Genomic DNA, 72,089 nt, shown 5'->3' with positions numbered 1-72,089 from the left:
AAAGAATAGCAAGGAGAAATAAGAAAACATTCCTCAGTGATCAATGCAAAGAAATAGAGGAAAATGATAGAATGGGAAAGGGGAGAGATCTCTTCAAGAAAATTAGAGATACCCAGGGAACATTTCATGCAAAGATGGGTAAAATAAAGGACAGAAATGATATGGACCTAACAGAAACAGAAGATATTAAGAGGTGGCAAGAATACACAGAACTGTACAAAAAAGATCTTCATGACCCAGATAATCACGGTGGTGTGATCACTCACCTAGAGCCAGACATCCTGGAATGTGAAGTCAAGTGGGCCTTAGGAAACATCATTATGAACAAAGCTAGTGGAAGTGATGGAAATCCAGCTGAACTATTTCAAATCCTAAAAGATGATGCTGTGAAAGTGCTACACTCAATATGCCAGTAAATTTGGAAAACTCAGCAGTGGTCACAGGACTGGAAAAGGTTAGTTTTTATTCCAATCCTAAAGAAAGACAATGCCAAAGAATGTTCAAACTACTGCACAATTGCACTCATTTTACATGCTCACAAAGTAATGCTCAAAATTCTTCGAGCCAGGCTTTAACAGTACATGAACCATGAACTTCCATATGTTCAAGCTGGTTTTAGAAAAGGCAGGGGAGCCAGAGATCAAATTGCCAACATCTGTTGGATCATTGAAAAAGCAAGAGAGTTCCAGAAAAACTTCTATTTCTGCTTTATTGACTATGCCAAAGCCTTTGTGTGGGTCACAACAAACTGGAAACTTCTTAAAGAGATGGGAACACTTAACCACCTGATCTGCTTCTTGAGAACCTATATGCAGGCCAAGAAGCAACAGTTAGAACTGGACATGGAACAACAGACTGGTTCCAAATAGGGAAAGGAGTACATCAAGGCTGTATATTGTCACCCTGCTTAACTTATATGCAGAGTACATCATGAGAAACGCTGGGCTGGAGGAAGCACAAGTTGGAATCACGATTGCCAGGAGAAATATCAATAACCTCAGATATGCAGATGACACCACCCTTATGGCAGAAAGTGAAGAAGAACTAAAGAGCCTCTTGATGAAGGTGAAAGAGGAGAGTGAAAATGTTGGCTTAAAACTCAACATTCAGAAAACTAAGATCATGGCATCTGGTCCCATCACTTCATGGCAAATAGATGGGGAAACAGTGGAAACAGTGACAGACTTTATTTTTTTTGGGCTCCAAAATCATTGCAGATGGTGACTGCAGCCATTAAATTAAAAGACACTTGCTCCTTGGAAGAAAAGCTATGACCAACCTAGACAGTGTATTAAAAAGCAGAGACATTACTTGCCAACAATGGTCCGTCTAGTCAAAGCTATTGTTTTTCCAGTAGTCATGTATGGATATGAGAGTTGGACTGTGAAGAAACCTGAGTGCCGAAGAATTCATGATTTTGAACTGTGGTATTGGAGAAGGCTCTTGAGAGTGCCTTGGACTGCAAGGAGATCCAACTAGTCCATCCTAAAGGAAATCAGTCCTGAATTATTCATTGTAAGGACTGATGCTGAAGCTGAAACTCCAATATTTTGGCCACCTGATGTGAAGAACTGACTCATTGGAAAAATCCCTGATGCTGAGAAAGATTGAAGGCAGAAGGAGAAGGAGACACTAGAGGATGAGATGATTGGATGGCATCTCCGACTTTATGGGCGTGAGTTTTAGTAAACTCCAGGAGCTGGTAATGGACAGGGAGGCCTGGCGTGCTGCAGTCCCTGGGGTTGCAATGTGTCTGACATGACTGAGCGACTGAACTGAACTGAAAGGCAAGGGCCTTATTATTTCTCTTTTGAGTAGTCCCATAAATCTGGCATAGGTGTATCATACTCCTGTCTATCTGATAGAGGACAGGATAATTAACTAAACCCATCATCAAAAATTGTGTTTATTGAGGACCATTTCTATTAACAGAGATCTATTCCTACAATGAACTATTGATAATAATGAGACCTCATATCCACAAGTAGACTCTATAAGGTTTTCCCTGTGTCCAAAGTAAGAGCCAAGTGTTAGGTTTTCAACGAGAAGACTAGAAAACACACTGTGATTTGGAGATAAACATCTTTTGAAGGTTTCCTCTTCAAATAAGGCTTTAATGAGATTTTTCTTATCTTCCATGGGTGTTTGAGACCATAGGCAAAGCTACTCAATTGAATATTGGCCCTAGAAACAAGGTCTGTTAAAACTCTTTATTGCCTATATTTTATTTCCTCCTTTTGAACTTTTTACCATTTCTATTGTCTTTTTTATACAGTTTTTAAAGATTATTTTCCATTTATAGTTATTACAAAATTTCTCCTCTCTCCAAAGCCCCACCCACTGAAAACCACTACTTAGGACAGTTGTCTACATCTACGAGTCTGCTTTCTTTGTTATATTTTCTAGTTTGTATTTTTTAGTTTCCACATATAACTGATATCATACAATATTTTTGAACATTTTGAATCTACCCTTTGGTTTATATGTTTGTTTGTTTTTTCTCTTGGTTATCATATCCTCTGACATTTTTTAGAATAAAAATTCTGACCAACTCACTTTCTACATCTCCAGTTAAAAACATTGACCCTAATAATAGTCTCTGTGTCCATGCGCGTGAAGTTGCTTCAGTCACGTCTGACTCTTTATGACCCTGTGGACTGTGGTCTGCCAGGCTCCTCTGTCCATGAGATTCTCCAGGCAAGAAGAGTGGAGTAGGTTGCCAAGCCCCACTCCAGAGGTTCTTCCTGACCTAAGGATCCAGTCTACATCTCATATATCTCCTGATTGGAAGTGTGTTCTTTGCCACTAGTGCTACCTGGGAAGCCCAATAACAGTCTATAAATTAGGATAGTTTTCTGTGTTTGAGTTGTGATTAATCCTACAATATGCCTACTTCATCACTAAATCTTTGCCAATTCAAAAACAAGTCTCTTAATTATTCAGTTACTAAAAGACATTGATTGTTGGATTCAGTTAGAAGAGTGATGCCTTAATTTCTGCATTAGTTCCAAGGTTCCTGTAAAGAAAGACTAGAATGTATTTTTAACATATTTTATGAAATTATATCTAATTTAAAATAGCATCACTTAACATATATTTCTCAATATTTGATAGAGCACTGAACTCCATTAGTCTGTTTACTTGGGGGGTTTGCTGATATACATCATTTAACCTACTTATTACAGCTAATTCTTTCTTCACTCTTCCTGAGATTAAATCTTACCCACTTATGCATATTTATATGACCTTGTACTTTCTTCTTGTCAGTTCTCTGGCATTTGTATTATTTATTTTGCCTCTAAAAGCTGTCCAAAATATTAACAGTTTGATTTTAAAATTTTAAATGTATTAAAAATACTTCATTTTTGTTCAGTGATGAAAATAATAACCCTAATTTTATAGTTAAGACATGTAGCAATAAAAAGCAATACATAGCAATAAGAAGCAATCTTTGAAAAAATTTCAAGTACCAAAATCTTGCTGAAACCTAAGATATATATTTAATACATATAATAAAATATATCATTGATAATCAGATATAACATTTTATTAATGATTTCATTTATTTTTAATTTGTAAATTTAAGTAATATTGCTACCAAGATTAGAGATCAGAGATCATTTAGAATTTAGTGGAGCCAGCAAGTATGTCACATTGTGACATAATGCCAAATATTCCTACACCTTACATGAAGGAATAATAAATATATAAAAATACAAAAGTTTCTTTTACATGATTAATCATCTGTTTCATGCTCCTTTCTCTCAAGTATAATCTCAGAGGGAAACATTATTATCCTTCACATGATAACTTTAAAATATAGCAAATATATTTTTACATGATAAGCAGAAGAAAATGCAAACCAGATCACATTTCTCTCACTTGAAGTCTGAAGTGGAAGATAAAGGTTTTTATTCTCAAGATGTATGTATGCCAGTGCCTGGAACAATTGAAATCCTTAAGAAATATGTGTAAAATGGCTTTAAAAATATTTTAAGGAGTTATTTAACAAATCACTTAGGTACTCAAGCCCTTAATTCAACAATAAACATAAAAGTCAGTCTTTTTGGGGGGAGAACTTATTTCTCTTTCTCTAATGCTTTATTTTAAAGATTTCAATATTTATCAATACAACTTTCCAGAGGCCAGCTAAAATGTGCATAATTTTTTTTCCATCAACCGGCTAAATGTGTGGCTATTTCAATTAAATATAACTTTTTTTTTTCTAGAAACCAATGTGTGTAAGTACTGTAAATAAATATTCCAAAGCATGTTTTTAGGTCTTACGTACTATTACAAATTGTCAATACAATTTTTTTCTGAAGTTTTAAGCTTTTTAATTAGAAAGCATTTTTATCTGAAGAGATTGCATTTAAAGTAGTAGAAAATTATTTTATGGTTCTCTAATTTTTTAACAAATACTTTGTGATTAAAGAATCCATCAAATAGCTCAATTAAAATAATTAGTGGATTTAATCAGTGGATTCACAAACTAACCATAGTTCTTAGCAATACTATCATCCAGTGAAATACATTTATTTAAATATTTGATTAATGTTTAACAGTTCATTATGTGCTTTAGTAATATTGAAAAAATGTGCTTAATACTCCTAGAATATAGCCTTGGGGCATAGCATACTATATTAAATTCTTGGTGCCCTTCGAGGAGATGAACTTAGGGTATTGCAACTCCATTTCAAATTGGAAGCTTAAGGAAAATTAATGAGGGACTTAGAGATATTAAGAAGAGAATAAATAAATAGTCACTCTGTAAATAAAAAATCATCCCCTGAGTAAGCTCTGGGTTAATTTCTGCTTCTTCTTGTACCCATTGTATAATTAGAATATCTTTGTAGAATATAGAAATGAATTGGCATACATATTCAGTCTCAAAGTAATTTAAAATTAATCTGAGAAAATATGTCCATGTATAATTTAGTGATAACAACTTTGTTTTTACAGAGATAAAGTTAAGTTAAATGTCCATGTAACTTATTTACATTTCACATGGTTGTTTTGGGGATTATTTCTGATTATTTCATTTTAGCATTGCCATGTGTCATGTGCCAAAATGAAATGTGACTCTTATGTCCTCGGTACCTGAGATAGCTTATGTAAGAATGTGTGTATGTGTGTATAAGAATCAATAAATGTATTTTGTATAAGTAATATTTGAACAGACAAATCTAAGTCGTCTGGCCAAGATGATATGGCTGTATTAAAAAAAAGTATCATAATCTTTCAATAATATAAAATTCAGAAACTATTGATACTTTAGTATTAATCCAGAATCCTCTCATTTTCACTATTCCTGTGTATCTAAAGAGACAATGCTATTTAATTCCCAATGACTGAAATCCTCATTGTGAGGGAAAGGGAACAGACAGCAACAACAAAGGAAAACATGATAGAGACTCCAAGCATTTTTCTTCAAAGCCCAGAGAGACTGAGGATGTAAGTCGCCTAAAACAAATAACTAATATTTTGACTTGCAAGGTCAAAATATACACTGAGAATTGGTTTCATTGTGGATTAAAGGTATATAAGAAAATGCAAGAGTAAGTGCAATACATATGTACATATATAAATATATAAATGTTCAAAATAGACACTAATGGAAGAAGCCACCAGCTGAAAGTTGTTTTTGATTACAACTTTGTGTTAGTCTCTTATGTAGGTTCAGTTCAATTCAGTCGCTCAGTCGTATCTGACTCTCTGCAACCCCATGGACTGCATCACGCCAGGCCTCCCTGTCCATCACCAACTCCCGGAGTTTACTCAAACTCATGTCCATCGAGTTGTTGATGCCATCCAGCCATCTCATCCTCTGTCATCCCCTTGTCTTCCCCATGTAGGCATTTCCTTTTTAAATAAGGAAAGTTGTTTACTTTCTCCAATTACTTATACTAAACATGTCTTTCTTATTGGAAAAGACCCTGATGCTGGGAAGGATTGGGGGCAGGAGAAGAAGGGAAAGACAGAGGATGAGATGGCTGGATGACATCACCAACTCGATGGACATGAGTTTGAGTAAACTCCGGGAGTTGGTGATGGACAGGGGGGCCTGGCATGCTGCGATTCATTGGGTCGCAAAGAGTCAGACACGACTGAGCAACTGAACTGAACTGAACTGAAACATGTCTTTGCTTTCTCTCTTGTTTTATCCTTTTCTTTAAAAAAAAAAAAAATTAATTCTCATTTTTAAGTGTTAAATAATGAACAAGTTGATTGTAAAAATATCAGCTGTTTTTTTCTTCCTGTCCTCCCCGTTTTCTCCTATACATATCCTCTGAAGCACCGTTTTGGTAATTTAGTTATTACCTATGAGATTTACACTTCTACATCTCATGAAATATTAAGCACCTCTTCTGCTATCTTCTGATTTGTTAATTTTGAATATTGACTTTCATTTTAGTATGTCAAGATATGAAACTAGTGGGCTAAATCATTATTAAATGTAATATCCTTACAAATACGTAGGAATATTGTAGTTGACCCTGGAACAGCATAGAGGTTAGACCAGATAACCTCTGGCAGTTGAAAATTCAACTATAACTTTGCAGTCAGCCCTTCCAATCTGTGTTTTACATCTGCAGATTTAAATAACAATGAACTGCTCATCCAGTAGTATTTGCCTATTGAAAAAATACCCACTCTGCATATAAGTGAATCCTGGCTGGTCAGAGTTTACCGTACCGTGTATCATGGTTATGTTTTCAGTACTACTTTATGAAGTCTTATATTGTTTAATTTATTTTTAATTGGCAGATAATTGCTTTACAATCTTGTGTTGACTTCTGGAATGCATCACCATGAATCAGCCATAGGTATCCCAGGTACACACACGTCCCCTCCCACCTCCCACTCCGTCGACCCCTCTAGGCTGTTACAGAGTGCTGAGTTTGAGCTCCTACATCATACAGCTAGGTCCCATCTCTGTCCTGTGTTTTGTTTGTTTCTTTTTTGTCCTGTGCTTTTACGTACGGTAATGCCCTGTTCCAGTGTTACTTTCTCAGTTCGACCCACTCTCTCCTTCCCCCGCCACGCCCACAACTCTGTTCTCTGTGCCTCTGTCTCCTTCGCTGCCCTGCTTGTATTGTGAAATCATAGATAAACTGGACGTTTCAAAGATAGTACAAAGAGGTCCCTTAAATTTTTACCCAATTTCCCGCAAAGTTACATGATACATATTTAGAGTATAATACTAGAAGCAGAAAAGTGAAATTGGTAGAATGGTGCATGTCTTTGATTGCAATACATAACTTTCTGTAACCACCGTTGCCATCAAAACACAGAACTCTTCATGATCACAAGAGTTCTCCCTAGAGTGTCATGCCAAATTCTCCAGGATGTCTAACTGCTGGCAACATTAATCCATCTTCCACCTTTATCAGTTCAGTTCAGTTGCTCAGTCGTGACTGATTCTTTGTGACCCCAAGGACTGCAGCACACCAGGCCTCCCTGTCCATCACCAACTCCCGGAGCTTGCTCAAACTCATGTCCATCAAGTCAGTGATGCCATTCAACCATCTCATCCTCTGCCATCCCCTTCTCCTCCTGCCCGCAATCCCTCCCAGCATCAGGATCTTTTCCACTGAGGCAGTTCTTCGCATCAGGTAGCCAAAGTGTTGGAGTTTCAGCTTCAGCATCAATCCTTCCAATGAATATTCAGAGTTGATTTCCTTTAGGATGGACTGGTTGGATCTCCTTGCTGTCCAAGGCACTCTCAAGAATCTTCTCCAACACCACAGTTGAAAAGCATCAATTTTTCGGCACTCAGCTTTCTTTATTGTCCAACTTTCACATCCACAAATGACTATTGGAACCATAGCTTTAACTAGACATATGGTTGTTGACAAAGTAGTCTCTGCTTTTTAATATGCTGTCTAGGTTTGACATAACTTTTCTTCGAAGGAGCAAGTGTCTTTTAATTTTATGGCTGCAGTCACCATCTTCAATGATGTTGGAGCCCAAGAAAATAAAGTCTGTCACTGTTTCCATTGTTTCCCCATCTATCTGCCTTGAAGTGATGGGACCAGATGCCATGATGTTAGTTTTTTGAATGTTGTGTTTTAATACAGCCTTTTCACTCTCCTCTTTCACTTTGATCAAGGGATTCTTTAGTTCCTCTTCGTTTTCTGCCATAAGGGTGGTGTCATCTGCATATCTGAGGTTATTGATATTTCTCCCAGCAATCTTGATTCCAGCTTGTACTTCATCCAGCCCAGCATTTCACATGATGTAATCTGCATAAAAGTTAATAATTTTATATAAATAAATGCATATAGTAGGTGAACTTCTGAGATGGACTTTTTTTCTCCACTGGGAAAAATACTACTGAGTTCCATCCAAGCTGTTAAATGTAGTAATGGTTCTCTATTTTCATTATTAAGTGGTGATGCATGGTATGGATGCATTAGTCTTAAACATTAAAAGATATTTTAATGTTGAAAGATATTTTGGTTGCTTCCAGTTTGGGGCTATTGCTAGTCAAAGTGTTATAAACAATTAAATAAATATTCCTGAATGGACATAAGCCATCACTTCTCTAACCTAGGAATGCAATAACTGGTGTTTATTAAGTGTCCATTTAGTTTTTAAAGAAATTGCCAAACTACTTTCTAAAGTGGTTGTATCAATAAACATATTCACCACAGTGTATGAGGGATCCCTCTTCTTCACATCTTTGCTAGTATTTGATATTGTCACTACTTTTAAACAAAAGTTCTGCTCATTTAATGGCTTTGTAGTGGTATCTCATCATCGTCTTGTTTTTTGTTGAAGTAGTCTGCTTCGGTCATAATTGCAGCACACAGGATCTTTGTTGCATCATGTGGGATCTCTCATTGAGGCCCATGGACTCTGTAATTGTTGCACACTGTCTCAGTTCTGTGGTATATGCGATCTTAGTTCCCTGACCAGGCATTGAACCCATGTCCCCTGCATTGCAAGGCAGATTCTTAACAATTGGATGGCCAGGGAAACCCCCTGTTTTTAATTTGTACTTCCCTATTGACTGATGATGTCAAACGCATCTTCACAGGCTTATTTTCTACTAATGTATTCTATCCAGTAGAATGTGTCATTATGTATTTAGCCAATTTTCTGTTTTTTACTGTAGGAGTCCTTTTTAATTTAGTGGGCAGATCTTTTTTTCCCACTCTGTAGCTTGTTTCTTAGTGGCATATTTCAGAGAGAAAAATATTTTCATTATGATGATTACTTTATCAATTTGTTGTTTTATGGATTGTGCTTTTGGTATCATGTTTAAGAATTATTCACCATGTTCTAGTTCTAGCAGATTTTTGCCTGTATTATCTAAGAATTCTGTGTGTGCGCATGTACATGCTCAGTCATGTCTGACTCTTTGTGACCGCACGGACTGTAGCCCACCAGGCTCCCCTGTCCTTGCAATTTCCCAGACAAGAATACTGGGGTGGGTTGCCATTTCCTCCTCCAAAGGATCTTTCTGACCCAGGGATCGAACCTGCATCTCCTGCACTGCAGGCAGATTCTTTACCCACTGAGTCACCGGGGAAGCCCTAAGTATTTCTTTCCTGAATATTCTTTCCTTTACTCTTCATCCCAAGCTTCAAAAGTTTCTCCTTTCCAGTGTTTATGTTTTAACAATATCTGGAATTCACTATAGCAAGGTTTTTGGGGTTTTGCTTATATAAGCCATATTTAGATAGAATATTATTATTTTGCCCTACCCAGGGATGAAACCCCCATCTCATGCATTACAGGTAGATTCTTTACCATCTGAGCACCAGGGAATCCCTGGTGGTTAATATTATGAATGTTAATCATTTAATGTATATTTTTCCCACCTCATATGTTGTTGATGGTTTGTGCAGAAGCTTTCTACTAATTTATTTTTTGAAACATTTTAGTTCAGTTTCTTGTTTTCTAGGTCCTTGGGGCATAGATTTTGGTTATTTATTTGGCAATCTTCTTGTTTGATGTTGGCATTTCTTGCTACAATCTTGCCTTTTGGATCTCCTTTCTGCTGCTTCCTGTACATGCTGGTATGTTGTGTTTCCAATTTTGTCTCAAGGGAATATTTTCATTCCCTCTTTAATTTCTTCATTGGTTGTTTAGGAGACCATTGTTTAATTTTCACGTATTCAAGAATTTTCCAATTTCTTTCCGATACTGATTTCTAGCTTTATGCCACTGTAGTCACAGAGAAAATACCTGGCATTTTTTTGCTCTTAAAGGTATTCCTGTCTGGATTGATCTATCCATCGTTGAGAGTGGACTTTTAAAGTCCCCAACCATTATCATATTGTTGTTTATTTCTCCTTTTGTCTGTGATAATTTTTATTTTTTTATTTAGGTCCTCTAATATTGAGTGAATAAATATCTAAAATTGTTGTTTTGGTGACTTGAACTCTTTACCATTATATAATGACCTTATTTGTTTCTTTTCACCTTTATAAAATAATTGACCATTTTTGTTTTGTCTTTATTGAGTTTGTTACAATATTGTTTCTATTTTATGTTTTTGTTTTTTTGGCCCTGAAGCATGTGGGATTTTTAGCTCCCTGACCAGGGATCAAACCCACACACCCTGCATTCAGTTCAGTTCAGCTCAGGGGCTCAGTCGTGTCCGACTCTTTGCACTGGAAGTCCATGTTGCCTGGCACGCGTAAAACTACTCCTGCTTTTGTTGTTGCTGTTGGCACTTAATTGAATTGTCTTTTTCAGGCCTTTCACTCTTGGTCTATTTGGGTCTTGAGGGTTAAAATGACTAGTTGGCAACGTATTTCTGGATCTTCTTTTCTTTTTCTTTTCCTTATTTCTTCAAGCATTCTATATTGTTGACTACATCATTTAATCTACTTACATTTAAAGAAATGATTGATAAGTAAGTCTTACTATTGACATTTTATTCATTGTTTTCTGGTTTTTTTGTAGATCAACTGTTCCTCGCTTCTTACCCTACCATCTTTTCTCACATTTAGTTGTCTTTTGGCATCAGTGCACCTTGACATTTTTACAGTGTTCTTCGTGTAACTTCTACAGATTTCTTCATGTGATGTTTATACAAAATAAAGATTTTGTATAATGTTTATAAAATTGTATGATGTTATAAAATAAATTTATAAATAAAATTTATAATTTTTATTTTTATTTATTTTTATAAATATTTTATAAATATTTTATTTATAAATATTTACATATTAAAATATATGTTTATTTATAAATATTTTATGAATATTTATATATTAAATATATGTTTAGATATTTGTTTATATTTATAAATATTTATTTATAATTAAAAATATTTTAAGTGCAAAACATTTAAAATGAAATTATAAAACCCTATTTGAAGTTTATAACAACTTAACTTCAATAGAATTCCTAAATTTTTCCCTTTTATTTCTCCCCCTCACATTTGGATTGTCGCTGTTACAGCACGTTGTATAGCTAATAACAGATTTTATTAGAGTTATGGCTATTTTTACTGCATCTTTTTATATTTCAGAGTTGCAAATGAATTATGCACAACTATTATCAACATATGGACTCCAGCTTTGACTTTATGTTCACCATTGTCAGTGAGTTGTACACTGCCTTTTAATGTTTTTAAGATATTAGTGTCCTTTTACTTCTACTTAAGAGCTCCCTTTTGCGTTTCTTGTTAGGCAGGTCTAGTGGCAATGAACTACCTCAGTTTTTGTTTGTTTAGAAAAGTTTTTAATCTCTCCTTTTCTGAAGGACAGTGTTACCTAGTATAGAGTTACTGGTTGATATTTTTTTTTCTTTAATATTTTGAAAATGCCATGCCATTTATTTCCCCTCCTGATAGGTTTCTGCTGAGCAATCTGTCAATGATCTTATGAGGGTTCCCATGTCCCAACTTTTCTCTTTTATCTTGCTGCTTTTAAAATTGTTTCTTTGTGTTTGACTTTTAAAATTTTAATTATGATGTTTCTTGGTATAGCCCTGTTCAAGGCCAATCCATTTTTTGTCCTTTTGGCCTCATGGATCTGGATATCTATTTCTCTCTTTAGGCTCAAGAAGTTTTCAAACATTATTGCTTTAAATATACATTTTCTCTTTACCTTCCCCTCTGGAATCCCCATAACGCCAATATTGTTTATTTTCATTGTGTCCCATGAGTCTCTTAGGCGTTCTTTGTTCTTCCTTATTTTTCTTTTAGATCCTCTGATTGGATAACATCTAATGTCTAGGTTGCTGATTCTTTTGCATGGCTGAGTCTGCTTTTGAGAGTCTCTATTCAGTTTTTCAGTTCAACTATTGTATTTTTTAACTCTAGGATGTTTGTCTTTTGATAGTTTCTACTGCAGTGTTGAATTTCTTTTTTTCTGCATTCATTTTTTACCTAATTTTTTTTTAGTTGCTTGCTTCTGTGTTCTTGTAGTTTACTGAACTCTAACATGATTATTCTGAATTCTTTGACAGTTCATAGAGCTTCGTTTCTTGATCATCAGTTGTTAGAGCTTTATTATTTTCCTTTATGTTGTATTTACCTGGTTCTTTGTGATACTTGTTACCCTGTCTACTCATGTGAGTCATTGAGTTCTTCTTCCAGGCTTCACAGGTTACGTTTGGGTAGAGACCATCTTCACCAGTCAGTTCAGTTTAGGTTTCTGGGCATGTTTGGTAATGTCATGATCCCACTTGCCCAAGGACACGGCCAGCAGACATATCCAGACACCCAAACTGAATTTTTATCAACAAAGTCTTTTTGATAATTATATCCTCAAACCCATTATTATTTTTTTTTTCTGACAGTGAAACAAAAGTCTCATAGTGACTCACATTGTCTAGTTCCAAATTGACCATCTGCTCGTTAACATCTTCTGAATATTCTCCATATTTTCAAAATTTAAAATGAAATGCTTTTATTATAGTGGTCTTTCTATTGATTTTTAAATTAACAAGAAAATAGTAAACATACTTCTAACCATCTGAGTTAACAGGTTAAAATTTTTAAAATGACTTTCTGGCTGTCTTTTCTTTGTTAGAATTTAGGGTTATCATTTTTATTCAGTAATTTTATTTTATAAAATGACATTTTGGACTTTGAATAACATGCTCAATTCAAATAATTTCCCAAGCTGGAATTAGAGTTTTACCCATTTGTTGGCAGTCTGTTCTCACAATCAGATTCTACTGTTTTTGTTTCTAAAATTTGACAATACAATGCAAAAAAGTGTCATTCTAGCAAATGTGAAGTAGATGTTTTCCCCCTGAGGAAAAAACTTTCTACAACAGGTCAAACAAATGTCTGAAAAGCATTTAAATTTATGAACTCTTCATACATTTACATGACAATATAAGTCACAATATAAATTCATGTAGCCTTGTTATGTAAATTGAGAATAAGTAGCAGGATATAATTGAAATTGTATCTTTAAAATGACATTTAAAACCTGAGTGTTTTTTCCTTTGTTCTTGCTATTACTCTTACTCTGTACTTAATATAATAACTGTTAAAATGATTAGGAGAAATACCGTATTCAAAAAGGAAACTAAATTCATGCAGAAATGGAATTATACTCTGTCAAGCATTAAACGTAATCGATTTCCTCAGTAATGAACCTTTAAATTCTAAGAATGAAAACAACATTGTGTAGGGAAAAATGAAATGAGTTAGAATCTCTTAGAAGATAAATCTTCACTACCTAGATGAGTACTTTAAAAAATCCCTTTGATTCATCTTTCCTCTGAAAAAGGAATAAAATTATTCTGTTAGGTTCTTGAAAAGATTCTATTATATTCAGTCTTGCTCTGTATCAAATAATGTGTAGAGATTTTAAAAATATAATGTGTGTGCCTCTCCAAAAAAATGAGAATTGTTGTCATGGGATACAGACATCATATTTCTAATTATTAAATTATTTATATGTACGCATATAAAATAGGTGGGTAGTTATATCTATATGTAGATATTTCTACATATCTCTACCTGTATATACTGTGAGGAGGTTTAATCAATTTGGCCATTTGTAATTTTCAGTTTGTTTTTATAAGAAACAGCATTGAGAGGCACTTGTGAGGCGTGTTTCCTTGCTTATAATCAGATATATCCAATATGTGATTCTATCACACATGCCCCAATATTTACTGACAAATAGTCACAAGAACAGCCCTATACTATGTATGGCTAATGACTTGGCATCTCTCTGCTGGTTAAGCTCTATCCGAGAAAGATACACTGAAACAAATAAAAAAATATATCGATAACATGACCGACAAAACGTGTGGTTTGAGAATGCTGCGATGTATTTTATGTTCCATTGGAGAACGTAGTAATGAAAGGAATACTAGGCATAGAATGACACTCAAAATGCTGATCTATTGGCCGACAAGCCACTAGAAAAAAATATAGGCAAAGGTCAATATATCTATGAAACACTCATTTTATGAACACCAGTATGTCAAGATGGAAAATAAAATCAACAGTAGTCTTGCTAATTATTATTCTGTGTAACAGTGGTCTTGTGGTATTTAAATCTGCCATACAGACTCATCATTCATGTTTCTTTAGTGCTAAAAAAAAAAAATACATCCACTTTGCATATGAATGAGTTGCATCTTCAATTATCAACTTTTCGGATGTAGGTAGTTAAGACTTAATTAAGACTAGTGCACACAGACTCCCACCACTGGTTATTGATGAAGCAACCATAAATAACTGAATCCTCACCCTATCCACTAGTAAAATGAGGGAGAAGAAAGCAACAGTTCTCAAACTAAGCACTGAGGATACGTGATCCTTGTTAGAAGTGAAACAAACAAGATGCATCCTACAATAACCCCAGAATTCTGCATGGAAATAATTTGTGAAAATTCTAAGAGGGACTAAAAGTAATAGTAAGTCTGATAGGTTGGCTGGTTTAGGTAAATTGGATTTTGGAGATTGTGAAGGCTGAGGAATCTGGAAGTTTTGAGACATGAGAGGTAGGAATTATGCCAAAGAAGAATTTATGGTAAAATGCATTAATAAAACTGATTAACTATAAAATATAAGTAACAATAATAATTTACTTATTCAAAAAATTGAGGAAGAAAAGACAAAAGAAAAATAGAAAGCATATAGCAATATAATAAGTTTGAGTGCATGCTAAGTCACCTCACGTCTAACTCTGTGGCACTATCGACTGTAGCCCACAAGGCTCCTCTGTCCATGGGATTCTCCCGGCAATGATACTTGAGAGGGTTGCTATGCCCTCCTCCACGGTATCTTCCCAACCCAGAGATCTAACCCATGTCTCCTGTAATCTCCTGCACTGGCAGGAGGATTCTTTACCACTAAAACTGCCTGGGAAGCCCAATAACAGGCTTAAATCCTATCAGATCTAAAAGTGTATTCATTCCAAATGATCCAATTAATCATTAGCCCTCTAAGTAAAAGACAACAATAGTCATATTGCATAAAAAGGAAGCCTGGTCTGTTTATGGTCCTCAAAATAAAAAGCAAAACAAAGATGAAAGAGACTCAAGATGTGTAAAACAAATTTATGGTTGCAGAGGGGAAGGGATAATTAGGGAGTTGAAATGGTCATGTACACACTTCTGTGTGTAAAATGGATAGCCAACAAGGACTTATTGTATAGCACATGAAACTCTACTTAATGTTAAGTGGCAGCCTAGATGGGAGATCTGTGGGAAAATGGGTACATGCATATGTATGGCTGAGTTCCTTTGCTCTTCACCTGAAACTGTCACAATATTGTTAATTGGATATGCCTCAAAAGAGGGAAAAACATTTTTAGTAAATTAAAATGCATCAATCATTTAATACAGAAGGAAATAAATCTATGTACTGTGCAAACATTAAGCATAAGAAAGTTTAAACAACTATAATATCATACAAACTGGACTTCAGAACAAGGGATGTAACTAGGGAACATGTATGGTCATTAGATTTAATGTATCAAGAAGACATAACTGTTCTAAACATCTGTGAACCCACCAACAGTTTTATAACACATGATGAAAAATCTGACAGAAAAGAGAAACAGACACTTTTCTCCTAGAAATTAAACAGTATGTAGAAAATCATGATGGATTAGGAAGATTGCAACATTAGTGACCAAATTATCCTTTTTGATATTTGTAGATCAATGTCCCCAACAACAACAAAATAGGACACACATCTTTTCAAGGGCATATACTTCAAGGAATTTTTTTTTCTGGTAAACTCTTTGCCCATACATAGGATGTTAAATTTTTTATTCAATTTTCAAATATTTTTGTATTTTTTAGATATCTTTTTGTTTATTTCAAATTTAATTTCCTATGGTTAGGACTCTGCATAATTGAATTTGGTATTAGGCAGAGAATATAGTCTATGTTGGTGTTTGTAATCTGTGATGGGCCAGGATTTAATACACAGGGTCACAAGGGAGCTTTCTTAAGCTTATTAAAATGTTTTATATATTTTTATATTGGTAGTTGCACAAATGTATACATATAATCAAACATCAAATTATAATAATGAATATATTTAATTGTATAAATTATAACTCAGTAATTAAGAAAAACAAGACACAAATTTCCCACCATCATTATTAGTTTAGAGACAATATAATGTCTGTGAGGGATGTTAACAAATAACACTCTCATATGAATGAATTTAAGCATATGGAAAGAAGTATACTTTCCTAATTTATAAGGGAATGAAAAGTAAAACTATAAATACTTATTATATTACACCCACTAGAATTCCAAAAACAGATAAACAGTTTGATTATTTTAAGTGTTATTGAGGAATTAGAGCACCAGAACAGTTACTCTAGGAAGTTAAACTGTAAAACAGCCTCTTTGAATATACGTTCTTATATCTGGTTGAACACACACAAGCTGTCGATTATATGTATCAGGGACATGTACAAAATTGTACTCAGAAACATAACTTGTAAGAACAAAACACTGGGGCTGAGATCAATCTAAAAATCTATTCAACAGAGAATGGATGATTATGCTGTAATACATTTACACACAAAATTTATGATTCAAGAATCAAAATAAACTACAACTGAATTAATATAACAGGTGAAATTTAGATGTGAAATGTGACTCAAAGTATTGCAAAGGAGTTAATATATGGCTTTCATAAGTCTTAAAAACAGAATTTTATTATCTGTATTTTAAAACACACATATAAAATATCTGCATTTTTAAAACCTAGATCTTGTGAGATTATAAATTAAGCTTAATACATAGTCAGGATTGCAAATTAATTTTTTAGAATCAAAAATACTATGAAAAAACCTATAATTCCTTACCATCACATTCTCCATGGAAAATTCAATTTTGAAGTTTTCTTGCCTATTTTCTAACACATTTCAGCATGTGACTGGTGGTTAAAACCAACAAGTGGATTTGGGCAACATGGATATCTATCTAAGAACAAGGAGAGTAACAATTAATGTTTACTTTGTAGGAAGGAAAAGAAATCTTCCATTGTTAAGAAACTAGAAGGGGATGAATCTTCTTCAAAGAATTAAATGCGGCACTCAAACCCATGATCCATCATGTTTATTTTTTAGATACTTTTTTTATTGGAGCATAATTGATTTATAGTGTTGTGTTAGTTTCCGCCGCACAGCAAAGTCGATCAGTTCTGCACACATCTGCTCTTTTTCTGGACTCCTTTCCCATATCGGTCATTACAGAGTATTGAGTAAGGTCCATGCGCTATACAGCTGTTCACTTGCTGAGTCAGTCTGACTCTCTGGAACCCCACAGTAGTAGGTATATGTCAATCTCAATGTCCTCCCAATATATCTCTCTGCTCCCTTGCCCCCAGTAACCATGTATTTTCCATATCTGTGACTCTATTTCTGTTTTGTAAATAAATTCATTTGTACTATTTTTTTTTAGATTTCACATGTGAATGATATCGTATATTTATTTCTCTGACTGACTTCCCTCAGTATGACAGTCTCTAGATCCACCCATGTTGGTGTACATGGTGTTATTTCATTCTTTTATGACTGAGTAATATTCCATTCTGTGATACACACACACTCACACTTCATCTTCTTTATCTACTCTTCTGTTAATGAACCTTTAGGTTGCTTCCATGTCCTAGCTAGTGTAAATAGTGCTGCAATGAAATTGGGTTGCATGCATCTTTTCAAATTATGGTATTCTCTGGGTATAAGCCCAGGAGTGGACTTGCTAGATCATGTGGTAGCTTTCAGTTCAGTTCAGTCGCTCAGTCGTGTCCGACTGTTTGCAACCCCATGAATCGCAGCACGCCAGGCCTCCCTGTCCATCACCAACTCCCGGAGTCGATCCAAACCCATGTCCATCGAGTCGGTGATGCCATCCAGCCATCTCATCCTCTGTCGTCCCCTTCTCCTCCTGCCCCCAATCCCTCCCAGCATCAGGGTCATTTCCAATGAGTCAGCTCTTCGCATGAGGTGGCCAAAATTTTGAAGTTTCAGCTTCAGCATCAGCCCTTCCAATGAACACCCAGGACTGATCTCCCTTTGGATGGACTGGTTGGATCTCCTTGCAGTCCAAGGGACTCTCAAGAGTCTTCTCCAGCACCACAGTTCAAAAGCATAAATTTTTTGGTGCTCAGCTTTCTTCACAGTCCAACTCTCACATCCATACATGACCACTGGAAAAACCATAGCCTTGACCAGGCAGACCTTTGTTGGCAAAGTAATGTCTCTGCTTTTTAATATGCTATCTAGGTTGGTCATAACTTTCCTTCCAAGGAGTAAGCATCTTTTAATTTATTTCTAGTATAAGGAATCTTTATGTTGTTCTCCATAGTGTCTGTACCAATTTACATCTGCAACAACAGTGTTAAAGGGCTTCCTTTTCTCCTCACCCTCTCCAGCATTTATTGTTTGTAGATTTTTTTATGATGGCCATTTTGACTGTTGTGAGTTGATACTTCACTGTAGTTTTGATTTGCATCTCTGATAGTTACTGACGTTGAGCATATTTTCATGTGCCTCTTGGCCCTCTGTCTTCTTTGGAGAAATGTCTATTTAGATCTTCTGCCCATTTTCTGATTGGGTTGTTTGTCTTTTTGATTGCAAAGACTCAGACACAACTGAGTGACTGAACTGAACTGAACTGAACTGAGCTCTTGGTATATTTTGGAAAATAATCCTTTGACTTTGTTTGCAAATATTTTCTCCCATTCTGTGTGTTGTACTTTCATTTTATTTATAGCTTCCTTTGCTACACAAAAGCTTTTAAATTTAGTTAGGTCCCATTTGTTTATTTTTGTTTTGGTTTTTATTACCCTAGGAGGTAGATCAAAAATGTTCATGCTGTGATTTTTCTCAAGGAGCAGTCTCGCTGTTTCCTCTAAGAGTTTTATAGTATCCAGTCTTACATGTAGGTTTTTAATCCATTTTGTGTTCATTTTTTTGTATGTGATGTTCGTGAGAGTTTTCATTTCATTCTTTTGTAGGTAGCTATCTAGTTTTCCCAGCACCACTTAAAGAAAAGACTATATTTTCTCCATTGTATATTCTTGCCTCCTTTGTCATAGATTAGGTGACCAGAGGTGCATGACATAATCCCTTTAACATAACGATCCCACTCCATCAAATTCTCTTCAGGTATCTAAACTCTAAATCATCTCAGTGTCCTTTAAAAAGTTCTGTGCACCCCAATTGGTTCAATATAAATTTAATCATAAGAATATCTTTGACTAAAATAATAACTATAGAAGATTTACCATGTGCCCTTTTATTGTTGATTATTATTCACATTACTGTAGTGTCTGACAGACCTCTAATTCTTTCTGAAACTCACCACACCATTAACGAACTCTCATATCTATTTTACTATAATATCTATCTTAATATTTGGTTGAAAAAGCATCCTATAGTAGATAGTCCATTTTAGTTCCATAAAAATAACTGTCAGACAAAAAGAGTAAAAACACTATTTCGCACTTGTTATGCACCTTACTTTATAATCCATACCTTCTAACATGCTTAGAGTATAGTTTTAGGCTTTGCTGAAGTACTTTTTTTTTTTTAATAGGTGTGTTTTTTTTTTCCATTTATTTTTATTAGTTGGAGGCTAATTACTTTACAATATTGTATTGGTTTTGCCATACATTGACATGAATCAGCCATGGATTTACATGTGCTCCCCATCCTGAACCCCCTCCCACCTCCCTCCCCATCCCATCACTCTGGGTCATCCCAGTGCACCAGCCCCGAGCACTTTGTGTTGCATAGAAAAACTCATTTTATTTTCCTTGTAAAATGTGTTAACAATACTAAATTATTGTACATATCTTAAACAGTCAAGATTTTCTCATAACAGCACATGCAAGCAAAGGATGACATACTTTTTCTCTATCCTCTAGGAAACATGTATTTTTCTGATACATAAAGCATTTTTAACTCAATGTAATTCTTCCAGGATGAAGCAATTATTACTGCTATTACCATCATGAAGTATGGTATTGAAACTCCATATGAGGAAACTAAATATACCAACTTAAGAGCACTTATCCACTTGATTACTCAGATTGACTATTCATAGGCCAGTTGCCAAGAAAGGAATTGTAAAGCCAAATATTAAATTTGAATCATAATCATAAAAAGGAGGAAACACCCTGTTATCCTGTTACCCAGAGGGCAGTGGGAGTGAACCGCTGGTTTATGGAGACCCTTAAATATTCCGACAGATTTGTCCCAACTTCCTAATTATTTAATTAATTCTTTAATAAGCAATTTTTTTCTTGTATAGCCAATGGTACAGAATAGTTTAAACTATCACTGGCATATTTTCCTTGTGCAAAGTCACTTCAATTTGACTAACTCTTTGAGGGAAAGTTGGGGCAAATGTTGTTACTCAAAGATAAAGAGGGAATTCAGAACCTTAGGTAGTAACTTAGCAAAGAACTTACAAGGAATGTTTACTTATATGAAGTTCAGATGCACTGTACATCAAATACAGTGATCCTTGATCATAATAGTATCTCCTTATTTATTTTAAAAATAAAAATCATTCCTTCATAATTCATAGTTACTGCAGCACAGGGATAGTGAGCAATAATTTGGAATCCCTGCTATGTAACTGAGTCAATGTAAACATCTCTCAGCTCTCCAAGACATCATAATATTTTCTATTCAACAATTAAATAACCTCACCCAAAGTGCTTTCCAAATGTGCCTAGCCCGTTGGTCTGAATTGCAGGGATACACAATTAGGTGCTCTTTTCCTGTACATGATCTATTCTGAGCAGAGAAGCTATTATAGCTACCATCTGTTTCGGCTACTCCTCATCTTTTTTTGGCATATAAACAATGGTTTAGTGAACAAGTGAATCATGGACTTATTTAATCCTCTAGACAGTGCTATAAAAACTCATTGTCACAGTGAAAATACACACAAATTATGGTTCAGCAACTTTTATTGGAGACCAGAGTTGCAATTGATGTTATCTTTCTCTTGTACTGACACTTCTATTTTATTAATTCTGACCAGATAAACTGAAATTTTTAGAGTAAAGTTTCTCCAAGAAACTACCAGTTATTTAAATCTTTCAGAATTGAATCAAGGAAAAGAGGAGGGGGAAATGTAGATTCTTTTGAAAAGGGTTCATGAAGCATAACTATATTAATTAAAACAATAACATCAGGACTCACAGCACTTTGATGAATTCAATTCCAATTATATTTATTTAAATTTTAGAAAAATTCCTTTCATCATAATAAAAAAGATATTGCATCAATTTCTTATGGCTGTTATAATAATTTATCAAAAACTGAGCAGCTTAAAACAAAGACTTTTTTCCTCCCAGTTTTGAGGCCAGAAATCAAGTTGTCATCAGGGATATGCTACTTCTCAAAGTTCAAGGAGAGATCTCACTCCTTGCCTCCTTAGAATTTTGGCCACAGTAATTGGTTTGTGGATGCATCAATCTAATCTCTTCCTCTGTCTTCATGTGAACTTTTTCTTCCATCTCAGTCTTTTTTCATCTTCCATTTCTTGAAAGAGTGCCTTCGATTTAGTTTAGGGCTCATCCAGGAAGACTTCATCTCAAGACCCTTAGCTAAATTTTATCAGAAAAGACCTCTTTTTATAAATAAGGTAGCATTAACAGTTTTAGGCACAAGGATGTGGGCATTTCTTTCAGGGGGCTACCATTCAAACTACTACAGATAGTATACCGAAACTTTATCATTCCAACACTCCATAGGGCAATCTTCATTACTCTTCCCGGTAAAACAGTTTCTAACACAAATCTTCATCTAAAACAGTGCTTGAAGATTTGCCAATTTGCCACTGCCCAAAATATGGTAGATCCTTAATTCAACCACTTTTTCCTCTACTCAAATTATGGTTGGATGGCATTCCAACTCAATGGACATGAGTCTGAACAAAATCCAGGAGACTGTGAAGGATAAGGAAGCCTGGCGTGCTGCAGTTCATGGAGTTGTGAAGAGTTGGGCAAAGCTTAGCAACTGAACAATAACAAAGTGGTTGATCAAGTGTACCACCTGAGGCTTGCTGATTAGGGGAATTTCCCCTTAATACTGCTTTTTTTTTTTTTTTTTTTTGGTTGGACTGCACTTGATTAGAACTGCTATACTAAAGGTGCATTTGATGTTTGTTCATTAACCCACAGACCAAACAAAGCATTTTCTTAAGCTATTAGTTGTCCATATGGAACTTCCCATGATGCTATGGCTGTAGTTGAGGGAGAAGTCATTGATTCCTTTCTTAAAGTTCAAATATAGGAGCAAAAGGAAGCAAAAGATTTATCAAGTTTGTGCATAATTATGAAAAGCTTGTGCTGGAATATTTAGTGAAACTAAAGCTATCAAAATAGCAAATAATTTAATGACACTATCTTTGGAAGTTTTTTTTATCTTGCTTTCATGTCTTTGAATAGTGTAAAAAGTGGAAGAGAAGAAAACATACTGTAATTTATAACTTAACAGTTTTCATAAAAAATCTGATGGTAGACTTGTAGAAGTAATTTACAGCTGGACTTTGAATTCCTCACCCTCTTTTCTGGGGATGTGCTTCAAGTCCAAAATTCCCCTGGTAACCCCAAGAGTCAGCTGGCTTATTAATGATTTACCTGACATAGCTGTGTAAAAAACTTGATTAGAAGGCAGTAAGATCATGCTGGGAATATCTACTTTGAGCAGATTACTAGATCTTGCCATCTCATTTTTTACATGTTCAGAGAAACTTCTCTAGTAATGAACTATAGAAATGATCCCTGAAAAGATAGTTTTCTAATCTTTTGTTTTTTTTAGTTGTCAACATTCGATGGATCATCAAAAAAGCAAGAGAGTTCCAGAAAAACATCTATTTCTGCTTTATTGACTGTGCCTAATCCTTTGACTGTGTGGATCACAATAAACTGTGGAAAATTCTGAAAGAGACGGGCATACCAGACCACCTGATCTGCCTCTTGAGAAACCTGTATGCAGGTCTGGAAACAACAGTTAGAACTGGACATGGAACAACAGACTGGTTCCAAATCGGAAAAGGAGTACGTCAAGGCTGTATATTGTCACCCTGCTTATTTAACTTATATGCAGAGTACACCATGAGAAACGCTGGGCTGGAGGAAGCATAAGCTGGAATCAAGATTGCCGGGAGAAATATCAATAACCTCAGATATGCAGATGACACCACCCTTACGGCAGAAAGTGAAGAAGAACTAAAGAGCCTCTTGATGAAGGTGAAAGAGGAGAGTGAAAAAGTTGGCTTAAAGCTCAACATTCAGAAAATGAAGATCATGGCATCTGGTCCCATCACTTCATGGCAAATAGATGGGGAAACAGTGGAAACAGTGACAGACTTTATTTTCCTGGGCTCCAAAATCATTGCAGATGGTGACTGCAGCCATGAAATTAAAAGATGCTTACTCCTTGGAAGGAAAGTTATGATCAACCTAGACAGCATATTAAAAAGCAGAGACATTACTTCGGTGCTAAACTTTCTTCATAGTCCAACTCTCACATTCATACATGACCACTGGAAAAACCATAGCTTTGACTAGACAAATCTTTGTCAGCAAAGTAATATCTCTGCTTTTTAATATGCTGTCAGGGTTGGTCACAGCTTTTCTTCCAAGTTGCAAGCATCTTTTAATTTCATGACTGTAGTCACCATCTGCAGTGATTTTGGAGCCCCCCCCCAAAAAAATGAAGTCTGTTACTGTTTCCATTTTTTCCCCATCTGTTTGCCATGTAGTGATGGGACCAGATGCCATGATCTTAGTTTTTTGAATGTTGAATTTTAAGCCAACTTTTTCATTCTCTTCTTTCACTTTCATCAAGAGACTCTTTGGTTCTTCTTCGCTTTCTGCCATAAGGGTGGTGTCATAAGCGTATCTGAGGTTACTGATATTTCTCCCAGCATGCTTGATATCACCTTGATTCCAGACAGTGCCTGGCATCAGACAATTATATATTTGTTGAATCTATGCAGATAAAATAGAACATTATAAAATCCAAAATGATTGTATTGACAGTTAAGTACTTTGAAGAGATGATGTATGATGATATATTCAAACAATAACAGATCATATTTTTAGAATATTTGACAGGTGAAAAAGGAGCTCTGCCTAAACTCACAATTGCTACTGGAGTTGAATAAGGAAAACATAAGGAAGATTATATGAAACCCACAGCAAAATTACTTTCTTTCGGAGTAGGTTACAACCAAGATCAATTTGTAGAAATGGATTTTCTGGAAAAAAATGGAAACTGGCAATTTCCCTAAATACTGTCATTGAAAGAAAATCTCATTTTATTACAGTAATGGTAGGATATAAAACATGACTTCCCTCTTCTCCCATTTATTAATGAATTAGAATGCACAAAACCTTTGTAATAATTGACATAAAAAGGCTCATAAACATCATTTATATCTTCCTTGCCAGCATTTTAATTTTACAAAACCAGCACTTTTGTTAAAATTATAGTACATTAAAATGAGTTTTATCCTACTCTTTGGAAAAGAAGTATGATGACAGTTTATAAAAAGATAAGCATGGTGGTAGAGCATGCAGCTCAGGATTTGGCCTACACTGCAAGTGAGAAGCTTTTCTTGGAAAAAAAGATATAAAACGAGATAAGCTGTATATTTTGGGGTTGGAAATATATGATAATTTTCAATTTTTATATATTTAATTTCCAGGGATCTTTATTTGAAACTTTGAATATTTAAAAATCTCTGTAAAAAGAAAAAAAAAAAAGGAGAGCATGAATCAAAACCTAAAATGTAGGTTAGTCCCTGAAACATTGAAGAAAGTGCTGAATTTGGCAAATATGCGGATATGTTCCTGGCAATGATAATGTATAGCTTTATCATCTACTGCTCGATTCTCCAGTGGATAATTAAACCAGTGCCCTCTCCAAACAGTTTATCCTAAGTACACATTATATTTATCACTAATTACAATGTTCCATTAATGTCTTCATTTTATTTCAAAGCTCAGTTATTTTTCTAGACAGGTGAACTAATACGTGCCTTTTATTAACTACATTTTGAATCATATCCAATAGTAATAATCATTCTATGCCATTTCCAGCTTTGAACTTACTCCATACTCTGAAGACAAAATATACTCCCTCACTCTTTGCTTCTTTTCTATTACAAATTTTGTATCTTTGCCAAATATAGTCTTAGATGCTTAGATCTTATGACAGCTTTTATGTATAATTTAGATTAGAAAATACTGTATCTTCCACTCCAAATGTCTTTAAAGACTGGTCACGGAGTTTAGTGGCGATGATTCTGAGACAAGGAGGCAGACAACGCTCTTGTCTTGTACCAAGGTGTTTTTCATAACTTAGCTCACTTCAGACTCATCAGACTCATTGCCCTTGAGTTTCCTTGATTTTCAGTTTATTCATTTTAAAAAATAAATGATTGCTTTGGAATACATGATCTGGCATTCATCCCTTCCAATCGTAAGCCCAAATACTAGTGGGAGGTTGGCCACCCTGAAATGCAAGTGTGGAACTGATTGTTGTAATGGCTGTCCTGTCTCTCTTGACATTGACTTCAGCAGGAACTTAGGCCTAGTCAGTCAGGACAGGCCTGGGAACACACACACGGGTTCAGGGATGGTCGGGAATAAATTTCTGTTAGAATAGAAAGGAAATTTACCAGATGCCACTGGGAAATAAGTTTTTTGTTTTTTTTAGCACTTCCTCTATATACATACAATGCTTATAATGTCTATTTCTTTATTAATCTCTTACATAGTATTTCCCTGTTTATTGGAGAGTGAGACTATTCTAAAATAAAGCAGAAGCAAAAGTCAGCAATAAACTCCAGTATTAGCTATCCAGTTATAATCCCTATATGTATCTTACACTTGCTGAGTAAAATGTAATCACAGACTATCCCCTACCCCTTGACTCTTTCTCTTTGACTGACATCTTTTGGAATTGGTTGAATAGTTCCAGCTGAAAAGAAAGATTTACATCATATCTGAATAGTGAGTAATCAACTTTTGGAACTTTGTTGCATATTTCACTTATGAAATTGAAATGCACATCCAATGCTCTTATGAACTGGATGCAAGCCACATGTCCCATTCAGATAAAAGCATCTTTTTTCTCTCAAAACTGTCCCCACAAAGCTGCTCAAATAGCAAGACTTAAAGCTTTATGAAATTTGCTTATAAACACATGGGTGCAGTTGAGTTTTTTTGGTTGTTTGTTTTTCTTTAAGATTGAAAGAAACCAAAGAAAAGGTTTCACATATAAACAACCTAATAGTTCTATTCTGGGTATACTGCCAGTATAAAAATAAGTGTAACAGCATGAAATTAAAAGATGCTTGCTCCTTGGAAGAAGAGCTAGGACAAACCTAGACAGCATATTAAAAAGCAAAGACCTTACTTTACCGACAAAGGTCCACATAATCAAAGCTATGGTTTTTCAGTAGTCATGTATGGATGTGAGAGTTGGACAATAAAGAAAGTCGAACGCTGAAGAACTGATGCTTTTGAATTGTGGTGCTGGAGAAGACTCTTGAGAGTCCCTTGAACAGCAAGGAATCAAATGAGTTAATCCTAAAGGAAATCAGTCCTGAATATTCATTGGAAAGACTGATACTGGAGCTGAAACTCTAACACTTTGGCCACCTGATGCAAGGAACTGACTCATTGGAAAGGATCCTGATTCTGGGAAAGACTGAGGTGGGATGGCAGAGAATGAGATGGTTGGATGGCATCACCAACTCAATGCACATGAACTTGAACAAGCTCTGGGAGTTGGTGATGGACAGGGAAGCCTGGCATGCTGCAGTCCATGGGGTCACAAAGAGTTGGATATGACTGAATGACTGAACTGAACTCAATATCAACTTACTTCCATCAAGAATAGCTCAGTATGTCTTTAAATACAAAGTATTGTAAAGAAAAAGAGTCTGTAGAAAATATAATTAAAGTGGATTAACAATCTCAAAAAGGCAGCTAATGAATTTTTTAGCTTTGCTCATCTGACATTTGGTATTGTTAACAGTATAAAATTAATTTCATTAAATCAAAATACATTTTGATTAAAAAATCATTGGACATATCAGAGAGTAAATATATCAACTTGGCCTGATGCTGCCTCACAGCTTTTCATTCGAAGTTTATGGAGGAAATTACAGACCTGTGCTACAAGCATATCAGATATAACAGCCACATATTTGAAATATCCTCAGAAAAAGAAAGGTTGCTATTTTCAAACACTTCTATAATTGACACCTGCTCAATGGGACTGTCCTCTCCACAGTATACATCTCACCTCAGCAGTCAGTAGGGAATGCCCCACTCTTTAATCATGCCCGGAAGTGCTCCGACCCTCCTGGGAATGGCAGTGCTGCGTCATCCCCCCTTGATTTAATCTGTGACATGCTCCTGGAAGTCATTTCATGGTACACTATTGTATAAGAAATGAAGGGAAATTACTGCAAAAGAGAAGTAAGAGAAGCATGTAGTCCTAGATAACAGTGATCCTTTCAAATATTAAACGCATGTCACTTAATCTATCTCTTCCTCAGTGTAACCTCCCTTCACTGTGTCAGTATTATTAAGCTATATCAGCTACTGTGAAGCACTTACCTCCTAAGAAATGTACCTTAGATACAGTGTCAAAAAATATGGATTGCTATTCTGACACCTAAAAACTGTGCTTTAAGGCTTTAATAAACCTCATCTTCATACACTACTCACATTCGTGCACATGAGTGTGTGTATACATGTTCATGAACATGCACACACACCCCTACACAAAGGGAATAAATTCGTGGGAGTTGTTGAAACATTGCTTTGCTAAATGTTCTGTTCTAAAAAGTGAAAACTGCTTGGGGTATTTTAATTAACATAGTCTATAAGCATCTAGCTCTGGTTTCCTTGAAATGCTTTTGATAGAGGCAGTGTCTTAGAAGTTGTCTGCACCTTATTAAAAAAAAAAAGAAAGAAAGAAAATCTTAAAATGAATTTGGGAAAGTCAAGTGCTGAGATGATGAATTTATTATACTCACTATTTCAAGTTTCAAAGCTAATCTAATGGAAATAGAAGTAAAATTTGTTTAAACGGTTTTTGCATAGACTATAAGGCATTTAATTTTAGAAATTTTACACAATATAGCTTCTCAGTGTTTTCACTTCCTGGCTTTATATTTATATTAAGTGGATTTATTAGTATTAACACATTTTTCTGTAAGGTATGTATTTTATAGGGAAAAAAAATTGCAACCTTTCTTGGCTCCAAACACTTGTCTGTACCCTGAATCTTTTCAGATTTCGCTTGCTTCATCAATTTCCTGATGCAGGAAAGAGTTTCCTAGCATTTTTGCCAAATAATCTGAATATTTTGTTCATGTGCATTGTTTACCTTCTAAAAGGAATTTAAGGCATGCTCCTTATTACATTAAAATTTTGTTGTTCTTTCTCATACTTTTCACCACAATTTCCAAAATTCTGAGAAAACCAGTTGCCGTTAAGTGATTTTTCGTTTGAGACCTGGTCATCCGCTTCCCTGTAGGGGTCATCTGGTCTTGTTTAATCATGACTGCTATTTCTAGCATCGCCAGAAATAGAATTCTGTCTTTTCAGTCTGAAATAACTGGATTCTCACCCTCCGAGGACTGCACATGCCCCCAAACCTGATTTATATCCCGTGTCATTCCCAGTCCTCGAGTCCTCTCACTGTGCCTCTGGAACGCCTGAACGTCACCAAGGTATGTCTCAGCTCCTCAGAAGTGTCTCTGAGCATCACTTTAACTTATTCCTGTAACGTGATCCAGGCTGTCTTCTGTGTTTACTGATTCCACTACACCTTGCAGATGGCTAACCTTTCCACTTCCAAGCAGGTGATTCTTCTTACACTTAATGCCTACGTTTAGCCTGTTGTGCCTCAGAGACACAATATACACTCATAGCCACAATGTCTCAGCTCCACTGAAATTCACAGAAGACCACACATACCCCTATCATCACTCTTTGTGCGATCTTTCTGGTCAATTCTCCTTGTAAGGGGACAATTTTAGTATCTGCCTTACTGACATCTACTCTATCCCTGTCCTGGTCAACATTTTTCAAGTCTCATTACCGTTTGAATAATCCATCCCACATCCTGTCCATTTGGTTCCTTGTCTTTACTTTTATTGATTTTTTTTTCCCTCCATCTTATGCTCCTAACATGATAACCTAAAACTTGTCATTATGATAAATGCAACAGATTCCAAATCTCCATTTCAATTACCCTATCCTTGAAGCACTATCTGCAATATTTAAAACTTATTCTTTCTAGAACCAAAGTTAGTTAATAATTCTGTCCTCCTAGGTGAATATTTCACTTAGGGTATTTTTTTTTTAATCTCCTTAAACTTCCAAAATCCACCTTATCAACCAGTAAACTTCCACCGTCAGTGTCCTGAAGCCAATAATCACTAGGGATATTTGGTATTTTGTAATTTACACAGTGATCAAAATTTGTCCATGCTTAAACAAGATTATGAGGCAATGTTTATTTTTTGTATTTCAGTCTCACTTCACCATGGTTCTAGAAAGGTAATCCCACCCATACATGCCCTTTATTAATTTAGAATAGTTATAAATAACTGCATATGAGATCAATTTACTCTGAAAACTTGGCATTAGAAAAAGTTGACAATATGGCTACCAAGGATGACATTCTCTTGGTAAAATCACAACAACAAGTTAAAGTTTATCCAATTTTGAGCTAGAATCCACATATTTTTAGTAATCACAATTTTAAATGCCCATGCAATATGCATTTTTATTTTTTCAAGGAGTTATGCTTTTGACATTAATTGGACCTTGTTTGCTAAGTAGAATTGGACCTTACTACATAGACACAATTGTATCTAAGTTCTGAATTAGAGTTGCTCAACTAAGAAAACCTAGTACTGTATACTGAAGTGGAATGTGGGTGAGATAATACTCTGAAGTAAGAATTAATTTAATTTTGAAATACTTACTTTATGCTACAGCCAATGTTAGTTATCTTGATTTGTGCTCTCAGAAATACACTTAAAGATTCACTTAATACACTTAAAAAGACTCCTTTTTAACTTCACTGACTTCTTTTCAGTATTTATTAAGGTATAATTTACATACAGTAAAATCTGATTACTTAAGTGTAAAGTTTGAACTTTAGTAATTGAATACAGTTGTATAACTTCCACTACAGTCAAAATATAGAAAATGCCCATCACCAGTGTTATCTTTTCTAATATTGTTTCTGCGACATTGCTAATGATCAATACGATAACATCTTGACATAACTGTGAATGCCAGGTCAGCTCCTAATAACACTGAACGCTTGCTGTTATTATTAGTTGATTCTGAATATCAGGGGACTCTTTCACATTTCTCCATTAAATAAGAACAAAGTGTAGGTCAGAAGAGAACCTCTACATCTTTCGGTACCAAATATAGATATATAATATTGAAATAAATACATGTTCAGCTAGTTTCTGCTATGTATATAAAATAACATTATTCCTTTTTAAGGCAAGCCTTTCTCCCTATGTGTTGAATTCTACCCCATATCACTCAGCCAAGGAACTTCCTCCTACAGTTTTCTTTTCTCTCTTCTTTTTAAAATATATATTTTTTTGAGGTGTGATTGATGTAATATTACACTTGTTTCAGGTACACAAAGTTTTGATTTGATATCTGTATGCGCTACAAACTGGTCTCCATAATAAATACGTCAAAACTAGAGAAATTTTTCTTTTATGATGAAAAGTTTTAAGATTCACTCTTTCAAAAATGCCATGCAATGTTATTGGCACCGTGTTAGATGTCACCACGATGTACATCTCCATATTTTTACGGCTGGAAGCTTGCCTCTCGACTCCTTAACCAGTTTCTCACCTCTCAACCCCCTTCCTTCTGGCAGTTACCAATCTGTTCTCTGTATCTTCTAGTTTAGTTTTGCTTGTCTATTTGTTTGTTTTTTGGATTCTGCATCTAACTGAAAGTATACAGTAATTATCTTTTGGTGTCTGACTTACTTCACTTAGCCTAATAGCCTCAAAGCCCACCCATGTCATCACAAATGACAGGATGTCATCCTTTTTTATTCAGCTGAGTTTTCTAATGTATATATTTACCATGTATTTTTTATCCATCCATCTATCCATGGACACTTATGTTGCTTCCACATCATGGCTTTCATAAATAACATTGTAACAAGCAAAGCGGTGCATATATCTTTGAAAATAAGTGTTTTCATCCTCTTCAGATAAATACTAGGAGAGAATTGCTGAACTGTACGGTATTTTTTTTTATTTCTAATTTTCTGAGGAAGCTTTATGTTTTTTTGTTTGTTAGTTTGTTTTTTTTCAATAATGGCTGCCATTTTATAATATTCCCAACAGTGGAGAAGGGTTCCCTTTTCTCCATATTCTTCCTGACACTTGTTCATTCTTGTCTTTTTAATGATATCTCTTCTACAGATATGAGACAATATCCCATTGTGGTTTTGATTTCCATTTGTTGAGCATTATTTCACATGTCTGTTGACCATCTGTACATCTATTTTGGGGAAAAAAAAAGCCTATTCTGTGTTCTAAAATGTTTCATCTACACTGTATCATTTCTACAAGCATACAAATAATTCACATTATTTCCCACCTTAAAAATGAAGATAAAAGAACAGTTTTATCTTGATCTTCATTCTCCTTCAAGTTTTATAGCTATTTAATATGCTTTCCTCACTTCAAATGAGATTGCTTAAATACTGTACATGTTCAGAATCAGGATTTCTTATCCTAGTCTCCTTAAATCTCATCTCATTGTTCCCTGCATTCACCAGCAGCAGCTACCATCCAGGTTACTAATTCCACCATGACGTCCAAACTCTGGGTTAGTTCTCAGCCCTCATTTTTTCTCAAGAATAGCAGCATTTGACATGATTGCTTTCTTATTTTCAAAGCGTCACTTTTATTAAATTTTGCAATAGCAGCACCGTGGCTTTTTCCGCCATCCTTAACCTCTTTTGAAGGCTCGCTACTTGTTAATGTATGTTTTGAAGAGTAACCTCAGATTGTGTCCTGTCACAAATTTTCTTCTCTTTTTACAGTTATTCTTTGAGTGATCATCATCTATAGAGAAATAATTATTTCCATTCCAGACCTTTCTCTTGAATTTTAGACATCTATATCCACCCAGTGTATCAAATGTGGCTGTTCTCCAGCTGGTTGTTTTTTTTTTTTTTTTTTAAATTCCGCTCTTCTGTAGTCTCCTATCTGATATCTGTTAGTATCCTAGGAATCTATCCAACCCAGGTGCCATTTCTTCCTGGGATGATACAAATTATACAGATTCTTTTGCCAGATGCCTTCCTGTTAGGCACTGCTAAAGTGAGACTCTGGCCGGAGATTGGAAGATGGTAAGAATTACAAGATGCTTTTATGGCTTCTGAGTGTCTCTAACAATGGTTGTCCCAGCTGTGCTTGTGGAAATGGCATTTGTGAGAAAAACATGAGAAGTAGGAGTAGCAAAAGACAGCAGCAGGAATGTGGCAGCAGAACTTCAGGCCATGGTAGCAGCTGTATGCGAAGGGAATGGGGTGAGCCCTTGGCCTCCTGCTCAGCCAGTTCAAACAGCCAGCACAAATTCAGCTGGGAAGAGCAATCCCAGGTGTGAAGCAGCATTATTCTACCTTTGCTGCTCCGGCTCTGAGTACCAGTGTCTTCCAGGAGTTGTTCATTGTTTACTAAGCTTACTGATCCCCTGTTGCTTCTTCAGTCCTTCAATCACATTTTTGAAACACAAGTTATCTAAACTACCTTCATTTATATTCCTTGAGTAACTTGTTTGCATGATTGAAGACTGACTGATAAAAATATTGGAGCCAGAAGTGCTCCGAGGAAACAGGTCTTTGGAGATAACTTAGCTAACGTGATTGAGGCTGAAAAAAGTGATGATATACTTATTAGTGGGAAATAGACCAGAAGATAAATTGATATTACTCAGAGGTAAATGAAGTGACTGAAGACTTTGGTCTTCCTTGTTTGGAAGAGTACATTATTTTCCTCTGGAAGAAAGATAGCTCCATCCTATTAGGAAGAAACTTGGTTATTCCCTTCCACTGGAAAACCAACATAGGGGACAGTGCCAAATAGTCTCTTGTCTCTTATGGCCAAACCCACCCCTCCATACTTCATTTTAACTTCAGGTTAGAAAACATAAATTACATTTCCTATCTGCATTGCCAGCTGGCTTCCACATTGCATTATTCTAATGGAAGACCCAGGCTAAAGATCTAAATGCAGGAAGAAAGAAACAAACAATCCATTTCTTCAACTGCAGTTCAGTTCAGTTGCTCAGTCATGCCCGACTCTTTGTAACCGTATGGACTGCAACAAGCCAGGCTTCCCTGCCCATCACCATCTCGCAGAGCTTGCTCATGCCCATCAACTTGGTGATGCCATTCAAGCATCTCATCCTCTGTCGTCCCCTTCTCCTCCTGTCTTCAATCTTCCCCAACTTCAGGGTCTCTTCCAATAAGTCAGTTCTTCACATCAGGTGGCCAAAGTATTGGAGCTTCAGCTTCAGCATCAATCCTTCCAAGGAATGTTCAAGACTGATTTCCTTTAGGATTCACTGGTTTGATCTTTTTGCAGTCCAAGGGACTCTCAAGAGTATTCTCCAACCTCACAGTTCAAAAGCATCAGTTCTTCAGCGCTCAGCTTTCTTTATAGCCCAAGACTCATATCCATACACGACTATTGGAAAAACCATAGTTTTGGAGACAGATCTTTGTCCATCTGACAAAAGTTCATTTCTCCAAATTGCTAACTAATCTTTCAGTAGTTACAAATTATCAGTCAGGAAGTAATAGTTTAAACTGCTATAATAAAGAACCCCAGCATTTGACTGGTATATTTATTACTCAGACTACATATCCACCCCTGGGAAATCGTGGGTTACTGTTTCGTGTCTTTCTAAACCAGATATGCAAAGGTATAATGCATCCACCACCTGGAACATTGTTAGCTACTGTGGCAGAGGTAAAGGAGAGCTCCTTTTTGACATTTTATTAGCCCAAGAATGTCACTTGGTCATGCCTATTTCCAAAATTGTTAGGAATCTGGATATAATTTATGGACAGTATTAATAAGCATGACAGTAACCTTCCACCTTTGCCACAGGACTGGAAAAGGTCAGTTTTTATTCCAATCCCAAAGAAAGGCAATGCCAAAGGATGTTAAAACTACCATACAATTGCAATGATGTCACATGATAGCAAGGTAATGCAAAAAATCATACAAATTAGGTTTTAACAGTACATAAATCGAGAAATTCCAGATAGACAAGCTGGATTTAGAAAAGGCTGAGGAACCAGAGATCAAATTGCCAACATCCATTGGATCATCAAAAAATAGAGGGGATTAAAAAAAAAAAAATCCCCTTCATTGACTATGCTAAAGCCTTTCACTGTGTAGATCACAAAAAACTGTGGGAAATTCTTAAAGAGGTGGACCACCAACCTGCTCCTGAGAAACCTGTATGCAGGTCAAGATGAAACAGTTCGAACCAGACATGGAACAATGAAATTTGTTCCAAATTAGAAAAAGAGTACATCAAGGCTGTATATTGTCACCCTGCTTATTTAACTTATATGCAATGTACATCATATAAAATGCTGGGCTGGATGAAACACAAGTTGGAATCAAAATTTCCAGGAGAAATATCAATAACTTCAGATCCACAGAAGATACCACCCTTATGGCAGAAAGTGAAGAGGAACTAATGAGCCTCTTGATAAAAAGTGAAAGAGGAACATGAAAACACTAGATTAAAACTCAACATTCGAAAAACAAAGATCATGGCATCTGGTCCCATCACTTCATGGCAAATAGATGGGGAAACAGTGGAAACAGTGACAGACCTTATTTTCTTAGGCTCCAAAATCACTGCAGATGGTGACAGCAGCCATGAAATTAAAAGATGCTTGCTCCTTGAGGAAAAAAAAGCCCTGACAAAAGTAACAGCATATTAAAAAGCAGAGAAATTACTTTGCCAACAAAGGTACATATAGCCAATGCTGTTGTTTTCCCAGTAGTCATGTATGGATGTCAATGTTGGACCATAAAGAAAGCTGAGTGCTGAAGAATTGATGTTTTTGAACTATGGTGTTGGAGAAGACTCTTGAGAGTCCCTTGGACTGCAAGGAGATCAAACCAGTCCATCCTAAAGGAAATCAACCCTGAATATTCATTGGAAGGACTGATGCTGAAGCTGAAGCTCCAATATTTGGCCACCTGATGGGAAGAACTGACTCACTGGAAAAGACCCAGCTGCTGGGAAAGATAGAGGGCAGGAGGAGAAGGGGACGACAGAGGATGAGATGGTTGGATGGTGTCACCAAGGCGATGGACATGAGTTTGAGCAAACTCCAGGAGATGGCGAATAACAGGGAAGCCTGGCATCACGCTGTCCCTGGGGTTGCAAAATGTTAGACACGAATGAGCAACTGAATGACGACATAGCAAACCTTCTGCCGTATAAACACGTTTCCCACACCTTTGTAAACGATTGCCAGCATTAACACCTCTGTAAAAAAAGAAGAAGAAAGAAAGAAAAGAAACAGAAATTTAATAGTATCTTCAGCTTTTGTACTTATATTTAATGTAAGCATCATTTTAAATCAGGTTTTTCCTCTACCGTTTCTCATTGAAATAAATTCGTCCTCTATATTCCCAGTTTTATTTTTTTAAGCAAAAGGTTTTATATTCCTCTCTTTGCTTTACATCACATATCCAGTATATCAGAAATGCTGCCCACCTCCAACTTTGACATATTTGCCAAACAAGAAATTTCTAGCACTCCCGCTGCTACCTCAGTGGTCCAAGTCACCATCACATTTTCTCAGTTATGATAAAATCTTCCTAACTTTCTCTTTGCTTTCACTGTTTTTCTACAATAGTCCTGTTGGCTCCTTTGATTGGTAAGTCAGAGTTTGTTCCCTAACCAAATTTATCTGATGCGTGTATGTACATGAGAAGTCGTTTCAGTTGTGTCCGACTCTGTGACCCCATATGGACTGTAACCGCCAAACTCCTGTCCATGGGATGCTCCAAGCGAGAATACTAGAGTGCCTTCCCATTCCCTCCTTCAGGGGATCTTCCCGACCCAGGGATGGAACCTGCATCTCTCATATCTCCTGCCTTAGCAGTCCGGAACTTGACCACTAGCGCCACCTTCATCTGATGGCATTTCATCAATTGTGAAGAGAAATTTCAAAGATGTTATCTAGCTTGCTCTGCAAAATCTGATCCGTAACTGCTTGGTGGCATCCCCTGTTTCAGTCTTTTTAATGCTGCCCTTACACTCTCCCCCCTTCAGTCTTTGCTGCTGTCTCTCCTCTGTCTAAAATATTCTTCAACAGATAGCCCACTCTCTCCTTTGACTAGGCCCTCTGCTGAAATATCAGGTCTTCTTGCTCATTTGTTTTATCTGAAAGGGAGCTCTCAATATTCTATACCCATGCCATAATTCATTTGAATTCATGGCGATTTTTATTTTTTAAACATATTGCTTATTTGGGTATTATTCACCTCACTAATTATGATGTATTTGGTATGAAAGCAATAAGTTTCCCTGTTTTGTTTGCCTGGCAAATGATATATGCTTCATAATTTATTGAATGAATGACATGTTCAGGTAAATAAAACAATATTTTATGAAGGTCGTTGGTACTGTCTGATATCTTTGTTTACAAAAAAGTACTTAGTACATCACAGACCTGATGTTATGAGGTCAAAGATGCTTTTCCCTTCTGTAGTGACTCTGGATGCTGCAGTTGGGGTGGTAGCTATACTAGGGATGGATTCAACTGTATCAGTATAGGTAAGAAGGTAGACAGATATATATACATATATGTGTATAACAGCCAGTTATTTCTATCCTCTTTCATGGCTTTCTGTCCTTCCTCATCCTCCACTGTTTCATATCAAATTGCATTGACTCTGTACTTTTATCTTCTGCAAGCTGTCCATTAGGACTAGTGTTGTCTGTTTGTGTTGTTGTTGTTCAGTTGCTAAGTTGCGTCTGACTCTTTGCGACTCTATGAACTGCAGCATTCCAGACTTCCCTGCCCTTCATTATCTCCTAGAGTTTCCTCTAACTCATGTCCATTGAGTCGGTGATGCCATTCAGCCATCTCATCCTCTGTCGTCCCCTTCTCCTCCTGCCTTCTTTCCCAGCATCAGGGTCTTTCCCAATGAGTCAGCTCTTCCCATCAGGTGGCCAAAATATTGGAGTTTCAGCTTCAGCATCAGTCCTTCCAGTGAGTATTGATGGTTGATTTCCTTTAGAATTGACTGGTTTGCTCTCCTTGTGTCTGATGTGTAATTCTTCTAAAATTGTTCTTCATCAGGATTGCTTTGGCTATTTTTGGCTCCATGAGCTTCCATTTATTCTGTAAAATCAACTTAAAAATTTTTTGTGGGAAAAAAAGTGCTTTGATTTTGGATGAGATAAGGTTGAAAATATAATGTAACTTGGTATAATTGTCATATTTAAAATATTGATTTTCAACTACAAATATGACACATTACCCCATTTAGTTTATCTTTCACAAGATTTATTCCTAATTGCATTTTGTTTTTGAGTCAATTTTAAATAGAATGGTTCTAAGCTTCTAACTACTCATTTTTAATATGTAAAAATTCAGTTGATTTTTGTGTACAGAAGTTTTATTCAACATCTTTGTTGAATTAATTAATTCTAAAACCTCAATTTAGATTATTTAGGGTAATCTTCCTAGACAATTATTTCATCAAAATTATGGTATTACTTTTATGACCTTCTTATTAATGTTTATTTTTGTGTTATTATGTTATGCTGTCTGGTAACTTCAGAATGCTGAATAGAAATGGAAATAGAAGATGGCGTCATTATATCATTTTAAATTTCCAGAAGGAAGGTTACAATATTTTAACACTATGCATGAAGATGAAAAGGTTTCCCTGGTAGCTGAGCTGGTAAAGAATCCACCTGCAATGCAGGAGACCCCGGTTCAATTCCCGGGTTGGGAAGATCCACTAGAGAAGGGATAGGCTACCCACTCCACTTCTGGCCTGGGAATTCCATGGGGAGAGGAGCCTGGCAGACTGCAGTCCATGGGCTCACAAAGAGTCAGACACTCCTGAGCAACTTTCACTTTCACATGATGATGAAAGATTCTAGGAAGAAGGTAGCAGCAGCTTTGGGGAGAAATTTCTCAATCATGTTAATTCACGTTCAGTCATTAAGTCTTCCTGTAAAGATTTATTTATGTGAAAGTGAAAGTGAAGTAGCTCAGTCATGTCCGACTCTTTGCGACCCCATGGACTGTAGCCTACCAGTCTCCTCCATCCATGGGATTTCCCAGGCAAGAGTACTGGAGTGGTTTGCCATTTCCTTCTCCAGGAGATCTTCCCAACCCAGGGACTGAACCTGGATCTCCTGCGTTGTAGGGAGACACTTTATGTCCGAGCTACCAGGGAAGTAAAGGATAATGAAAATAGAGAAGGTCTCAGTAAAGACATCCCAGGGAAAAGGTCTATCCCTCGCCTCCTAGCAAAAGATTTGCTTAAGTTTTGGTGTAAGAAAGATAATATCTTTCTTGAGAGGTAATAATGCTCAGGTTTACAGCAGTCTTTTAAAAGGGGAAGGAGGTGTCATAAGCTGAGTGTTCTTGAGCTACGACTTTGATGAACTATGTAGGACCTAACTGGTCTGCTTTAATATCATCTTTATGGAACTTAGGAGCAAGGGAAGCTGATGTGAAAAGCCATGTCTGTAAATAATAAATTGTCTAAATCTGGTTGAAATTATTGTCTCCTTACTACATGATAATATGGCAGGACAGTTTAGCAATAGACACCATGGGAAATATTTGGCCACTTGATAACTCTATTACTGATGCTGCTCCATGATTACATTCTGTCTCCCTCTTTTTTTTTTTTACAGCTCTCCTTTCAGTTCAGTCGCTCAGTCATGTCCAACTCTTTGCAACCCCATGGACTGCAGCACACCAGGCCTCCCTGTCCATCACCAATTCCTGGAGTTTACCCAAACCCATGTCCATCGAGTCAGTGATGCCATCAACCATCTCATCCTCTGTTGTCCCGTTTTCCTCTTGACCTCGATCTTTCCCATCTTCAGGGTCTTTTCCAATGAGTCAGCTCTTCGCATCAGGTGGCCAAAGTATTGGAGTTTCAGCTTCAGCATCAGTCCCTCCAGTGAACACCCAGGACTGATCTCCTTTAGGATGGACTGGTTGGATCTCCTTGCAGTCCAAGGGACTCTAAAGAGTCTTCTCCAACTCCACAGTTCAAAAGCATCAGTTCTTCGGTACTCAGCTTTCTTTATAGTCCAACTCTCACATCCATACATGACTACTGGAAAAACCATAGCTTGGACTAGACGGACCTTTGTTGGCAAAGTAACGTCTCTGCTTTTTAATACACTGTTTAGGTTGGTCATCACTTTCCTTCCAAGTAGCAAGGAGCTCTCATTTACCCTTGGAATTAATAATTTCCTGCTTCCCTGGTGGCTCAGATGGTAAAGTGTCTGCCTGCAATGCGGGAGACCCGGGTTCAATCCCTGGGTTGGGAAGATCCCCTGGAGAAGGAAATGGCAACCCACTCCAGTATTCTTGCCTGAAAAACTCCATGGACAGAGGAGTTGGGCGGGCTACAGTCCATGGGGTCGCAAAGAGTTGGACATGACTGAGCAACTTCACTTTCACTTTGCTGTTTTATTAGTTTAGTTCCTCCTCCTCTTCCTTCTCTTCTTTTCTTTCTTTATATTTGACTCAGTCTCTCCATACCTTCCCATAGCATGTATTTACATATTTCCTAGAGTAAAATTGAAAACAAATTAATAGATATTTTCCCCTAGAGATGTCCCTACTAGAGTCCTCTGTCTTCACATCAGTAGATTAATGGGTCTTTTCATTAACTGTAAAATTTTGTTAGCTTATTAATTGCCTTCACATTCTTCTTGTGTTGGTTCCCTGTTTTCTGAAACCCTCATATTCTGTTTCTTTGCTTAGTCTATCATTGTGAACTATATAATCTTTAAAAAATCTTTTAAAATCATATTTTGACTCTAAAAGTAGTTTTCTTTTTAATAGGTGTGCTTAATTTGTTTCTTTTATATACAAAGATAAGTGCTAATAATAAAAAGAAGGCACTACTTTTAAGAGCTTTGACCTTCATAAAACATATGCAGTAGTTTACAAAACAAGTCAAGGTATATTTTGTTATTGCTTTTATTTTACATATAATAAACTGTAACATAGTAATATATCAAAGGCTATACATTTAGGAAGAAACTGAGGCAGATTTCAAACCTTTACAGTAAAGCCCTGAAGTCTTAAGGTCTTAAACATACATTATCTTGTTTCTCAAGCATATTGTCTTTTTTTGCATGTAACATTTTACTCTGAGACTTTGTTTTCTATTTACTTGTTTTTCATCTTTTTATCCATAAATGTGTTTTCTTTTAGTGTTTTTCTCCAGTAATTTGGAATACATGTTGACTATTTTTCAATATAGTAGTAGTTGTTTTAAAAAATCATATAGAGTATTCGTGGAATCTGTTTCTCTAAATACTACTAATAAAAATTGCATGGTATCAGTTGAAAGCACAGAAATAAGATAAAAACATTAGTATATGTGTCCTTACTGGACATTTTATAACACCTTAAATTTTAAGTGACATAGAAATTTTGACCAAGTATAATATTGTCATTTTTTAAATATTCTTCTTCTTCTTGAGAAAATGTTAATTTTTATAATTTGCTTTCAAAAATAAGCACAAAGCTTGATTTTTCATTAATTATTCTTTTAAATTTAACTTTTTTCAGTGAGTGAGAGGGTTTTATATAGATCAGGGAATTTTTTTCCCTTGAATCCTTACTTTAACTCCTAATATGCTAGATAAAAGACACTTGATAACAGACACACTCTCTGTTTATGCAAATACATATTTTGGGTAATTATTTGCTTCAGACCCTATTTCTCTGCACACAGTGATTAGAAAAAATCTGTTTCTCCGATGGCTCAGAGATAAAAAATCCACCTGCCAACACAGGAGATGTGGGCTTAATCCCTGGATTGGAAAGATCCCCTGGAGACGGAAATAGCAACCCACTCCAGTATTTTTGGCTGAGAAATCCCATGGATGGAGCAGCCTGCGGGCTGCCGTCCATGGGGTCACAAAAGAGTCAGACCCAACTTAGAGACTAAAACAACACCCCCACAGTGAGTTCCGTCTTTTATTTAAGAGTTTTCAGTGATACTGGGAGATAGATACTACTAAATGTGTGAGCCGTCATGTCCGACTCTCCGCAAACCCACGGACTGCTGTAGCCCACCAGGCTCCTCTGTCCTTGGAATTGTCCAGGCAAAGATACTGAAGTGGGTTGCCATTTCCTTCTCCAGGGAATCTTCCTGACCCAGGGATCAAATCTGCAATCATCTGTCTCCTGCATTAGCAGGTAGGGTCTTTGTGCCATCTGGGAAGCCTTGGAGATATATATTTCAATGTAAGAATTAGGTGGTCCAAAATATAGAATTGTATTATCCTAACATGTATCTGAACTTAGCTAGTCTATGAGATTTCATTTGCACTAGGTAGGTGCATAGGTAAGCACCATTCAATAATAATAATTATGGTGTTCTATTTGAATATCAGACTCTCAATTGAAGATGCACCAAATATTAATTTTATTACATAAAGTCCTAGGTCACATTGCATAATTATAGGAAAGCAAAGTGGAGATAAACCTTGTATCTAGGGTTTCACTGAATCTTGTCTAGTGAAACTGGATATATATTGTTCCTAAGCTAATGTGAGAAATAAATTGTACTTCTACAGGGAATCTCCAAGGGACCTGTCTTCCAATCTCAAGTGAGTCCTATAAATTTGCCTAGAATATCTAAAAATCAATCCCAGGAAATGTTTTGAAATAACTTTCACTTATATGAAAGATTAATGATCATATTTACTTAGAAATTACCTTAAAACAGTATTGTCACAGGGCAAAGCATGAAGGAGAAAAGGGAGATGGTGTTAGTTGGCTTCCTAAAATATATTAGACAGCTACATAGTATCCATTTGATTCTTATAGTAACACTTAGAGGTTAATATATATATTACTATTTAGCAAATAAAACAAAGAAGACTCAGGCTGATTTTACAGTTATGACTACATTTAGTATATGTTCCTTAGCATTTTGGATCTACTTTATCAAGCAGTAGAGAAGACATTTGAGGAAAGGCAGCTATGTTGATTATAAACACTAGCACATAGGGGTCCCTTGGATTATTTTAGTTACCATCAAAGCCAATTCACTAGCAAAACTTTAATCGTTTAAACATATTTGTTTAAATAGTTTAAATATATTTAATTGTTCATTAATATTATTTTCTATAGTTAGCTTGTTTTTAATTTATTGTCTGCTTCAATGATTTTTAGAGTCAATGATTTTAAGATAACAATTATCTTTTGCTCATAATGCATTATACTTGCTTGTACAACTCAAATGCATGTTTATCTATATATTGCACTGCTCTCCTTTCATCTTTATTTCTCGTTGTGCCTTACATTTACTTTTTGTCTATGTTTGTCTCTTATTTTCTCCACTCCTCTGTAACACTCAATCTTTGTTTTTTTTTTTGAAGTATAGTTGATGTACAATGTTGTGCCAATCTCTGCTCTACTGCAAAGTTGTAAAACCTTAAATAAGAAGTACTGTCATTTTTTCTTATTCATCTCATAACAGAAAGTTTGTACTTTTTGACGGCCTTCAGCCAATTTACCCTCCTCCAACTTCTGTTAGCCACAAATATCATCTCTTTTTCTTTGACTCTCTTTCTGGGTTTGTGTTTGAAGTGTAATTGATCTATAAGACAATATTAACTCCTGTTACACAACACAGTGACTCCTATACATTTCAAAATCATCACCATGACAGGTCTAGTTGTTATCTGTCACCATATGAAAATATCACATGACTATGAACTGTATTCCATACATTGCACCTTTTATATCTGTGATGTTTATTTGTAACTCAACATCTTACTTCACTCATGTACCCCTCTCCTCCAATCCATTCCCTCTGGCATCCGCCTGTGTATTCGCTGTGTCTATGTCTCTGTTTTCATTTAGTTACGTCATCTGCTTTGTTTTTATATTTGATATATGAACAAAATGATATAGTTGTTGTCTTTCTCTCTTTAAGTTATTTCAGTTAGCATAATACCTCTAGATGCATCTATGTTATTACTGCAAATGGCTGTGTTTCCTCCTTTATGTGACTAATATCTCATTGTGCATTTATACCTCATCTGTATCCATTCATCAAATCAGTGGCACTTAAGTTGCTTCCATATCTTGGCTATTGTAAATAATGCTGCAGTTAACATAGGGATGCATATATCTTTTCTAGTTAGTGTTTTCATTTTGAAAATTTATTTCAAATAAATGCCCAGGATGGGAATTGCTGGATTGTTTTGTAGTTATACGTTTAATTTTTTGAGCCATTACTATATGTTTTCCTTAGTGTCTATGCCAACTTACATTCCCACCAACAATCATGATGATTCTCTTTTCTCCACATCCTTGCCAGTAATTATTATTTGCATTTCTGATAATAGACGTTCTGACAGATGTAATGTCATAACTCACTGTGGCTTTGAGTTGTGTTTCCCTGATAATGAGTGATGCTGGGCATCTTTCCATATGCCTATTGGCCATCGGTATGTCCTCTTTTGGAAAAATATCTAGTTGGGTCATCTGCCCATATTTTAATTGTGTTGTTTGTTTGTATATAGAGTTGTATGAGTTCTTTTGTGTATTTTAGCTATTAACCTCTTGTTGGATGTATTGTTTACAAATGTATTGTTTAACTCGTGAGGTGGCCTTAGCATTGTATTGATTGTTTCTTTAGCTGTACAAAAGCTTTTTAGCTTGCCCTGGCTTTTCTGCTTGTCCTCAAGTCTTTCTCACCAACAGTCGCTTAAAAATAGTTGTAATTTTGTTGTGCCCATGAGAGGAGGTGAGCTGAGTCTTCTCCATCACCTGGACCACTTTTTCTCTTCAGCACCAATTTGTGCAAGCTCCTGTTCTAGGTGCCTCACTTTTTGGTTCATAGCTTCAACTTTTCCATCTTCAGAGCCAGCAGCAAAGCTGAAATCTTTTCATGTTGCCATCTCTCTGGTTCTCAATCCTGTTTTATGTACTTAAAATATGTATAATTTAATTTTTATCCCCCCCCTCTCATTTTATTGCTTATTTTCTCTGACATCTTTGTTCCTACTTATGAAGACTTGATTTCTCTGACCAACAGACATACGGTTCAGATATGACTCTCCCGGCTCCAGTCTACCATGATTGACCAATGAAAGCTCCAAACATTGACTGTAATTTTGATGTCGCCTTTTTCAAATTTCCTGGGTAATCTCATTTATCATTTCATTGCTGCCTTTCTTTTTTTCATCAGTTTCACCACTTATCCAATCACATGTGGCTTGGGTAGCAGATAGTGTCACTTTATGCTTCTGCCTGTTTATCAAATTTGATTCCTTGTTATACTTTCCCCTGTATTGCCAAATGTCTGACTTTAAGGAATCGCTGTAATAAGTGAGCCTCCAAGAACCAGCTAATCATCTTCTTTATTACTGCTTTTCCTCCACTACTCTCGCTCTATATGGGCAATTGAGGGGAGTAGAATAGGGTATTTTTTGTTGTTGTTGTCATTATTATTGTTGTTGTTTTTTAAGCATATGACATGCATTAAGTCTTCAGTATATGTTTTGGATGAATAACCAGAGGAAACATTATTTGTCATATACAGTAGGAATAAATGTAATTCTTTTGATGAGGAAAGAATTTCAAAGATGATAGTTTTCCACTTCTTCATAGCTATAGAAAAAAATGCAAACAATAGCAAAAGGTTTGCATTAGCAATTTGAAAAATACTACAATTCCTAAGTGGTCAAAAGTCTGTTAGAAATTATGACACAAGGAACATTCCAACTTTATAGTATTTTGATATTTAACTTGTAATTACTGTTACAATATATAGTATTGTTTTACATGCATATTCAACAATGAAATCTGAATTTATTGTAATAATTTAACAGTTGCAAGTAACTACTAGGTAACAAATTTTAAATACTGACTCTTTTAATGACTGATTCATGGTGATATTTGGCAGAAACCTTGCAATTGTAAAGCAATTATTCTTGAATAAAAAATAAATAATTTTAAAGACTATAAGGTAACATCAAAAATACTTAATTCAAAAATATTATTTAAATAAGTTGCAATAGGCATTAGAAGAGGACCTTATAAAATATCATATATAATCATGATATTAAGTTATTGTGTATCACTTAAAATATATTAAAATTTTTATAGAACCTGTGAGATAATGGTCGTATAATTGAAAAGAGAGATGTGTTCACCCTTCTCTTTCAGTTTTCTGTGAAGTAGCAGATCTAGTTCACATTTTCCTATATAACCCTATCAGGATTAAGCATTTATATCCTAAATCACAGCAAGACACTTTTTACTGTAAGGAGTCTCCTTGTTTGAAGAGTAAATTCATATTTCCAGTCATTCCATTATTACTAAATAATCTAAAGTTCAGTATGAAAATCATATACATGTTATAAGATAATAAATGTACAGTAAAATATGTAAGAATTTACTTAGAATTTTTGCTAGCTTTGGTAGTTAGCACTTCAGCTTCTTTAAGAGTATATTTTTATAAGATGAATGAACAACATTTTAAGATTCATTTTAATTCTCGCATTCCTCAGGGATCAACTGCTTACTGTAAGAAAAAACATGTTCAATTTTGCTATCATTAATTAGAAAAACATGAGTTATCTTGCTACCCTAAACAAGTAAGCTCATATTTTCTTTCTAAGTACCCTAAAACTGTATAAAATTATGTATATGTTTGCACATTTTTCTTTGGTGCTTCAGTTCACAAATTCCAGTCCCAAATTTGGAGTTGCCACATGCTGACACACACAGCTAAGAGAAATGGCTTTCTGTGGAAGGGCTTCACATTTTGAAAGGAAAGTAAAACCAAGGTCTTATTCTATTGTCCTTGGAGAATATCCAGATAAAAGTCGCTTGGCATTTTTTAAAAAACAATGAGAATAACCCCATTTTTATGTGAATTGTGGTAATTTTTCTTAGTCCCAACAGTTCAAAATTTCAATGAATTTGGATTATGTTAAATATATACATAACACACACATATATTAGCCCTACAATTATCCCAGTAAATTGTGAACTGCAAACTGTTCAGTCCCAAATTTTTAATATACCCTCAGTGTTCTTAAAATATGTACTTAGCTTATTTTTTTAAAAATCCATGCACTTGAAAACCTTTCAAATGCTCTAGTTTATTTTCTGCTTTTGAGAGAAACAAATAACTTCAAATTATTGCAGTGTTCTTCAAGAGTTTTGTTATCTAGAGTGTTAAGTGTGAGAAACCTTTGTATGTGTGTGTATATATATTTCAACATTATGTTGAAAATTGATTAAATGTGTATCATAGAAGTTCTATTTTTAATTATGTTCCTAATTTTATGTGTATGTGAATCTGTCACTTTTCACTTATAGAAAGAGAAATTATAAAATTTTATTATATAATAGATAGTCCTCAGTCAGTTGACAATTTATTCTATTGAGAAGCATGTTCTTTATTACTTTTATAGAGTCAAGCAAAAGTAATTCATGAAATGAATTCTGGCTGAAAAAGAAAATGCTCCTTATCCCAGCCTCCAGGAAGTACTGAAAAATGATTCATTTAGTCAGCATTTCAAGATACACAAAAGTGTCCATATTTTGTACCAGATACTCAATGGAAATTCCAAAGGTGGTTAACACTTTTATAAGAAAAAGGTAGATATCAGTACAGACAGAGCATAGAATTCAGAATATGAGAGCCCTGAGTTTGAGTTCTGGGTGCTCCAAGGACAAGTGCCTTAACTTTGGGAGGTTTCAGTACTTCCTAAAGCTAAGTTACCTCTTCTGCTAAAGAGAGATAATAACATTAGGATCACTAAGATTAAATGGCATAAGCCTCTTATAACCAGTATGAACTCAATAAATATACATTTTGTAATCTTGCCCATATATAATTAATATGTTTTTGCCTGACTAGGTCCATGGCTAAAAATGTCTGATAAAAGTAATGTGTAATGGTATAAAGTTAGATATGTTTAAAAACAATTTTCCTCTAAAGGGATATTAAGCTCTATAAGTGACTTAGCATGCATGCACAGTTGATTTAAAATATTGTTAGTTTCAGATCTACAGCAAAGTGATTCAAATTTATGTGCATACATTTATATTCTTCTTCAGATTCTTTTACTTTTTTTGACAACTCGTTTTAGAAGTGGAACTTTGTCACTTCTACAAATCTTTAAAAGAACCGCTATCAGGAAAATAGTAATGGTTATTTATACCTACCTTTTATTAAATGTTAACTAAGTGGCAGGCTATGTACTAAAAGTATTGTAGATAGGTATCACTTGTTCCTCATAACATATTTACCATATTTATAAGTCATTTTATAGATAGAACCAAGTCTCAAAGAGGTTAGCTTGCTCAAATGCATGCATCTAGCTGAATAGTTTTATGATGACTTTAACGTTGTTTAATCACGACATTCTACTAACTTCCACATGCTGACATTTCTTTAAATAAGTTTAGGTGTATCATTAAAACTATTAATAGTGCCTTTCTTTACTTGGTTAGAAAGTTTCATCAGTAAATTTATGTGTTACCTCTCATCTGACAATTCTGTAGTTTAAGTGCAAAATGCCTTCCTGCTTTCTAATTCCACCATCTGAATGATTTGCTCTACCACCTCTATTTTAAGTTTAACTTTGTAGGGTACACTCAACTGGAATCCAATGCTAGGATTAAATGTGTTCTTTGTAGAGCATGTTATTATAGGCTTGTGTTCATAAAGGTAAATTGACTCAACTAGAGAAGATTCTTTTCAAATGCACTGACTAAGGTCTAGAATTTTAGTAGCTACTTAGAGGTAGTTGCTTAGAAAATTGAACCAAATTCACACAGATAATGAAACATAGCCTCACCCCACTGGCTTTGTTTGGGATTATCCAGCTCTTTGCTGCCATGCAGACGGCCAGTAACTTTTCAATGTATTATTATTTTTTAACAGTTCTATTGAAGTATACTTTACATACCATATATTGCAAATATTTAACTATATAACTTGGTAGGCTTTAATATATGTTTACAAATGTGAAATCATCATAAGACAATGAGCTTATTACAACAAACGTTTCCTTATGCTCTTTATAATCCTCCTGCCCTTCTATTTTATGCCCCAGCTGTCCACATTCACAAGCATCTGCTGCTATGCTCTCTGTTCTTTAAGATAGTTTGCATTTTCTAATTTTTATATAAATGCAATAATACAGTGTATATTCTTCTTGTCTGGCTTCTTTTATTCAAATAGAATGATTTTAAGATTCATCCATGTTGTTGTGTGTATTAGAGGCCTCCAGTAGTTTGACACTGTATGGATGTGCCAGAACGTGCCACCTATATGTTCATCTGTTGATGAACCTTTGGATTGTTTCCAGTTTAGAGCTATTATTAATAAAGCCATTTAGAAAATTTGCATGCATGTCTTTACAAGAAAGTTTTATTTCTGTTCTTTTGGAAAATACCTAAAAGTCAAGTGGCTGATCACATGATAGGTGTATGTTTAACTTTTTAGGGAAATTGTCAGCCATTTTCAAACTGTGCCATTTTACATTCCCACTAGCAGTGATACAATCAGAGTTTAAGTTTTGGCTATTTTTTTTTTATCATTGTGTCATAATGTTTTATTTTGCTTTTAATTTGCATACTACTAACAGAAAGTTTCACAAAACCTCAGTGTGTGTGTGGGCATGTCATCTCATGACTCCAGTTGGGTTTGTGAGAAATATTGAAACAGTTGTCAAAGGAAGAATGCCAACTTGGGAAAAACCAGCAATTAGAAAAAGCAATGGAGTCCTCTGGTTCCTTGCAAGGTGAGAGTGGGAGTAATGGTTTATCCCTCTTTCCTATGGGTTGTGTGGACTTGTTCACAGGATACATGGCACACTTGGAATGACTTCTAGCTCCTTGACGAGTACCTCTCAGCTGCCTAGGTTAATTGTTCCTTCCTCATCTGCATTCAGAAAACTTACTTTATCCTCCCTGGGAGATTGTGCGATCTTTGAAGGCAGGCACAGAGTGAAACCCATCACAGTATTGCCAGCACCTCATCAGCATGTGACATAGGGCATCCACAGATTTCATATTTACTTGTAGGATTAGGCAGCGGTTTTCTTCATAGTGTGACAGATGTGTTGGATTGACCACTTAAATATTTTGGCAAAGGGCACATATAAAAAAAATTGAGTTTGGTTGTTTTTACTGTAATATTCAGATCAGTTCACTCAGTTGTGTCCAATTCTTTGCAACCCCATGGACTGCAGCACGCCAGGCCTCCCTGTCCATCACTAACTCCTGGAGCTTGCTCAAACCCATGTCATTCGAGTCGGTGATGCCATCCACCCATCTCATCCTCTATTGTCCTCTTCTCCTCCCACTTTAGTCTCTTCCCAGCATCAGGATCTTTTCCAGTGAGTCAGTTCTTTGCGTCAGGCATCAGGTGGCCAAAGTATTGGAACTTCAGCTTCAACATCAGTCCATCCAATGAATATTCAGGACTGATTTCCTTCAGGATAGACTGATTGGATCTCCTTGCAGTCCAAGGGACTCTCAAGAGTCTTCTCCAACACCACAGTTCAGAAGAATCAGTTCTTTGGTACTCAGCTTTCTTTATGGTCCAACTCTCACATCTATACATGACTACTGGAAAAACCATAGCTTTGACTAGATGGACCTTTGTTGGCAAAGTAATATCTCTGCTTATTAACATGCTGTCAAGGTTTGTCTTAGCTTTTCTTTCAAGGAGCAAACGTCTTTTAACTTCATGGCTGCAGTCACCATCTGCAGTGATTTTTGGAGCTCAAGAAAATAAAGGCTTTCACTGTTTCCATCGTTTCCCCATCTATTTGCTATGAAGTGATATGACCGGGTGCCATGATCTTCGTTGTTTGAATATTGAGTGTTTTTTTGTTTGTTTGTTTGTTTTTCTTTGTTTTTCTTTTTTTATTAGTTGGAGGCTAATTACTTCACAACATTTCAGTGGGTTTTGTCATACATTGATATGAATCAGCCATAGATTTACACGTATTCCCCATCCCGATCCCCCCTCCCACCTCCCTCTCCACCCGATTCCTCTGGGTCTTCCCAGTGCACCAGGCCTGAGCACTTGTCTCATGCATCCCACCTGGGCTGGTGATCTGTTTCACCATAGATAGTATACATGCTGTTCTTTTGAAACATCCCACCCTCACATTCTCCCACAGAGTTCAAAAGTCAATAGCAAATGAAGAAACAGACAAAGGATTAATCTCAAAAATATACAAGCAACTCCTGCAGCTCAATTCCAGAAAAATAAATGACCCAATCAAAAAATGGGCCAAAGAACTAAACAGACATTTCTCCAAGGAAGACATACAGATGGCTAACAAACACATGAAAAGATGCTCAACATCACTCATTATCAGAGAAATGCAAATCAAAACCTCAATGAGGTACCATTACACGCCAGTCAGGATGGCTGCTATCCAAAAGTCTACAAGCAATAAATGCTGGAGAGGGTGTGGAGAAAAGGGAACCCTCTTACACTGTTGGTGGGAATGCAAACTAGTACAGCCACTATGGAGAACAGTGTGGAGATTTCTTAAAAAACTGGAAATAGACCTGCCATATGACCTAGCAATCCCACTTCTGGGCATACACACTGAGGAAACCAGATCTGAAAGAGACAGGTGCACCCCAATGTTCATCGCAGCACTGTTTAAAATAGCCAGGACATGGAAGCAACCTAGATGCCCATCAGCAGACGAATGGATAAGGAAGCTGTGGTACATATACACCATGGAATATTACTCAGCTGTTAAAAAGAATTCATTTGAACCAGTCCTAATGAGATGGATGAAACTGGAGCCCCTTATACAGAGTGAAGTAAGCCAGAAAGATAAAGAACATTACAGCATACTAACACATATATATGGAATTTAGAAAGATGGTAACGATAACCCTATATGCAAAACAGAAAAAGAGACACAGAAATACAGAACAGACTTTTGAATGTTGAGTTTTAATACAGCTTTTTCACTCTCCTCTTTCACTTTCATCAAGAGATCCGTTACTTCCTCTTCACTTTCTGCCATAAGAGTGGTTGAAATCTGCATATCTGAGGTTATTATAACTCACTCTGTAGTCCTAGTTTATTTTTCCATTCAACAAACATTGTGTGCCTTCGGCATGCCAGGTGCTATTCTTAGGTATGGGGATACAGAAACAAAACTGATGCAGCCCCTGTTTTAATGGATACTACCTTCCAGAGGAAAGCAGACAGCATGCATGACAGATGCAAGTCCAGCGGTGATGCACAGGAGGAAAGAAGAGTGAAGGAGGGAGGGATGCTATCACAGTGATCAGGGAAGACCTGTCTGTGGGAATCTGAACCGAGACCTGAATGCAAGGAGGGATGGAGTCATGCAAAGATGATGATGCTTCTTTCAAGCAGTGGAACAAATAAAGGTCAAGGTCAGAGGCCAGAACGTGCATGGTGTGTGTCAGCAAGGAGGAGGTGTGGCTGGGAGTGCAGTGAGCAAGCGGAGAGTGGAAGGAGGTGAGGTCAGGGAAGACAGCTCTGCTAAATCGCCTGTCTCCTTGTAGACTTTGGAGAAGGATCTAGATTTCTCTCCAGTGTTTTGAAAATATGCCCGAATTGATTTTTTAAAACTCCTTCTTCCTGTGTGTGTATATATGTGTTCTATTGTGGGGCAGGGAGATGTCCTCAGGAAGAGAAGGAGCTAGCAAAGAAAAGGCCAGGAAAGTTTTGTCCTAAAAGCAAATTAAAGATAGTGCTTTCAGAAAAGGTAGCATGATCGGTCAGATGCTTCCCCTTTTGTTTCTTTCACTCTCTTAAAGCCTCTGCATGTTCCCAGACTTTCAAATGCTATCATTTTCTCCAAGCAGAAATAATTGTTATATGCATTAAAATAAGCTATAATTATTTTTGGACATCTTCGGAGTATTTTAGTATATTTTCCCCGTAAGAGGAATGGTTTAAAGGACTATGATGTGGGCCCTGGCCAAGAAAGATTTGAAAACTGCCTTCCGTTCCTTGATGGATGATTCAACATTGATGGGCTCTGATATATAGAGTATAGATGGGTTTTGAATTAGGAAAACTGAACTGTTTTTCTTTGTCACTTAGACCAATTTCCTTCCACTATTTAAAATCACTGACTTTATTTTTTTATGATCTTTCATATCAGTTTATTGACCTGTAATCAATATAGCTCCAAGGAGCTTTTAGAATGATGACACTTTTTCTCCTGTTGAAAAGCAAAGCTATTTGTCACACAGATGGTGACCAGAAAGTTGCCAGGTGAGCCTACAATTAGACAGGAGAGTTACCTGTATTGGGTGGCGCCATCAAGAACTTTCTTTTATTTGCATTTTGTTCTGTCCAAACCGTTTCCATGACTGCTGAGGAAATGGAGTCATGAAAGCTGGTTAGTGGCAGAGGGGAAGTGCAGAACCAGATGTTTTCCCTTAACTCCCAGGGATAATTTTTCCTCTTTAGCCTCAACTTTCTCAGTTCCTGTATCAGAAAATTTGATTTGAAGTATGTGTTTTATAATAATAGTCTACAGTCATTTTAAGAGATGGAAAGTTAATTCTTTAGTATTGTTATCTGCATATGATATTGCTACTAAATCATACTGTTAAAGTAATTAGATGATTTTACTTTTAGCTCCAACTATGAATTTTGGGTGTATTATAGTAGTCTGCACTCCATGGGCTTTTATTGATAATAATTGTTGGGGCCTACCAGATAAAAATCCAAAAGAACAGTATGTTCCATTTGAGGTGACAGATGATCTGGGCTTCCCTGGTGCCTTAGTAATAAAGAATCTGCCTGCCGGAGTTTGAACTCTAGGTTGGGAAGATCCTCTAGAGGAGGAAATCACAACCCACTACAGTATTCTTTCCTGGGAAATCCCATGGACAGAGGAGCTGGGAGGGTCTCAATACATGAGGTTGGAAAAGAGTCGGACACGACTAATGAAGGTGAGTTTTATTTCCTAGGCTTATATGCCACCTGTTATCTATTTTGGTTAAGTGTTGGTTCAAATATTTGGCCCACTTTAATTGGGTTGTTTTCTTACTATGGAATTTTGATTTCTTTACACATTTTAGATACTCCTTTAATGAGCTATATGCACCATACATATTTTATCCCACTATATAACATGTCTTTTCATTCTCTAATTGTGTGTTTCTAACAGCAGAAGGTTTTAATCTTTATTACATCTGATATGTTTTAAAAGGATTGTGTTTTTGGTATCATATCCAAGTTTCCCCTAACTTAAATTCCCAAGATCGCCTCTTTTCTCCTCCAAATGCTATTGTTAGGTTTAGATCTACGGCTTATTTTGTGATGTATATGTATAGTGTGTGAAGTGTGGATCAAAGCCTGTTGTTTTCCAAGTGAATTTCTAGGTGTTTCAGTACAGATTTATTAAACAATTTTTTATCCATTTAATTACCTGTATATTTTCCAAAAATTAGTTGTCCATATATGTGTGTGTCTATCTCTGAACTCTGTCCTATTTCATTGATCTCTCTATCTGGATGCCCATAACACACTGACTTGAGTAATGCGCTTACATATATCTATATGTACATATACATATGTATATATAAAATTCAGGTAATTTGAGTCTTCCACATTTTTTAAGTTGTGAGTCTTGTATTTCCTTTTCATTTATAGACTAGTTTTAAAATCAGCTTAACAATTACTATAAACTGTTAGCAGTTTTTTTGTTTTTTTCTTTTTTGCTGTATTTATATTAGATTCATAAACTTAGCAGGAGAAAATTCACAACTGTATTAAAACTTCCAACTTCTTAGTAAGGACAATGACTGCATTTGTTTCTATCAGCTTGTAATTTATCTCAGCAGAGTTTTGTGGTTTTTAGTATAAAGATCTTATATATTTTTATCAGAAGTTTCATATTTTTTATAATAAGCTATATTTTTAAATTTAGATTCTCAATTGGTTTTTCCTAGTATATAGGAAGGTAGTTGATACTCTATGGTTGTTATCTCACAACTTTGATAAACATACTTATTGATAGTACCTCTTGTTTATATTCCATTAGGCTTTCTACATAGATGATGATATCATCTGGGAACAAAAGCAGTTTTATCAATACTTTCTGTGCAGTTTGAAGCCTTTAATTTATGTCTAGCCATATTGCACTGGCTGGACTCTCCCATACAATGTTTAATAGAAGTATTAACAGTTAATATCCATTGCTTTTGGTAGTGTTGTTCTTGAACTTAGGGCTAAAGTGTTCAATATTTCTCTTGAGTTTTTAGTTGTAGCTTTTTCGTAGAAGGACTTATTCAGGTTGAAGAATTTCCTTTCTGTTTCTAATTTTGTTTTTTCATTTTCTTAGATGTTAGTTCTTGTCACCTGTTCTTTTTCTGTCTATTGAGATCATCATTTGTTTGTGTGTGTGTGTTCATATGATGGATTTAATTGATTTTTCCAATGTGTAGCCCACCTTTATTACTGGGACAAACTCCATATTTCATTTTTGACCTTTATTGTTTCATATTTGTCTGGCTTAGTAGGAGGTAGCTGATGACTTTAAAGAATTGTTGTGAGTAATGTAAATTTTAGGATATAATAGTTCTCCATATATGTTTGCTATAATTCACCAGTGTAGCATACTGGGCTTAAAGTTCTCTTTGTAGGAGAGTTTATAAAAAGTATTTTCTTTAGTAAAATTCAACTCTTCATGGTAGCTTTCTTTTTTTCCTAGAGCAATCTTTGCAATTCATGTCTTTGAAGGAATTAGTCAGTCTCCTATAAATCATCAATTTTAGTGGTGCAACACTGTCTTAATTTTACCTTCTTTGTACTTTGATATCATCCTTTCCATTCATGTAATTAACAGTTTCTCTTATCTATTTTTTTCCTCATCAGTCTCTCTAGAAGTGTATCACTTTATTGATCTTCTCAAGGAAACTGACATTGACTTCACTTATTCTCTTTTCCGTTTCTGACTTAATGACTTATGCTCTCAGTTTTATTCCTTTCACTTATTTTGGACTTAATTTTCCCTTTCTTTGCTACTTTCCAAGGTTGAAGCAAAGGTTTTAAGTTGAGATCTTCTTTACTAGAATGCATTTTTATTGCCATAAATATGCTCTTAGGTATTGTTTTAGTGGCATCCCGTAAACTTTGATATGTCTTGTTTTCATTCAATTAAAAACTCTGCAATTTCCTTTATCTGTTTTGAACCGTGGTTTTTTTAAAAGTATGTTGTATAGATTTTAGATGCTTGGTGATTTTGCATAATTCTCTGTTATAAATTTCTAATTTAATTGCATTGAAAATCTTTCAGTATTTTGAATCATTTAAGTAACTACTGAGTGTTTTCATGCCTGTAATATATTCTCCCTTGGAGAATGCTTTGAGTGCACTTAGGGTGTCCCTCTGTAGGTGTGGTTTGTTTGTGATTAGGTGCTCAGTTGCATGTCTGACTCTTTGTGACCCCATGGACTGTAGCCCACCAGGCTCCTCCATCCAGGGGACTCTCCAGGGCAGAATACTGGAGTGGATTGCCATGCCCCCTCCAGGGGATCTTCCCAACCCAGGGATCAAACCCATGTCTCCCGCATTGCAGGCAGATTCTTTACCATCTGAGCCACCAGGGAAGTCCCTCTATACCTGTTTAGTGGTGTATTGTAAGATGTGGATCATATGAACTTTCTTTGCAGTGTTTTCCAACTCTTTTATTCTTGCTGATTTTCTATCTATACATCCTACCACTTGTTGATAGAGGAATACGGACATCATTGACAAAATGGTATATTTATCTATTTTTTAAAAAATTCTATCAGTTTTTGATTTTGAATCTGTTATCATTTAAGTTAATGTGATCATTGATATGGTCAGGTGTAGATTTATCATCTTGGCTTTTTTTGGAAAACATATGTCCATCAGTTCTCTTTTATTCCTTCCATCTTTTGTGTTTTTATGATTGGTTTGGCTCCTTTGTTGACCAAATTGAGCTATAATTGTTTTGTTAATGACTAGTTGAGGATTTACAATATATATTTTTAACATTACCACTTGTCTACAAGTCATACTATCCTGTTTCACCTCCAGTATAAGATTCGTACAGTATTATAATTCCATTTCCTTCCTCCAACCATTATGGTAATGTTTTCATGTATTTGACTTACTCATAAGTTATAAACCCCACAGTAAATACTACCCTTTTAAGGAACTTATTTTTAAAAGATAGTTAAATGATAATAAATCACTTATGTACTCGCATATTTACTATTTCTGGTCCTCTTCATCCTATTGTGTTGATCCATATTTCTATCTGCTCTCATTTTTCTTTCTGCCGGAAGATTTTGTTCAACACTTAAAGTGTGAGTTTGTTGGTAATGAATTTTTCAACTGTTGTATGTTTGAAAAAGTTTTTATTTACAAATGGTTTGGAAAATTTCACTGGGCATAGAATTCATGATTGACATTGTGTTTCTCATTTTCATTTCTTTAACAATAGTCTTCCAGCTTGCATAGTTTCCAAGGATGCTGCTTGGATCCTCACCTTTGGATTTTTTGGGACATACCACGTTTTCTTTCCTCTGCATGCTTTTATAATGCTATGTTTGTCATGTTTTAAGTGCTTTGGTTACAATGCACATTGCTGTAGTTCTCATCATGTTGCTTGCCCTCTTAGTTTGCTGAAATTCTTTGAACTATAGGTTTATCAGTTCAGTTCAGTCGCTCAGTCATGTCCGATTCTTTGCGACCCCATGAATCGCAGCACGCCAGGCCTCCCTGTCCATCACAAACTCCTGGAGTTTACTCAAACCCATGCCCATCGAGTCGGTGATGCCATCCAACCATCTCATCCTCTGTCGTCCCCTTCTTCTCCTGCCCCCAATCCCTCCCAGCATCAGGGTCTTTTCCAACAAGTCAACTCTTCGCATGAGGTGGCCAAAGTATTGAAGTTTCAGCTTCAGCATCAGTCCTTCCAATGAACACCCAGGACTGATCTCCTTTAGGAGGGACTGGTTGGATCTCCTTGCAGTCCAAGGGACTCTTGAGAGTCTTCTCCAACACCATAGTTTGCATCAAATTGGGAATAATTCTGGCCATTATTTTTCAAAGTTTTTTTTTTTCTTTCTCCACTTTGGACTCACCAATTACATGTATATTAGGCCTCTATGGCATTCAATGTTTTCCCTTAGCCTATTAATGATTTTTAATTTCTCTCCTTTATTGTCTCCATTTTCAAACTTTGTAGTGTTATAGCATCAAGTTCAGTAAATTTTGTTTGTTTGTTTTTTCTAAAATGTCTAAAATACCATTAATTCCATCTGGTATACTTTTCATCAAAGACATAGTTTTAACCTCTAGATGTTTAACTTGGACCTTTTAACACATTTTCTATGTCTCTATATAAATTCTTTGAATGTACATAATATACTTTTAATAACATTTTTAATGTCCTTGTCTGTTACTTTTCACATTTAGTTAAATTCTGGGTGAGTTTCACTTGGTTAATTTTCCTTCTCAGTACTGGTCATTTTTTATTTTTAATTCTTTGCTTTCCTGGCGATCTTTTATCAATCTTTCATCCTAATCTCTTTTTAAATTAATTCATTTTTTAATTGAAGGATAATTGCTTTACAGACTTTTGCTGTTTTCTGTCAAACCTCAACATGAATCAGCAATAGGAATACATATATCCCCTCTCTTTTGAGCCTCCCTTCCATATCCCGCCCCCCCTTCCACCCCTTTAGGTTGATACAGAGGCCTGTTTGAGTTTCCTGAGACATACAGCAAATTCTTGTTGGCTATCTGTCTTACATATGGTAATGTAAGTTTCCATGTTATTCTCTGCATATGTCTCACCCCCTCCTCCCCTCTCCCCATGTCCATAAGTCTATTTTCTATGTCTGTTTCTCCACTGTTGCCCTGCAAAAATAAATTTTTCAGTGCCATTTTTCTAGATTCTGTATATATGCATTAGAATACAGTATTTCTTTCTGACTTACTTCACTCTGTATAATTGGCTCTAGGTTCATCCACCTCATTAGAACTGACTCAAATATATTCCTTTTTATGGCTGAGTAATATTCCATTGTGTATACATACTGCACTTCTTTATCCATTCAGCTGTCAATGAACATCTAGGTTGCTTCCATGTTCTAGCTATTGTAAATAGTGCTGCAATGAACAATGAGATTTATGTGTCGTTTTCAACTTTGGTTTCTCAAGGTATGTACCTAGGAGTGGGATTGCTAGGTCATATGGTGTTTTTATCCCTAGATTTTTAAGGAATCTCCATACTGTCTTCCATAGTGACTGTATCAATTTACATTCCCACCAACAGTGCATGAGGGTCCCCTTTTCTCCACACCCTCTCCCACATTTGTTGTTCATAGACTTTTTGATGAGGACCATTCTGACTGGTATGAAGGGATATCTCATTATGGTTTTGATTTTCATTTCTCTAATAATGAGCGATATTGACCATCTTTTCATGTGTTTGTTAGCCATCTGTATATCTTCTTTGGAGAAATGTCTGTTTAGGTCTTTCCCCCACTTTTTGATTAGGTTGTTTGTTTTTCTGGTATTGAGTTGTAAGAGCTGCTTATGTAGTTTGGAAATTAATCCTTTGTCAGTTGTTTCAAGTGTTATTAGTTTCTCCCATTCTGAGGGTTGTCTTTTCACCTTGATTAGAGCTTCCTTTGTTGTGTAAAAGCTTTTAAGTTTAATCAGGTGCCACTTGTTCACTTTTGTTTTTATTTCCATTCCTCTAGGAGGGATTTATAGAGGATCTTGCTTTGATTTACATTTGAGTGTTCTGCCTATGTTTTCTTCTAAGAGTTTTATAGTTTGTGGTCTTACATTTAGGTCTTTAATCCAGTTTGAGTTTATCTTTGTGTATGGTGTTAGGAAGTGTTCTAATTTCCTTCTTTTATATGTAGAAGCCCAGTTTTCCCAGCACCATTTATTGAACAGGCTGTCTTTGCCCGATTGTATATTCTTGCCTCTTTTGTCAAAAATAAGGTACCCATATGTGCATGGATTTATTTCTGGGCTTTCTATATTGTTCCATTGGTCTGTATTTCTGTTTTTGTGCCAGTACCATACTGTCTTGATGACTGTAGCTTTGTGGTATAATTTGAAGTCAGGAAGGTTGATTACTCCAGCTCCATTGTTCTTTCTCAGGACTGCTTTGGCTATTCGGGATCTTTTGTGTTTCTATATGAATTGTGAAATTTATTGTTCTAGTTCTGTGAAAAAAGCTATTGGTAATTTGATAGGGATCACATTGAAGCTGTAGATTGAGTTTGGTAGTATAGTTGTTTCCACAATATTGATTCTTCCTACCCAGGAACATGGAATATCTTTCCATCTGTTTATGTCATTTTTTATTTCTTTCATCAGTGTCTGTGTACAGTTCTTTTTTCTCCTTAGGTAAGTTTATTGCTAGATATTTTATTCATTTTGTTGCAATGGTGAAAGGAATTGATTCCTTAATTTCATTTTCTGATTTTTCATTGTTAGTATATAGAAATGCAAGTGATTTCTGTGTATTGATTTTGTATCCTGTGACTTTGCTAAATTCACTGATTAGCTCTAGTAATGCTCCAATAGTATCTTTAGGGTTTTCTATGTACAGTATCATGTAATCTGCAAATAGTGAGAGCTTTACTTCTTTTCTGATCTGGATTCCTTTTATTTCTTTTTATTCTCTGATTTCTATAGCTAGAACTTCCAAAATTATGTTGAATAATAGTGATGAGAATGGACCCTTTGTCTTATTCCTGATCTTAGGGGCGATGCTTTCAGTTTTTCATCATTGAGAATGATGCTTACTGTGAGCTTATCATATATGGCCTTTACTCTTTACTATGTTGCTGTAGGTTCCTTCTATGCCCATTTTTTTTGAAGTGTTTTTAATCGTTGCTGCTGCTGCTGTTAAATCACTTCAGTCGTGTCTGACTCCATGTGACCCCATAGATGGCAGTCACCAGGTTCCCCCATCCCTGAGACTCTCCAGGCAAGAACACTGGAGTAGGTTGTCATTTCCTTCTCCAATGCATGAAAGTGAAGAGTGAAAGTGAAGTCGCTCAGTTGTGTCCGACTCAGCGACCCCATGGACTGCAGCCTTCCAGGCACCTCCATCCATGGGATTTTCCAGGCAAGAGTACTGGAGTGGGGTGCTATTGCCTTAGTGGGTGCTGAATTTTGTCAAAGGCTTTTTCTGCATCAACTGAGATTGTCATATTGTTTTTAATCTTTCAATTTGTTAATATGGTGTATCACTGATTCATTTGCATATATTGAAGAATCCATGCTTCCCTGGAATAAGCCCAAATTGATCACAGTGTATCAGCTTTTTGATGTGTTATTGAATTCTGTTTGCAAAAAATTTGTTAAGAATTTTTGCATCTATGTTCATCAGTGATATTGGTCTGTAGTTTTCTTTTTTGTATTGTCTTTGTCTGGTTTTGGTACCTGGGTGATGGTGGCCTCCTATAAAGAGTTTGGAGGTGTTGCTTCCTCTGCAATTTTTTGAAAGAGTTTTAGAGGATAAGCATTAGCTCTTCTCTAAATGTTTGTTGAATTCTCCAGTGTCCTGGGCTTTTTTGCGGGGAGGGGGAGATTTTGATCACAGCTTCAATTTCAGTGCTTGTAACTGGGCTGTTCATGATTTCTATTTCTTCCTGGTTCAGATTTAGAAGATTGAACTTTTCTAAGAATCTGTCCATTTCTTCCTGGTTATGCATTTTATTGGCATATAGTTGTTCATAATAATCTCTTATATTCCTTTGTATTTCTGCATTGCCTGTTGTAACCTCTCCTTTTTCATTTCTAATTTTGTTGATTCGTTTCTCCTCTCTTTTTTCTTGATGAATCTGGCTAAAGGTTTGTTGATTTTGTTTAACTTCTCAAAGAACCAGCTTTTAGTTTTATTAATTTTTACTATTGTTTCTTTTATTTCATTTTCATTTATTTCTTCTCTGATTTATGATTCCCTTATGCTAATTTGGGGAGGTTTCTGTTCTTCTTGTTCCAGTTCTTTTAGATGTAAAAGTAGGTTGTCTATTTGATGTTTTTCTTGTTTCTTTCTTGTGTCTTGAGGTAGTTCCATCTAGTCAAAGCTATGGTTTTTCCAGTAGTCATGTATGGATGTGAGAGTTGGACTATAAAGAAAGCTGAGCACAGAAGAACAGATGCTTTTGAACTGTGGGGTTGGAGAAGACTCTCAAGAGTCCCTTGAACTGCAAGGAGATCCAACCAGTCCATCCTAAAGGAGACCAGTCCTGGGTGTTCCTTGGAAGGACTGATGCTGAAGCTGAAACTCCAATACTCTGGCCACCTGATGTGAAGAACTGACTCAATGGAAAAGACCCTGATGCTGGGAGGGATTGGGGGCAGGAGGAGAAGGGGACGACAGAGGATGAGATAGTTGGATGGCATCACTGACTCGATAGACATGAGTTTTAGTAAACTCCAGGAGTTGGTGATGGACAGGGAGGCCTGGCATGCTGCAGTCCATGGGGTGGCAAAGAGTCAGACATGATTGAGTGACTGAGATGAACCAAACAGAGTTTTGTATTGTATTGCTATAAATTTCCCTCTTAGAACTGCTTTTGCCGCATCCCATCTGTTTTGAGTCATCCTGCTTTCATTGTCATTTGTTTCTACAATTTTTTTTTATTTCCCTTTTGATTTCTTTAGTAACTTGTTCATTATTTAGAAACGTATTGTTTAATCTCCAAGTGTTTGTGTTTTTTACAGTTTTTTTCATGTAATTGATATCTAGTCTCATAGCATTGTGGTTGGTAAAGATTTTTGATATAATTTCAATTTTCTTAAATTTACTGTGGTTTGATTTGTGACCCAAGATGTTGCCTATCTTGGAGAATGTCCTGAAGATATCAGTGAGATCCATCTCATCTCATGTATCATTTAAGGCTTGTGTTTCCTTATTAATTTTCTGTTTTGATGATCTGTCCATTGGTGTGAGTGGGGTGTTAAAGTTTGCTACTATTATTGTGTTAGTGTCAATTTCTCCTTTGATGTCTGTTAGTATTCATCTAGTGTATTGAGTTGCTCCTATGTTGGGGGCATAGATATTTATAATTGTTACATTGTCCTCTTGAATTGATCCCTTGATCATTATGTGGTGTCCTTATCTCTTGTAATCTTCTTTATTTTAAGGTCTATTTTGTCTGCTATGAGGATTACTACTCCAGCTTTCTTTTGCTTCCCATTTGCATGGAATATATGTTTCCATTCTCTCACTTTCAGTCTATATGTGTGTTTAGGTCTGAAGTGGGTTTCTTATGGACAGAATATATATGGGGCTTGTTTTTGTATCCATTCAGCAAATCTGTGTCTTTTGGTTGGAGCATTTAATCCATTTACATTTAAAGTAATTATTTGTATATATGTTCCTATTGCCATTTTCTTAATTGTTTGGTGTTGATTTTGTAGATCTTTTTCTTCTCTTGTATTTCTTGACTATATAAGTCCCTTTAACATTTGTTGTAAAGCTAGTTTGGCAGTACTGAATTTTTGTCTTAACTTTTGCTTGTCTGAAAAGCTTTTGATTTCTCCATCAATTTAAATGAGATCCTTGTCAGATAGAGTAATATTGATTGTAGATTTTTCCCTTTCAGCACTTTAAATATGTCCTGCCATTCCCTTCTGGCCTGCAGAGTTTATGCTGAAAGATCAGCTCTTAAATGTATGTGGTTTCCCTTTTATATTACTTGTTACTTTTCCCTTGTTGCTTTTAATATCCTTTCTTTGTGTTTTACCTTTGTTAGTTTGATTAGTATATGTCTTGGCATGTTCTCCTTGGATTTATCCAGCATGGGACTCTCTGCACCTCTTGGACTTGATTGACTATTTCCTTTACCAAGTTGGGGAAACTTTTAACTATAAACTCTCCAAAAATTTTCTCGTAGCCTTTCTTTTCCTCTTCTTGTTCTGGGACCCCTATAATTCAAATGTTGGTGTGTTTGATATTGTTCCAGAGATATCTGAGACTATCCTCAGTTCTTTTCATTCTTTTTACTTTATTCTGCTCTTCAGAAGTTATTTCTACCATTTTATCTTCCAGTTCACTGATTTCTTCTGCTTCAGATATTCTGCTATTGAGTCCTTTTAGAGTGTTTTGTTTTGTTTTGTTTTAGTAATTGTGTTGTTTGTCTCTGTATGTTCATTCTTTAATTCTTCTAGGTTTTTGTTAATTGATGCTTGCATTTTCTCCTTTGATGCTTGTGTTTTCAAGGGTTTTGATCATCTTTACTGTCATTATTCTGAATTCTTTTTCAGGTCGTTTGCCTGTTTCCTCCTCATTCATTGGGATTTCTGTGTTTCTAGTTTGTTTCTTCATTTGTACAGTATTTCTCTGCCTTTTCATTAAAAAAAGAAAAAAAAAACTTATTGTGTTTGAGGTCTGCTTTTCCCAGGTTTCAAGGATGAAATTGCTCTTGGTTTTGGTTCCCGCCCCCCTTAAGGTTGGTCCAGTGGTTTGTGTAAGCATTGTATAGGGTGAGGTTTATGCTGAGGTTTTGTTTTTTTTCTCTGATGGGCAAGGCTGAGTGAAGTGGTAATCCTGTCTGGTGATGATTGGGTTTGCATTTTCGCTTTGTTTGTTTTTGGATGAGGTGTCCTGACAGGGTGTTACTGGTGGTTGGGTGCTGCCGGGTCTTGTATTCAGGTGGTTCCCTTTGTAAGCGTTCCCACCATTTGATCCTCCCGAGGGTTAGTTCTCAGGGTCTTGGCGTCAGTGCTCCCACTCCAAAGGCTCAGGGCTTGATCTCTGGTCAGGAACAAAGATTCCACAAGTGGTTTTTTATGGCATTGAGATTAAAACACATACCCAAAAACAAGAAACTGAAGATGAGCCACAGGCAAATGGCAGTTACAAAATCAGGCAAATAATAACTTAAATAATGGAGTATACACATATACATATACATCCATAGGCAAAGTCAAAGCAGTCCAGTGAAAATAAAGTACAATAGATTGACCCAGCAAACAAAGGAAACCAAGAATTTTATCTACCAGTTAAGAACAAAACTAACTAAAGCAAAAACTAGAAAACAAAACTAAAGCAAGGTGCCAAGTGGAGAATAAAACAGTGAAAACAAAATTAACAAGTGAGTTGAAAAGAAAGGAAAGAAAGAATAGATACACAAAGTTAAATAGAGGTAGATAAAGAAGATTTATATACATTAAAAATTAACTGCAAGAACAGTAGGAAAAGAAAACAAAGGAATAAATGTACAAAAATAATAAAAGGTTTAAAAACTTAAAAATTATTAGAAAAAAAAGGAAGATGAAAGAGAAGAGAGAAAAGAAATAAAAGGAAAACTCCAGGGGAGGAGCCAAGATGGCGGAGGAGTAGGACGGGGAGACCTCGTTCTCTCCTACAAATTCATCAAAAGAATATCTGAACGCAGAGCAAACTTCACAAAACAACTTCTGATCGCTAGCTGAGGTCATCAGGCTCCCAGAAAAGCAGCCCATTGTCTTCAAAAGGAGGTAGGAAAAAATATAAAAGATAAAAAGTGAGACAAAAGAGCTAAGGACGGAGATCCCTCCCGGGAAGAAAGTCTTTAGAGGACGTTTCCAGACACCGGGAAACCCTCGCACTGGCGGGCCTGGGGGAAGCGTTTGAATCTAGGAGGGCAACCTGACTGGGAGGGAAACAATAAATAAAACCCACAGATTACATATCTAAAAGCAACTCTCAGCAGAAAAGTGCCCCAGACACCTGCATCCGCCACCAGCAAGTGGGGGCAGCAGGGAGAGGAGCCGGAGGCATTGTTTGGGGCAGGGTCCGGGCCTGAGTGCCCTGAGGACAATCGGAGGGAGCTTTTGTGAGTTGCCGGCTTGAACTGTGGGAGAGCAGGGAAGAGAAAGAAAATTGACCGGCCCGAACTCGCTGCCGGCCGTTCGCGGAACGGGGGGACCGAGAGAGTCCGGAGAGGGGCTCGCAGACTGCGGGCCGGCCCGGACCCGCCGGAGGCGGGAGCAGGTCGGGGCGAGGCACAGGGCGCAGGCACCCGACCGACGCGGGCGGGGACGGGCTGGGGGCAGAGGGCAGAAGGCGCACGCACCCGACTGGCGCCGGCAGAAACCGAGATTGAGACCGTGGGAGAGGGTGTGCCGCACCCGGAGAGAGTGCGCCGGTCAAGCTCCTGGCTGCCTGGAACGCTCTGACTGGGAAGGCACAAGAGCGGACTCAGCCTTTTGTTCCGCGCTGAGCTGAAGCTGCGCGCGGCGAGCTCCATGAGGAGCGGCCGGGATTCTGAGCAGCGCAGACCGAGAAACCAGCGCCAGCCTCTCCCGGCAGCGCCAGCCCATCCCCGCAGCGTCAGCCCCTCCCAGCAGCACGACGGAACTAGCTACCTGAATAAGAGTCCACCTCCGCCCGCCTGTGTCAGGGCGGAAATGAGGCTCTGAAGAGACCGGCAAACAGAAGCCAAATAAACAAAGGGAACCGCTTCAGGAGAGAGCGGTGCAACAGATTAAAATCCCTGTAGAAAACACCGATTATACCGGAAGAGGCCTGTAGATATCGAGATCTGTAAGCTGGAACGAGGAGATATCTGAAACTGAGCCGAACCGACACTGACCGCAACAGCTCCAGAGAAATTCCTAGATATATTTTTACTTTTTTTTTTTTTTATAAGAAGAAAAAAAAAATTTTTTTTTTAATTTTTTCTTTTTTATTTTTTCTCTTTTATTTTCCTTTAAAATTCCCTATTACTCCCCCATCATTCCTTAACTTTCATTTTCATAGATTTTTACGATTTTTTTAATTAGGGAAAATTCTTTTTTTTTTTTTTTCTTTTTTTCTTTCTTTCTTTTTTTTTCTCCTTTTTCTCTTCTATTTTCTACTTTGCTTTTTCTCTTATTTCTTTTAAAGTCCTCTAGTACTCCTCTACTACTCCTTAATTTTCATTTTCAATACACTATAACCTTCCCCCCCCAAAAAAAAAGAGAAGCCCTATTTTTTAAACTGAACTTCATATATATTTTAAATTTTTTTGTGTGTGTTTTGGTTTTTGTTTTTAATATAGTATTTTTAAGAGTCTAATCTCTACTCTAGATTTTTAATTTTTGTTTTTCAATATATGATATAAATTGTGAACATTTAAGAATCAAATATTCAGTTCCCATTTTTATTCAGGAGTGTGTTGATTTTTCTCTCCCAATCTTGACTCTCTGTTTTCTACCTCAGAACACCTCTATTTCCTCCTTTCTCCTTTTCTTCCCAATCCAATTCTGTGAATCCTGGTGGGTGTCTGGGCTACGGAGAACATTCTGGGAAGAGATAACTGCGTAGATCTGTCTCTCTCCTCTTGAGTCCCCCTTTTTCTCCTCCTGCTCAACACTATCTCCCCCCTCCCTCTCCTCTTCTTCATGTAACTCTGAGAACCTCTCTGGGTATGCCTAACAGGGGAGAATCTTTTCGCCATTAACCTAGAAGTTTTCTTATCAGTGCTGTATAGCTGGAGAAGTCCTGAGACTACAGGAAGAATAAAACTGAAATCCAGAGGCAGGAGACTTAAGCCCAAAACCTGAGAACACCAGAAAACTCCTGACTACATGGAACTTTAAGTAATAAGTGACCGTCCAAAAGCCTCCATACCTACACTGAAACCAACCACCACCCAAGAGCCAATAAGTTATAGAGCAAGACATACCACGCAAATTTTCCAGCAACGCAGGAACATAGCCCTGAACGTCAACATACAGGCTGCCCAAGGTCACACCTAACACATAGACCCATCTCAAAACTCATTACTGGGCACTCCATTGTTCTCCAAAGAGAAGAAATCAAGTTCCACGCACCAGAACACTGACGCAAGCTTCCCTAACCAGGAAACCTTGACAAGCCAATCGTCTAACCCCACCCACTGGGTAAATCTTCCACAATAAAAAGGAACCACAGGCCTCCAGAATACAGAAAGTCCACTCCAGACACAGCAATCTAAACAAGATGAAAAGGCAAAGAAATAGCCAACAGGTAAAGGAACATGAAAAATGCCCACCAAGTCAAACAAAAGAGGAGGAGATAGGGAACCTACCTGAAAAAGAATTTAGAATAATGATAATAAAAATGATCCAAAATCTTGAAAACAAAATGGAGTTACAGATAAATAGCCTGGAAACAAAAATTGAAAAGATACAAGAAATGTTTAATAAAGACCTAGAAGAAATAAAAAAGAGTCAATTAAAAATGAATAATGCAATGAATGAGATCAAAAACACTTTGGAGGGAACCAAGAGTAGAATAACGGAGGCAGAAGATAGGATAAGTGAGATAGAAGATAAAATGGTGGAAATAAATGAAGCAGAGAGGAAAAAAGAAAAAAGGATCAAAAGAAATGAGGACAACCTCAGGGACCTCTGGGACAATGTGAAACGCCCCAACATTCGAATCATAGGAGTTCCAGAAGAAGAAGACAAAAAGAAAGGCCATGAGAAAATACTCGAGGAGATAATAGCTGAAAACTTCCCTAAAATGGGGAAGGAAATAGCCACCCAAGTCCAAGAAACCCAGAGAGTCCCAAACAGGATAAACCCAAGGCGAAACACCCCAAGACACATATTAATCAAATTAACAAAGATGAAACACAAAGAACAAATATTAAAAGCAGCAAGGGAGAAACAACAAATAACACACAAAGGGATTCCCATAAGGATAACAGCTGATCTATCAATAGAAACCCTCCAGGCCAGAAGGGAATGGCAGGACGTACTGAAAGTAATGAAAGAGAATAACCTACAACCTAGATTACTGTATCCAGCAAGGATCTCATTCAGATATGAAGGAGAATTTAAAAGCTTTACAGAGAAGCAAAAGCTGAGAGAATTCAGCACCACCAAACCAGCTCTTCAACAAATGCTAAAGGATCTTCTCTAGACAGGAAATGCAGAAAGGTTGTATAAACGTGAACCCAAAACAACAAAGTAAATGGCAACGGGACCACACCTATCAATAATTACCCTAAATGTAAATGGGTTGAATGCCCCAACCAAAAGACAAAGATTGGCTGAATGGATACAAAAACAAGACCCCTATATATGCTGTCTACAAGAGACCCACCTCAAAACAAGAGACACATACAGACTGAAAGTGAAGGGCTGGAAAAAATTATTTCATGCAAACGGAGACCAAAAGAAAGCAGGAGTCGCAATACTCATATCAGATAAAATAGACTTTCAAATAAAGGATGTGAAAAGAGACAAAGAAGGACACTACATAATGATCAAAGGATCAATCCAAGAAGAAGATATAACAATTATAAATATATATGCACCCAACATAGGAGCACCGCAATATGTACAGCAAACACTAACGAGTATGAAAGAGGAAATTAATAGTAACACAATAATAGTGGGAGACTTTAATACCCCACTCACAACTATGGATAGATCAACTAAACATAAAATTAACAAGGAAACACAAAACTTGAATGACACAATGGACCAGCTAGACCTAATTGATATCTATAGAACATTTCACCCCAAAACAATCAACTTCACCTTTTTCTCAAGTGCACACGGAACCTTCTCCAGAATAGATCACATCCTGGGCCATAAATCTGGTCTTGGAAAATTCAAAAAAATTGAAATCATTCCAGTCATCTTTTCTGACCACAGTGCAGTAAGATTAGATCTCAATTACAGGAAAAAAATTGTTAAAAATTCAAACATATGGAGGCTAAATAACACGCTTCTGAATAACCAACAAATCATAGAAGAAATCAAAAAAGAAATCAAAATATGTATAGAAATGAATGAAAATGAAAACACAACAACCCAAAACCTATGGGACACTGTAAAAGCAGTGCTTAGGGGAAGGTTCATAGCATTACAGGCTTACATCAAGAAACAAGAAAAAAACCAAATAAATAACCTAACTCTACACCTAAAGCAATTAGAGAAGGAAGAAATGAAGAACCCCAGGGTTAGCAGAAGGAAAGAAATCTTAAAAATCAGGGCAGAAATAAACGCAAAAGAAACTAAAGAGACCATAGCAAAAATCAACAAAGCTAAAAGCTGGTTTTTTGAAAAAATAAACAAAATTGACAAACCATTAGCAAGACTCATTAAGAAGCAAAGAGAGAAGAACCAAATTAACAAAATTAGAAATGAAAATGGAGAGATCACAACAGACAACACTGAAATACAAAGGATCATAAGAGACTACTACCAGCAGCTCTATGCCAATAAAATGGACAACTTGGATGAAATGGACAAATTCTTAGAAAAGTATAACTTTCCAAAACTGAACCAGGAAGAAATAGAAGATCTTAACAGACCCATCACAGGCAAGGAAATCGAAAGTGTAATCAAAAATCTTCCAGCAAACAAAAGCCCAGGACCAGATGGCTTCACAGCTGAATTCTACCAAAAATTTAGAGAAGAGCTAACACCTACCTTACTCAAACTCTTCCAGAAAATTGCAGAAGAAGGTAAACTTCCAAACTCATTCTATGAGGCCACCATCACCCTAATTCCAAAACCAGACAAAGATGCCACAAAAAAAGAAAACTACAGGCCAATATCACTGATGAACATAGATGCAAAAATCCTTAACAAAATTCTAGCAAACAGAATCCAACAACATATTAAAAAAATCATACACCATGACCAAGTGGGCTTTATCCCAGGAATGCAAGGATTCTTCAATATCCACAAATCAATCAACGTAATACACCACATTAACAAATTGAAAGATAAAAACCATATGATTATCTCAATAGATGCAGAGAAAACCTTTGACAAAATTCAACACTCATTTATGATTAAAACTCTCCAAAAAGCAGGAATAGAAGGAACATACCTCAACATTATAAAAGCCATATATGACAAACCCACAGCAAGCATCACCCTCAATGGTGAAAAATTGAAAGCATTCCCCCTGAAATCAGGAACAAGACAAGGGTGCCCACTGTCACCACTACTGTTCAACATAGTGTTGGAAGTTCTGGCCACAGCAATCAGAGCAGAAAAAGAAGTAAAAGGAATCCAGATAGGAAAAGAAGAAGTGAAACTCTCACTGTTTGCAGATGACATGATCCTCTACATAGAAAACCCTAAAGACTTTACCAGAAAATTACTAGAACTAATCAATGAATATAGTAAAGTTGCAGGATATAAAATTAACACACAGAAATCCCTTGCATTCCTATATACTAACAATGAAAAAACAGAAAGAGAAATTAAGGAAACAATACCATTCACCATTGCAACAAAAAGAATAAAATACTTAGGAGTATATCTACCTAAAGAAACAAAAGACCTATACATAGAAAACTATAAAACACTGATGAAAGAAATCAAAGAGGACACAAACAGATGGAGAAACATACCGTGTTCATGGATTGGAAGAATCAATATTGTCAAAATGGCTATTCTACCCAAAGCAATCTATAGATTCAATGCAATCCCTATCAAGCTACCAACGGTATTTTTCACAGAACTAGACCAAAGAATTTCACAATTTGTATGGAAATACAAAAAACCTCGAATAGCCAAAGTAATCTTGAGAAAGAAGAATGGAACTGGAGGAATCAACCTGCCTGACTTCAGACTCTACTACAAAGCCACAGTCATCAAGACAGTATGGTACTGGCACAAAGACAGAAATATAGATCAATGGAACAGAATAGAAAGCCCAGAGATAAATCCACGAACCTATGGACACCTTATCTTTGACAAAGGAGGCAAGGATATACAATGGAAAAAAGACAACCTCTTTAACAAGTGGTGCTGGGAAAACTGGTCAACCACTTGTAAAAGAATGAAACTAGAACACTTTCTAACACCATACACAAAAATAAACTCAAAATGGATTAAAGATCTAAATGTAAGACCAGAAACTATAAAACTCCTAGAGGAGAACATAGGCAAAACACTCTCTGACATAAATCACAGCAAGATCCTCTATGACCCACCTCCCAGAATATTGGAAATAAAAGCAAAAATAAACAAATGGGACCTAATGAAACTTAAAAGCTTTTGCACAACAAAGGAAACTATAAGTAAGGTGAAAAGACAGCCCTCAGATTGGGAGAAAATAATAGCAAACGAAGAAACAGACAAAGGATTAATCTCAAAAATATACAAGCAACTCCTGAAGCTCAATTCCAGAAAAATAAATGACCCAATCAAAAAATGGGCCAAAGAACTAAACAGACATTTCTCCAAAGAAGACATACAGATGGCTAACAAACACATGAAAAGGTGCTCAACATCACTCATTATTAGAGAAATGCAAATCAAAACCACAATGAGGTACCATTACACGCCAGTCAGGATGGCTGCTATCC

The sequence above is a fragment of the Cervus elaphus genome, chromosome 9, assembly GCF_910594005.1.
Source record: "Cervus elaphus chromosome 9, mCerEla1.1, whole genome shotgun sequence".
NCBI lineage: Eukaryota > Metazoa > Chordata > Mammalia > Artiodactyla > Cervidae > Cervus > Cervus elaphus.
Note: the sequence above shows the minus strand (reverse complement) of the source record.